A 72089-nucleotide genomic window follows, 5' to 3' on the forward strand; every position below is an offset into this window, starting at 1 on the left:
TGTACCCCTTGCTGTAGATGATATGAAAAGTGTAATAGTGGATATATTGGGAGAGTAGGCTGGGGACGTGTGGATTAAAGCAGGATACCCTGGAGTAAGGTTGGATGATGATGCGCATGATGGCGCACCATTCAAAAACATCAGAGCACAAGTGTGGGGCACGATTTGATGTACATACCCTGACACCCCAGACTTACAGTCGATCATGCAAAACACTGTGGGTGATGATGAAGACCTCACACAGTACATTATTAAGGTTCAGAAAATGTGGAGGGCAGAGACTGGGGACCAGTGGGATTGATCAATTTCTCTTTTCTATTTTGTTATCAAAAGGGGCTTACCAAAAGAGGTGCAGAAGGCACTGGACAACATTGTGGGCATTGAAGCAAAGGGGTGGGCAATATTTCAGAGAATAATACACCACTGCAAACGAATAAAGGAACGCGAGAGAGAAACAGCACAGCAGTTGCAGGTAAATGAGGGATAAATGGTACTGAGGAAGCTGGCTAAGGTAGCTGTAGAGGGGGGTGTCCACAAATGGACAGATGAAGTTGACAGGGAGCACGTTGGGGTCCGCAGATGTCAGAATAGTGGCATTTTGGCCCGAAAAAGGTGAAGGACAGTGGGGAGGCGGACAGCAGTACCCCGCCCAAGAGTGGCAGAAAGGAGGCCAGCAGCGCGGGAGGGGCAGATTTAACATGTACAATAATTATCACTCACCACCGCAGAATACACAACAGATGCCAACAGCAAGAATAACCTCCATACCCTATGAAATACACCAAGCATGCACACAGCTCCCACCCCAAACCCCAGGGGCGCAAGTACAACAATAGCTGCACCCACAACAGCAGTACCCACAACAAACTATGCCCCAGCACGAAAATGGCAACATGCACACACCCAACAAAGTGCCGAATGGCACCATAGTGCCCTACCATGGAGTGAGCATGATGCAAAACAACCCTTTCATGTTCCCCATAACAAACACATAACCAGATTAGCACAGCCCACAGAGAGCGCTTGCATGCCCAGTCCTATCTATGGCAATCCGCCCTGATGAGGAACCCTTGGTGGGCGCCCAGATTGGAAACAAACACTTTCACAACATCATGCATCAGTGAGTGAGATTCCTGACACGCAGGGCATCTCTAGGGCTGTCTCCACGGTTGCATACACTAAGGAGGTTGACATCAAAATAGGGGGCAAGGTGGTATTGGCTCCCCTACTGTACTCTGAAAATTCCCCAGTGAACTTGTTGGGCAGGGATCTGGTCAGCAAGCTCAATATGACAATATTGTTCACAGACAGTGGCATAGTTGGGCCACACCAGTGATTTCCGCCATTAGAGCAATGTTGATAATTCATACAATCGGAGGAGGGGTGGTGGTTTGTGGAATTCCCATAGATCTAGACATTTTTGTTTATGGAATTATGGTGCTTGTTGAGGCAGTGTCTCAGATTGGGAAAGGGCGTTGGTGAGTGCCCACAGATTTCATTTTTGCCCTTTAGCGTCCCCTGAATTGGTGGCAGGTATAATACTGTTCCTAGATCCACAAGGATTGGTGACCCCAGCAAAAAGAATTGTTGTGATAGGTACTAACCAGGACGGGTGTGAATAGCACACAGTACTTTGCATTGACCCCACAATACCTCTAAGGTAGGTGACTGACGCAGAACTGTTTGAGGACAGGACAGATGATGGAGAAATAGTGCTAGCAATATGCATCCCCTGTGAAATAATGGTGCAGTACTGGAAGGTCCAGTGTCTCATGATGGCCCTTGCGGCCCCACCCCAGTTCGTTGACGGAGATTTGGAGCAGGTGCCTGAGAGACTGTGGACAGCTAACCTCCATGACCTAGGGCTCCTACAGGGAGTGACCCCAGTGCACATAACACTAACACCAGGAGTAGTACTACTCTGAATGAAACAATGCCGAACACCGCAGGGAGGCAGAGGAGGGAATTAAGGATACCACCAGTGCCCTACTTAACCAAGGATAATTGTACCATCTACCTCCCCATATCCTATAAATTCTATAAAAAAGCCAACGGGGACAATTGGAGAATGATTCAGGATCTGCCCCCCCTAAATGATGTTGTGAACCTGTGGTTCCTAATCCTCCCACAATCTTGTTTTGCATCCCTAAGGAGGCAACCTACTTCACAGTGGTTGACCTCAAACATGCATTTTTCTCGATACCATTGCACCCATACTCACAGTACCTCACCACCTTTACACATGGGGGTTGAGGTTCGAACACACAAGATTACCTCAAAAGTACTGTGAAAGCCCCAGCATTTTCAACAGAGTACTCCACACAGATTTAGGCAACAACTAAGTGTCTAGCACAATCACCTTGAGGACTTGCTGGTATGCAGCGACACTGAGCTGCACTGCAGACAAGACTCAATTGCACTCTTACAGTTCCTGGCTCACAAAGGGTACAAGGTTGACAAGGCAAAACTGCAATTCTGTCTACAAGAGGTTTTATATTTAGGACAGTTAATATCAGCACATGGGAAGAGAATAATACCTGACCACGCTGCACCTGGCCGCGCCACCCCACAGCCCACAACAGTAAAAGATATGCAAAAATTCATATGGTTGCGCAATTACTGCATGGCATCGATACTTGATTACGCAGCATACAGGGCCTCAAGAAAGCACAAAAGACTGACAACAAAATAGTATTGACTGAAGAAATGTTACATAATTTTAATGAACTCAAAAAGGTGATCTCAACTGCCCCTGTGTTAGCATCCCCTGATTATACAAAGGAATTCTACTTATTCTCACACTCTAACGACCAGCTCATGACTGCCGTTCTGACACAGAAACTCACAATGGGCCACAAGCCATTGGCCTATTACAGTGGCACGTTAGATTCAGTGATGCAAGGGCAATTCGCTTGTGAGCAGGCACTTGCATCTGCAGCATTTGCTATTGAGAAAAGTTCCACAATTGTGATGGGCTGTTCAATTATACTCTATGTGGAACATGCCATCTTTGCTATTTTAGAAAATTCGAAATCTACCCTGACTACCCAAAAAGCATCTGCATATGAGATAATTATCTCCAGCTCAAACATTCACATTGTACGATGGAGGACAGTGAACCCTGCGACATTCATAATGGAAATGTGCACTGATGAGGATTTGGCCAGACACGACTGTGTAACGTACGTAGGTGAGGAGGATGACATTTCTAAAGCAAAGTACAGGCCACTCGAGGGGGGAGGTCCTCTTCGTTGATGGGTCAGCGACAATTGACCAGGACACGAGTCTCAGACATAGGCGCTGCAACGGTGCGCCTAGTGGACAGTGAATTAGAGACATGGTGCCTCATTCCGAGATTGGAGGTAGTCATGGTGCTGTTTGCGCCATGACTGCCTCCAATAACGGGTCCGGCACCGGTATAGTTCAATGGGGACTTACCGGTGTAGTCCGACCTTTGCGGGACCGGTAAGTCCCCATTGAAAAAGCCATTCCCCATTCACATTTGAGCCCCCATAGGGCTCAATGGGAATGGGGAAGGCGCTAATAACGGTACCGCAAATTGCGGTACCATTATTAGCTCTGAAGTCCCTTAATGGGCCCGTCCATAACACCTGTTCAGACCAGACGTTAAAGGAGGGACCCGCTAAGGGAATTCGTAGTAGGGCGGTAAGGGATTACCGGCACTGGTCTCCTTACCGGTGCCCGGTATCCCTTACTGCCCCACTCGGAATGAGGCCCATTGATTCTAAAAAGACTGCCAATGCACTATTCAGCACAAGCAGCAGAGCTCATTGTGCTCATCGAAGCACTGTAACCACTGCAAGGATGTTATGTGACCATTTATTCTGATTCGGCAATGTCACTACAACAGTGCATGACGGTCTTTCAAGATGGAAAAGGAGGGGCTGTAGGAGGGCGGATGGGTCTCCAGTATAGCATGCAGCATTACTAGACAAGCTCATTTTCACACTCTCACAGCCTTCTGTAGTGGCAGTCGTTAAATGTGCCGCCCATACAAACAACACCGACAAAGTGTCACTAGGTAACACCACCACAGACACTGCAGCCAAAATAGCAGCATAGCTCCCACTACCAATTGTGGTGGAATATGTTGTCACAACCTCCACTACTAACCAGCCACCTGTCTCATACAGTGTCCTGCGCATAGCGCCAATTATCGAATTACAAGGCAGGACCCCAGAAGAGGAAAAATAATTATGGATAAAAAAGGGATGCAAACAGTCCCCTACTGATTTATTGTTGAGGCAGGAATGCACAGGAAAAGCAGTGATGCCACATGAACTGTTGATATTAGCATTCGATCAACTCCATCACCCCTCCCACAGCTCCAAATGATGTATGGAATAAACCAATCCTCTTGAAAGTCAGCAGCAATGTGGTGCATTGCTGCTGACTTTCAAGAGGATTGGTTTATTCCATACATCCAGGAACAGTTGACGAGTTTAGTTATTAGATGCACCACATGTCAAAGTTTTAGCAAAACATGACATAAGAACACTGGGAATCACTCTGCCCTGCCCCACAGGGCCACTCTGTGAGTTGCATATCGACTACGCAGAGATGGGAGAGATATGCAGCGGGTCCCGGTATCTGATCGTTTTCGTCTGCCCCTTCTCACGTTGGGTGGAGGCTGGGCTGCAACATTTCTGGTCCATGAAGTGTTCCCCTGATGGGGCGTGTGAAATGTGTTAAGGTCAGATAATGGCACACACTTTTTCAACTAGTTGTTTAAGGTGATTACTGCACTACTTGGCATTAAATACTGGATGTGCATGATTTATCACCCTGAGGCCAACAGAGTTGTAGAGAGGATCAACTGACTCCTCAAAAGTAAGCTGTCTAAGCTTTGCACCACGTTGAAGAAAAACTAGGTGCATTGCTTACGGTTGGCACTGTTAAGTTTGGGCATGCAGCCCAGCAAGGACCACCATTTATTACCCCATAAGGTGGCAACTGTTTGCCGCATTAACACCCCAATTTCTCCCATCGGGAGGGTGTCAGACGCACATAGGGCAGCATTTGTTTTTGGCAACAAGTTCAAAGACTATTTGACAACCCTAACACGAGCACTCAAATGTATTTCCCAACAGATTGCACCACCACAATCAGAAGACATGCCAGGTGCAACACCTGACTCCATAACTGATTCCCCACCAACTCAGCCGCTGCTGCCAGGAGAACTCGTGAATGTGCTGTCCTTTGTTCGCAGGTGAAACAGCCCCAGATTCAATGGACCATTTGAAGTAGTATTTTCTACTCATCTTGCGGTGAAGGTGAAGGGTCTCTGTTATTGGATCCACCTATCCGATGTTCGGAAGGCGCCTCCAGATGTTGCACAGGCACTTTAAGAGACTGGTAGTGTGCATCTACCTCATTTCCCTTTCGACTACCAGCTTCCAAATTTGGACTGCCTTACCCACCACAAACATGTACACATGCACAGCTACTAAAAGTTTAGATTTGCACAGACAACACTTTCATGCACTTTCTCTCTCTCTCTCTCTCTCTCTTTCTCTCTCTCTCTCTCTCTCTCGCATAAGTTTTGCCTTTCAGATGGTAAAGAAAATTAAATCAGTGCTCTCAAATCACTCATTATATGTTAGAAAAGATTACATTTATAGTATTATGTCTATGTTTTCATATTCTCACATGTGTGCTATGCATTTTATAGCAGGTATATTCGCTATTTCAAAGTTTATTTTAGGGATTTATTTAGGATCTTCTTTTATATTACAGGGACATATAAAAGAGGGGGCTGGAGGAGAGGAAGAAATCACAATCTCACTCGGCCTCATTATGAGGACGCCAGCTACCCACTGGTAAAACCGTCGGGTTGCCACCATCCTCGTTACACTGAACCCGCTGCTTGATATCCCAGGCCCCGCAGGCAGTCCATTGCACGGCTACATTTGTGTAACGTGTATTCCTGGGACCAAACGCACAACCTCTCGGCAGGGAAAAGGCAGCGCAAAGCTATCACACTATCCACCACCCGAAGGCAGGCTTACCTGCACTTGCCCATGGGATTTGCCATGTGAAGGTATGGTTGCACGTCTGATTTTGGGGTGTGGCATGCATGCAGGGTTCCGAATGGACATAGGGGTGCATGTATGCAGCATATCGGGATACAGGAGCGTTTTGCACGGGTTCACACGCATATTTACCAGCAAATGTCACTTTTTACGTTAAGTGCTCCGCATGTTCATGGGGCACTGAGGGTGGTTCAGGGGACCCACGCTAGGGTGCAGGCTTGGTTGTGGGGTTCCACAGGCAGTCTTGTTGGGGTGCATTTATTTTGCATCTCAGGTGTGCGCAAAAGTCCCTCTCCATGGCTGGTATGGCTTTGCGTGTGGGCGTTTCATTGATGTTCGTCCTGCAGCCTGCGCATTGGGTAGTTATGCGTGGATATTTCCATTAATACGTGGAGCATGCAGATTTTCTTATGCGCGACGGGCAGCACATTGTCATTTTTGGTGTACAGCATTTGTAGGATCAATGCGCCCTTTTCCATGAATCAGGCCCATAATGTCTGCTATTTGCCTGCGCAAAGACTAAATGGTTCACACTAGTCTATACTACAGTCAGGGGTTTAAGTGGGCCAGGACTAGTTGGGACAGAGCCACATCAGTCACCAAAACGTGCTTCTGAAGCAGGGTGCAGCCCGGGCTCCCTAAAGTCCTATGGTAGCACCCATTGATCAGGCCACTAGAAGCCGATACCTTTTTCCTAAAGCCTGAATCTCTCACTTCAGGTTTTAGAAAAAAGGCTATGGCTTCCAGCAGCCTTAATTGTTGCTCTGACCCTCACCAGGCATCCCTGAGATGCAAGAATCCTCACACTCGCAGCCCGGGTGAGAGGGTGATGATCGCTGCAAAGGGATGACTGGTGAGGGTACATGCCATAATCAAGGGGCAAACGCAGAGGTGGCATGTACCTACACCGTGTGCCACACCGCCTTTAGTCCACGCTCCCTATAAGAACTCCCCCATATCCCCCTGATTTAGAATGCCACTTAGAGAACTGACTATAGTAAAAGATTGCGTATTCAGCACCGTTGGGAACTCAATAGTGCTGGATAATAATGAATGCTGGTTATCTAAATGTCAGTTGATAATAAACCAAATAGTCCAGATAACCAAGCTTCCTGGCCTGTTTTCTCTGTTGTCCGGCATTTTCTTAACCAGACCTGTTACTATTATTCATAATGGAGGTGCCAGTTAATAGAGAGTTCTGGTTAATAAGGTTCCAGATAACAAAGCGTTCACTGTATTTATCTGGATGTCTGGATCACCTCTGAGATAGTCATGGGGTAGAACTAGTCAGCAGTACCTAGTGCTCTTGCAAATTGTGTAGTTATGCTACAAATTATCTGGATAAATGGGACATAGTGCCTAGATGCCACGATGCTACTCAGAAGGAGAGTCTCAAGACACAGATTGTACACAGTACCTGGTGTCTGGGAAAATAGTGCAGATTAGTCACTAACAAGAGGACAGGGTACTAGTACAGGTTTTCTACCGTTTACATGGACCCCATTGAAGCCGCCTAGGGACGGACCAGAGGGTGGAGTCACTACTATACACCTAGACACATTGTTAATAGTGTAGATTCTGCATGCAAGGGTGCCAAGGAAGCACCCGGTGCATCTCAGATTGGAACTATTCAACAATCCCCTGAATCTGCAGAAACAGTTCAGTTTCGCCACACTTTACAGAACGGCGGTTGAATATCGCTGATTCTCTGCACGACAAAAGTAGCCCAGAGAGTCTGGATTGAAGGTTCAGGATACTAGGCTACCTGGGTGATACATATTTCAGAAACCCATCATGTTACAACCATAGTAGTACTGGCACTTACCATCTGGTGTGTTTTACTTTTCATAGACCAGGGCCAGCACTTTGCAGGGGACAGGACAAGCACCTACTTTGTTAACATTGCTCAATTAAATGCAAAATGTGCAAAGCAAACTACATCTGTATTATTTATTTTCAACATTCTGGAATGCTTATAAAGGATTTTTCTTTGCCTCTGACTACCTCAGACTCCTCCATCAATGGCCCTCCTTGAGACGACAAATGCCAGGGACATGGTCACTGCTAGGCTTCCACCATCAGTACCACCTGTGATGCTGGAAATACATTGGAGAGACAAGGCCTCCATGTCCTTGTCCTGTACTCCCTTATCATGTGTGTTCTGTGTTATTTTCTGCACAGTCCAGTTGGTACCCCTGGAAGTGCACTCTTCCTCTTTTTGGTCATGGCGAACAGAGACACCTGGGATACCCTTAGGGCACCCATGGGAGGGGGTACAACCCGGTACCCCTTGTGTATGTTTTTGGGCACCCGTGTGTTGCCCACAGAGTAGGGTATGGGCTGGTGGCAGCCTCACGCTGATATGACAGGAGCTCTGAGTATCATACATTTTGGGATACCCAGGCCCTGCCATAGGAATCAGTGGTCTTCCTGATAGAAGGCAAGATGGCCCCTGGGGCCTCTTGGTTTCTATTGCATGTTACCTTGTTTTCCCAGGGTCCTGGGAAGCCCTGACTCTGTCCCTTCCCCTGACTGGCTGTTGGTGGAAGAACAGTATATGGTAGTGTGGCGAAGTCCAGGCCAGGCTGGCTGCAGCCTTCCCAGTGTCTGTATGTTGTGGGTACACCCTTGGGGTGGGACCTGTGTGAATATAATGTGTGACCAATATACATTCTATGTTATGGGTGTCTGGGTTCTGTGTGTGTGACACAATGAATGAGACAGCCATGTCTGAAACTGACATGAATGTAGTGTGGTGTTCTGAAAGGCTGGGTGCTTGCCCCAATTCACATTCCTTGTTATGCGTGTCTGAATGGAAGTGAATGGCCTGAATGCCTCTGAGCCTGGATGGCTGCCTGCCTGCATGAATGCCCTTCTGTGTGATTGGCTGACTGACGGGGGGATATATTTACCCACTCAGCCGTACTTCCCATCACCACAGCTGCATTTCAGCAGAAACAGCAAAATGGCTGCGCTGGATCCTATGTGCACCATTGCACCCATGCTGCGTTTTGCAGCGACAACAGGGCGGCTGCACTGTTTTGCCAAGCGCCATTGGGAAAGATGGAACAGGGAGCACCCCGAGAAAGGCTACTAGGGTGTGTTCTTTTTTGTCTTAAAGAAATGGAGTGGAAAAGTAGCACTGTTTGGATGCAAGCCCAAAATTCCCATTGAAAAAGGGAATATTTCACCTTTAAAATGATGCCGCTCTGATGCTATTTGTCCCTGTTCTTCATCACACTACCTTTATCAAAAAGACCCTGTCACGCCCAGCCATATTCACATTGTGCTCTATCAGAAAAGAGCCTTATTCCTGAAAGACACGCTGTGCCAGCCAAACCTGAGAAAATCAACGAAAGCTTTCCTTCAGCTACAAGTGAAACGCTTACATTTTGCTACAAAATGTCAAAAATCACTGCTTGAAAAGCAAATCATAGCTTTCTGTGCACATGTCAATTTCATGAAGACTTTTGCCTGGTACAGACTGTTGTGTAAAATAAGCTGACTACAGCTACAGAACAAATTTTACAAGTAGATGGATGATAAATCCCAGCAGCATTGACCACGTGTCAAAATGGGCTTTTACAAACCAGGGAAAACAAATGTCTGTTTAAAAAAGTACAATGTTGAATGAAAGCTTTTCCGTGCCTAGCAATATAAAGGGTTTTGTTTCTGGGGAAACATATATGGGCTGTTTATTCAACAGGCTTGTTTTGATGCAGGACAAAATAAAAGAAAAATAAAACTGTTAAACGGCATGGCTGGATTTTGCAAGCTCCCAAAACAGGTTATTCCTGTTGGCAGAGCTAAGGCTTCCCCCAAAGGGAACCACCATAAACATCCAGGACATGAAAGTGATAATTGCTAGGTTGGAAAACTTTGACTGACCAAGACAAAGAAACTTCACATACTAATCTGACTTGGGTCTGGGCTGGGCCATCTTACAATGTAACTTCTTGGACACGGATGTGCGAGGTGAAAAATCACACCTATTAATACTTACATGCCTAATAATAATCCACACCCATTTATAAAGTTATAAAATTTTAAGTAATATAATTCTCAATGAAAAGCGTGAAAAACTGGTAGAAGGGCGAAACAAGGTCCCACAACCATGAGAATTGGATTGCTATGCTCTACCTACAATATGTAATCTGCCCATGTGATTGGTTAAAGTGCCACAAATGTATAAATATGTAAATTAGGTTATGACTGATTTTTGGCAAAAAGGACTGTGGGATGGCTTTTTACCTCATAAAATGCAACCTCATAAACTGGGATTTCTCCTCGGGGAGGCAACCAACCTTGATTGTCCTATGCACTTCTTGGTGGTAGGCCTAGTTCAGTTTGCCCACCAATAATTCTGTGATGTCACCATGCTCTATAAATAACAGTGGTTGACAGAGCTCCACACACACTCTCTCCTGAATTTCCAGTGCCTGTGTTCCTGATCTTCCACATTCATCCTGCCAGACTCCAGATTCCACTACAAGGTCAAAGCAAAGCTGACCAGATTTCACTGCCAGGTCAAAGCATAGCGGACTCTACTCCAGCAAAGCCCTAGATTAAGAAAATCCCACTAAAATCCCATTAAAAAAGGGGAAAGGCTGTGGTACTTTAGCATCCTGAGACTAGACCGGCTTGTCCACTACTTGTGCCATCCAGTGACCCAAATTGCCCAGCTGCACTTGCCATCTGGTGACCAGACCTTTGCCCAGCTGCCTTTTGCCAAGAGAGTCCGCTACCTGATGACCCGAGCGGTCTAGTGACCAGAACCCTGTTGACTGTTCCAAAATTCCCAAACCCAAGTGTGGACTGCGAGTATCCCACATCCCATAACACAAAGTCTACCCCATCTTGACCTGTTTGTCTTTGTTCTACTCTCTAAGCAATCCTATCCCTTCCCTGGTAACTTGTTAAAACTGTTAGGATTCTCCGTGCACTCTGTCATTGAATTTCCCAGCGTTAGTGCCACTTTCTTATTTTCCTTTTGTTCCGCATAGATCATAAGTCATTAGCGATATTTTGATTAAAGAAATACATTTTCCCTCAAGAAAAGGTGTACTCTGCGTGAAGGGTTACAACTGCAGCATAGCTTTGATATTCACGGGTGGTGTTCCTCTTTTTTTAGCCATTAAATCTAGTTTAAGTAAAATTTGCCTTTCACTTTTAAAACTGATTTTCTCTTTTTCACTGCTATATTTTCCTAAAAACGAACTCCACTCTACCTCCAAATCTCTCTCAATTCTCCTGCTAAAGACCTGTTTTCACCTCTATATTGTCCCTGTGATATATATGTTTCCCCCAGCCCAGAAACTGCATTGGGAATTCAAGTATTTCACCAGCTTTTCCTCAAATTCGTTTGTGTCATTTTAAACGGGAATTGAGAAAATTGCAACTTTCTAACGTGTCATTCGGCTGCAACATGCTCTAATTTTCCACATTGTATGCTTCTTGTTGATCTCTTGCCTTGTGATTGCTAGGGTCTATGCATTACTGTTGTTGTGAGAAGTCATATTTGTCTCAAAGATTTAACCGCACATTCATTATTTATTTGTCAATTTCCGAGTGTCATTTCATGCTATTACAAAGGGTTTTTCCCTCTTATTTTGTGAGGGAAGGTTGGATTTTGATTCTATTCACTGCGTCTTATCCCTGACTACCTGCTGCTTCTTTCTATCTACTCAGAATTTGGTTACTTGTGGGTTGAGGGAACATTGCAGGGGAAACCTTAACTTGGGAGCTATCTATCCGAATTCAAAACGTGCTCCTATTAAATTGTGCTTTGGATATGTTCTACTAGAAGGTTAACCAAGTGCATTGCTTCCATTTCCATTGTAATTATCACCCTAATGGTGATTGCTGCCCATTATTAAAATGTGGGTGATTTTTGTGAATTCTAAGAATAAATAAATATTGTATTTCACCAACCAGCCTGGTTCATGGTCCATTGTGACCCGGGATATTTGTAAAAGGGTGTGTGAGATGGGTTGGGTATCGGCTCTATTTGAATTAATAGAAATTAAAGAAAAAGAATTCCTTTTGAGCACCACATCCCAGGTCAAGACCAAGTGTCCTGGTCCAGTGTGTGACGCCGATTGAAATCCTTAACAAATTGGGGGCTCGAGTCTGAGATTGAGTTTGTTTATTCACCCGTGACAGCCTAACACTGCAGACTAACCTGCAAGGTAGTGATACTTTGTGTAGTTGGAATACTGGGTTACACTTTAGATGCACCTCCCCAAAACAAAAATCCTAAGTACCAGGCCTGTGTATAAAATTAAAGCAAAATCATCCCCAAAAATAGCCAAAAAGCAATAGAATACAGATTACAGATTACCCTTACATAAATAAATTAATAAAGAAAGAACACTTTTGAAAATGGCCATAGTAGAAATCAACATAGCTATGAAGCACCTTCTGCACAAACTATTTGTCAGGGAGGAACTGCCAGAACAAGATGAAAAAGTCTGGCTAGAAGAAATAACGTGACAGGTCACTGCCATAGGCATGGATACATGGCAGGGCGGTGGCCTATTACTCCAAGCCCTGAGTGGGTTATACATGACTCAGAAAATTAAAGAGTAACAGACTAAAATTGTCAGAATTGCAGCCTATAGGTATCTTCATATGCTAGTGATGCGGGAAAAGCGTGAGGAAAATACAACTCTTGCACAAAATCAATCTGAACTTTTAGCTCAAATCCAGACTGAACTGAAATTAGCGGAACAAAAATTGCAGAAGAGCCAAGATTCTGAGGCAGAATCTGGAGATTACATTAAAAAGCTAAAAGAGAATTGGCTCTCCAACAGCAGAATAATGTAGACCAAGTGGCCCAATGAAATGTCTTAAGAATGGAGTGTCAAGAAAAGGTTGACTCTTTGGAAGAGGGTCAACTGAAATTAAAACAACAAATAACATATAACAGAGCCTGTTCAGACCAGATAACCACTTTATCAAAACAGGTTGACAAATTGGAAGAGGAGAGCAAAGAATTAATAAATAGAGAGCTTCACCTCCAGACCAACTTTGATCAAGAGCACCAAAAATGTAATGCCATCAAGTAGCAAAGGGATGAACTGGCTCAACAGAGGGGCATCCTAAATCAGGCGAAAGATGCCCTGTGTCAGGAAGTAAGTAATTTAAAAGCAGAGTTACAGGAAAGCGAGTTAGGCCTCCAGTTACAAAATGAACGCAAAAAACGGACTATGGAAAGCTACTTGAGCACGCCAAAAGGGCAGAAGGTGCTCTGGAAGAGAACACCCAAACCAAAAATGCACAACCTCAGGAGGTGAGTCTCCTGCAACAAAAATTGGCTCAGGGTGCCCAAACCATACAGGCAGCACAAAGAGATAATGAGGCCCGCTGTGAAGAGAATGATGGTCTCCACAAACAAGTGGCCGCTCAGGAGTGGGTCATAGAGGCCAGTAAAACCCTGATAGCCGAGCAAAAGGCTCAGATCTTTGCCTATTATCAAGAGATAGGGGCTGAGAAGGAAAGACTAGCAAGGTTGGAGAGTTTGCGGGAGTCCATACATACCACAAGATTGGTCGGTTGCCCTTGTATCTGGGACTTATATAATCAGGGGAGTTAGGGGTCCCATTGGTGGGATTGCCTCCCTGACCGCCACCTGGTTGTGATTGGCCTGAAGGCCTTCTGGATCTCTGATTTTGCTTATTTTGTGTAGGTACTTTTTTAGGCTCCCCCATCTCTAGGTCCTGATGCATATGTTCACCTCAATTCCCAATTCCAACAGCAAGGGTTGGGGTTATCCCAACACCACTAGTCAATATCAGAATGTCAAATCCCACGCAGAATTATGCCCCAACTACCCCTGTGTCGGAGTCCAAAATAAAGAAATTGACCACCCAGCTTGCCTACTTGAGGAGAAGGATGGTAGATTTTATGCCCCGGTCCAAGTGCAAGGGCAATGTATATTTTTGGAGCTGGTGGACACTGGATCCCAAGCCACTCTTCTCTCAAAAAGGGCCTTTCAGCAGCTTAATTCAGAAAGGGGGAGAGATACCAGATCCCTCTCACCCCTCTTCCTGGACAACTCCAGAACTTCGACGGGAATGAAATTCCTGTCGAGGGACTGCAGATTTGGAACTAAAAATAGGGCGACACAAAGTGAAACACCCGGTCATAGTCGTGACTCCAGAGGGAACACCTTGTCTACTAGGGAATGACATCCTGCGTAGGTTGTCCCCCTTAATAGACTGTGTTAATAAGGTCCTCTGGACTCAGACTAACAGGCCAATAAAATTAAAAAAGAGTGTCAACCATGTTAGTTTAAATGGCACATGCCACATGGTTGAACAAAAACCTGATCATATTGAGTTTCATTTCCAGAACAATCAAATACCTGACGTGACAGTAATTGCTGTAGGACAGCAAACTGGTGATGGGAACTCATCTCCATTCCTGAAAATCAACCTTCCTTCCAGTTTCAGGTGGCATTCCACACTGGAAGGAAATACTTTGAAATTCTATACCAATTCACAATCTGAAAATCCCAATTCTATAGTAAAAAGTGATGAGAAACAAAGGTCAAAGTTTAGCTGATATTCAGAAAATTAGAGAACAGTTGTTCATCCCTATTCAGTTAAAAGAGGGGAAGGAGTCTGCTCTCGCCTGAGTGTGCGTGAACAACGGTAAGAGCTTCATCAGCAAAGCCATGTTCCGAAAGCTCCCAAAGGATCCAGCCACTCCCACATTTAAATTAATCGATAAGTGGGAAATGGGCCTGAAAACTCCCAATTCCAAACATCTGCTGCCTAGCTGGTGTATGCTCAGAATTTCTACAAGAAATAAAAGCATGGAACATAATTGTTGGGTCGTGCGAGATGTCCCTGCTGCATTCTATTTAGGCAGTTACATTCTCAATCGTTTTGCCATTAATTTGGACCTGATAAATTACAAAGCCTGGTCCCGACTAGAGGGCAATCCCATGGACTACGATGATTCAGAAAAAGCATTTCGTCAGCCCAATTGCTGCCGTATGCAGTTGAAGTTCGGATTGGAGAGGAGGTCACCATCCCAGGACGGACCTGACTATTCCCACTTTAATTAAAAATTAAAAGAGGACAGAAACTGGAAAATCCTGATGCATATGTACACCTCAATGCCATCTCCAACAGCAGGGGCTGGGGTTAAACCCAATCACATTAGTCAATACAGAACACAACACCATTTCAATATTGGTGGATTACAGAGACCTCAGGAGTGTCACTCTGGGCGCAGGCACCATTATTGGAATGGTGGATGATGACTAACATTTTTCCATGGATCTAGGAAATGAACTGATAGGACCAATCCCCAATGACTGTTTTAACAATGACAGTGACAATGACTTACCACCAGACAGGATCTTCACCCGGAAAGAGGGGAATTTCTTGGGGTATTGTTCCTGCCCTTATGGTGAGGAAGAGATGACCTGTGACATCAGGCCGGATGAGGTGATATTCCAGGTCCGCAAGGACTGCCTCTCCTACCTGAAACCCTCTGTCCAGGTCAATACTCTAACCAGAGACATCTCCACCCAGCTGGAGGAGGCCGCTGAGATAGCAAAACCGGAAGTCTTTCCAGGCTTCAGGCAAATGGTTGAAGAGCGGGTCAACCTAGCTGATGCCTGTGAGACTCCGGAGCAAAAGCAAAAGTTGAAACAGGTGTTCTTAGATTTTCAAGATCTCTTTGCGGTGGACTCGTATGACTATGGTCGTGTTGAAATACACACTACAACAATTCCCACAAACCCTGGAATGACTCCAGTGTTTGTGAAGCAATACCGCTTGCCTCTCACATCCATAGAGTCCCTGACGGAAATCATCAAAAACCTTGAGTCCCATGAGATAATTCGTCCAGTCCACAGCCCCTTTAATAATCCAGTGCTGGGGATTTTAATGCCGAACGGCCAGTGGAGACTCTGTGCTGACCTTAGGGAGCTAAATGCGGGTCCACATGTCCCGATGGCCTCTCCCATGCATTGACCAAGGACTGGCCCAGATCCAGGGGTCAAAGGTATACACTGCCATTGACCTGGCCAATGGGTACTGGACTGTGCCTGTCAGTAGGGAGGACCAATACAAGCTGGCCTTTACCTTCGGGGGACAGCAGTACACGTGGACCCGGACTCCCTTCGGCTACATCAACTGTGGCAACAAATTCAACATCTTCCTACATAAGGCCATGCCCGACTTGGGTGAAAGGGGTAACCTGGCCTATGTGGATGATGTCCTGATAAAAAGCTCAACTGTGGAGGAACACAAAGTGTAAATCTGGTATGTTCTGACCCAGTTGAAGGTTGCCGGAGCAAAACTATCCTTCCAAAAGGCACAGTGGTGCAGGACCCATGTCAACTTCCTGGGGCACGAAATAACTCCTGAGGGTCTCAGCCCAAGGATAAGAAAGTGTAAGCACTCCTAAAACTAAAAGACACCACAACTCTGCAGGACCTAAGAAGCCTCCTTGGGCTGACTAATTACAGTAGGAAGTTCATTGAGGATTACGCAGAGTTCACAAGACCCCTGATCCATCTGTTGAAGGGGGGAGTCAAGTGGGAGTGGGGTCCAGAACAAGCCAAGGCAGTAAAGCAATGCAAAAGAAGCCTCTCACAAACGCCTTGTCTAGGTTACCCTGTCAAAAACAAGGAGTTCTTCTTGTAGACAGGGTTCTCGAATACATGCCTGACAGCAGTATTATATAAAAGCATGAAAAGGTCAATAAAGTCATCTCCTATGCAAGTAAGACTTTATCCTCTGTGGAGGAAAAATTCAAGGATTGTGACAAGGCACTCCTGGCAACGGTGTGGGCATTGAAAAATGACTGCCTGTTCATCCAGGGGGAACACATCATAGTGGAGACTCCACACCAGCCTTTGCAATACCTCCAAAGTGACAGAATCCGGGATGGAAATGTGAGTAATTCCAGAATTACTTCCTGGGTTCTGTCAATGCAAGGCTTTCCTATGGAGGTCAGATATGGCCAAAACAAGAAGAGTCCCCAGGTGCAAGGTCTGCCTGACTTGCATGATTGTGCCAGAGAAAACTGTCTCGAGGACGAAAGTCTTAAAACCCAGGACAACATGGAGGCGTATCTGAATTCCCCGCACAATGTCTACGAAGAAGACAAGTGTGAGGGAATGCCCACAGTTTATGTGGACGGGTGCTCCTACCATGCTGACAACAACAGGGAAAAGGAACTGGTGGCCGGCATTGGGAATGCTTGGCTGAATGATGCCCCGCAACCCTCTACTGGGTACAAAATCGGTCCCTGCAGTAGTCAGGTGGCAGAGTTGATGGCAGTTCATCAGGCCATCCACACTGTCATCCAACACCAACTCCACAAACTGGTCATAATCACTGACTCAGATTATGTCCGGAACGGGTTCGTGGAGCACATAGTTAATTGTAAAACCAGAGGCATACTATGTGCTAATAATAAACCGCTGAAACATGGCAAGCTAATCCAAAATATTGATGACCTGGTCACCTCTACTGGGATGACCATCTATTGGAAGAAGATCAAGGGCCATTCCAGAATAGAGGGGCCAGACAAAACTGGGAATGACCTAGCTGATCAGCTAGCCAAAACCGGAGCCATGAAGGGGGATTGCCTTGAGATCGAGTCCCTGCTGGGGGAAATCCAGGTCACGGCTATCACCAGGTCCCAGACAAATGCTCACAATGAACTCTCAACAGCCCAGTGGAGTAAGGAAACCCCAGATGCTGATTTAATCACGGCACAAAAAGGGGATCCGATTATTGGTAAATTTTATCAACACATTGAGGATCCTGTGAACTTTCCCCTGACGGATACCGATTACATTGGGAAAGAGAACCTCAGAGTGTTGATGAAGTGTCCAAACTTTTTCTGAATACAGGATGGTTTGTTAGTAAGGAGATCCATATCTGGCTGTGGCCAGTGGGTGGTCACTACCTCATTCCGAAGCCTGATGCTAAGTCATGCCCCTGATGCGGCCGCAGCCTGTCATCAGGGGTTTCACACTACTTTAATTTTAATCTTGCGGGAGGTTGCATACTGGCCACACATGGGTTAGGACCTCAACCAATATTTGAAGGGGTATCTTGTGTGTGCACAATTTCAGCCAACTTCACTCCCCTCCAGAAGAGGGGGATGACTCTGCCTTGGTCAGATTTACAAGTAGATTTTATCGGGCCCGTGATTTGCTCCTCTAGGGGGAACAAGTACATGTTAACTGTAACATGCTTGTTTACCAAATGGATGGAATGTCTCCCGGCCCCAAATTGCAAGAAACAGCAGCTGGCCTGATGATCAACCACATCTTCTCGCATTTTGGCCTACCCCAAAGGATTGAGTTATACTGAGGTAGTCACTTCAACAGTGAAGTGATGACAAAGATGTGGGAGATACTTGGGGTAAAAAGGAAACTTCACATTGCATACTGCCGGTCCTCTAGTGGTGGAATTGAGAGGTACAATAAAACAATTGTGAGCATTCTAAAAAGGTTTGTGGCAGATTCTGGGCCAAATTGGGACATCCGATTCCATTTTGTTCTGATGGCCATCACATCTACACCTTCTTCTGCAACTAAGATATCTCCATTTGAGCTGATGACTGGACGAAGGATGGTGCTACCTCAGCATCTGCTCTATAGAACACAAGAACACAAGAGCAGACACTGATAAACGCCTCCACAACTCATGAGTATGTTGAGAATCTAAGAAAACACCTTCAACATGGTTTTGCGTACGCTCAGCGGAATCTGGTAAGATCTGCAGAGGGTATGAAGACTCAATATGATTTAAAAATAACAAAAGAGGAATACCAAGTAGCAGACAGGGTCTACTTGTACAATTTCCAAAGGAACCAGACCAAAGAGCGTACATTTTTACCAAGCTGGCAGGGTCCTTTGGAAATTGTAGATAAAATGTCACCTGTCGCCTACAGAATCCGCATCCCCAAAGGTGAACTGACAGAAGAGAAATAGGCCCATATTAATCAGCTAAATAGTTATCACCCTATGCACACTTTGCACCAAATTGAGGAGCCCAGAGAAAACCAAATATGGGAGACATCTGAAGCATGAGAATAAGAAAAAGAAGAACCAGGAGGGAACAGAACGATTTATAGGTATAATTATGTAACATGGAGTATTCTTCTTCATTGTCAATGGTCATTATTGAATGCATTTGTGTCCCACTGCTGTCATCCTTCCGGGGGGTGGTAGTTGGTGGGAAAATGTAGTAACCAGTTTGTGTTTATTTTATAGGCACGTACTGGTTCCGCCCATTCATCAACTAGGAGGATTGGGAAAGGGAACGGAAAGAACAATGGAAAAGGTGGGGTGTCGCACAAAGGAAAAGGTGGGGTGTCGCTCCACACCAAAAGAAAAACCTAAGGGGAATCTGTGGGTGTCGCTCTGCACTAGAACATGATACAACGGGAGGATCGTGGAAGTACCACTCCCCGATGATGGAAGGACTCCACCTAATGAGCCCCATTTTGCCCATCCGATGAATCCCACTTTCCCCTACTCTCCCTCGACAAGGAATCTCAGAAAAGTTGGTGGGGGGATTTCGGGGATATATTTATCCACTCTCAGCAGTACCTCCCCACATCACCAAGCTGTATTTCAGCAGAAACAGCAACATGGCTATGCTGGATCCTGTGAGCATAATTGCACCCAAACTGTGTTTTGCAGCTCTTGTTTGGCTTAAAGAAATGGAGTGGAAAAAGCAGCGCTGTTTTGCTGCAAACCCAAAATTCCCATTGAAAAGGGCAATATTTCACCTTTAATATGATCCTGCTCTGATGCAATTTTTCCCTGTTCTTCATCACACTACCTTTACCAAAAAGATCCTGTCATGCCCAGCCATATTCACATTGTGCTCCATCAGAAAAGAGCCTTATTCCTGAAAAACAGGCTGTGCAAGCCAAACCTGAGAAAATCAACAAAAGCTTTCCTTCAGCTGCACAGGAAACGCTTAAATTTCGCTACACAATGTCAAAGATAACTGCTTGAAAATAAACTTTCTGTGCACATGTCAATTTTATGAAGACTTTTGCCTGGTACAGACCTTTGTGTAAAACAAGCTGACTACAGCTACAGAACAATATTGGGAAGTAGATGGATGATAAATCCCAACAGCATTGACCACGTGTCAAAATGGGCTTTTACAAACAAGAGAAAAAAATACCTGTTTTAAAAATGTACAATGTTGAATGAAAGATTGTCCGTGCCTAGCAATGTAAAGGGGTTTGTTTCTGGGGAAACATATAGGGGCTGTTTATTCAACAGGCTTGTTTTGATCCAGGACAAAATAAAAGAAAAATAAAACTGTTAAACTGCATGGGCTGGATTTTGCAAGCTCCCAAAACAGGTTTTTCTGTTGGCAGAGCTAAGGCTTCCCCCAAAGGGGAACCATCATAAACTTCCAGGACATGAAAGTGATAATTGCTAGATGGAAAACTCTGACCGACCAAGACAAAGACACTTCACATACTAATCAGGTCTGGGCCATCTTACAATGGAACTTCATGGACACGGATGGGCGAAGTGAAAAATCACACCAACTCGTGACTTTTACAGGAAGCTTCTAAGGAAATCTCTGTGACAACCCTGGATTGAGGGGGTATCTTGGAAGCTATGACCGTATATGGGAAACAATACTGAACATTTGTTTCCAAAGGCTATTTTATAAATAAAACTTGTAAGACTTTTATCTTTGCCACAGGACTTTGCAAAATCTGAAAAGTTAATCATTTAAATGTGATTTTATGGGCTTTCATTTAAGACATCAAAGACTTCGCTGACATATGGGGAATAGAAATGGCAGAGAATTGGGTATTATAAGGAAAATATCCATGATGCCATTGCAAATTTTAATACTTACATGCCTAATGATAATCCACACCCATGTATAAAGTTATAGAATTTTAAGTAATATAATTCTCACTGAAAAGCGCAAAAAACTGGTAAAAGGGCGAAACAAGGTCCCACCATCGTGAGGATTGGACTGTTATGCTCTACCTACAATATGTAATCTGCCCATGTGATTGGTTAAAGTGCCACAAATGTATAAATGTGCGAATTAGGTTATGAGGAGGCAACCAACACTGATTGTCCTATCCGCTTCTTGGATGTAGGCCTAGCTCAGTTCTGCCCACCAATAATTCTGTGATGTCACTATGCTCTATAAATAACAGTGGTTGACAGAGCTCCACACACACTCTCTCCTGAATTTCCAACGCCTGCGTTCCTGATCTTCCACATTCATCCTGCCAGACTCCAGATTCCACTAGAAGGCCAAAGCAAAGCTGACCAGATTTCACTGCCAGGCCAAAGCATAGCTGACTCTACTCTAGCAAAGGCCTAGATTAAGAAAACCCCACTATAATCCCATTAAAAAGGGGAAAGGCTGTGGTACTTTAGCATCCTGAGACCAGACTGGCTTGTCCACTACCTGTGCCATCCAGTGACCCAAATTGCCCCGCTGCACTTGCCATCCGGTGACCAGACCTTTGCCCAGCTGTCTTTTCGCCAGGAGAGTCCGCTACCTGGTGACCCGAGTGGTGCAGTGAACAGAACCCTGTTGACTGTTCCAAAATTCCCACACCCAAGCGTGGACTGTGAGTATCCCACATCCCATACCGCATAGTCTACCCCATCTTGACCCGTTTGTCTTTGTTCCACTCTCTTAGCAATCCTAGCCCTACCCTGGTAACTTGTTAAAACTGTTAGAATGCTCCGTGCACCCTGTCATTGAATTTCCCAGCATTAGCGCCACTTTCCTACTTTCCTTAGTCATTAGCGATATTTTGATTAAATAAATTAATTTTCCCTAAAGAAAAGGGGTACACTGCATGAAGGGTTACAACTGCAGCGTAGCTTTGATATTCACGGGTGGCGTTCCTCTTTTCTTAGCCAATCTAGTTTAAGTAAAATTTGCCTTTCACTTTTAAAACCGATTTTCTCTTTTTCACTGCTATATTTTCCTAAAAATTAACCTCACTCTACCTTCCAAATCTCTCTCAATTCACCTGCTAGAGACCTATTTTCACCTCTGTATTGTCCCTGTGATATATATGTATCCCCATTCCAAAAACCGCATTGAGAAATCAAGTATTTCACCCAGTTTTTCCTCAAATTCGTTTGTGTAATTTTAAACGGGAAGTGAGAAAATTGCAATTTTCTAACGTGTCATTTGGCTACAACATGCTCTAATTTTCCACATTGTATGCTTCTTGTTGATCCCTTGCCTTGTGATTGCTAGGGTTTCTGCATTATTGTCGTTGTGAGAAGTCTTATTTGTCTCAAAGATTTAACCAAATATTAATTATTTCTTTGTCAATTTCCGAGTGTCATTTCATGCTCTTACAAAGGGTTATTTTGTGAGGGAAGGTTGGATTTTGATTCTGTTAACTGCCTCTTATACCTGACTACCTGCTGCTTCTTTCTATACCCTCAAAATTTGGTTATTTGTTGGTTGAGGGAACATTGCAGGGGAATCCTTAACTTGGGTTCTATCTATCCAAATTGAAAAAGTGTTCCTATTAAATTGTGCTTTGGATATGTTCTAATAGAAGGTTAACCAAGTGGACTGCTTCCATTTCCATTGTAATTATCACCCCAATGGTGATTGCTGCCCAATATTAAAATGTGTTTGATTTCTGTGAATTCTAAGAATAAATAAATATTGTATTTCACCAACCGGCCTGGTTCATGGTCCATTGTGACCTGGGATATTTGTAAAAGGGGGTGTGACACGAGTCGGGTATCGACTCAATTTGAATTCATTGAAATTAAAGAAAAAACATTCCTATTGAGCACCACATCCGAGGCCAAGACCAAGTGTCCTAGTCCAGTGTGTGACGCCGATTGAAATCCTTAACATGAGCCTGGCTCAGTCAGAGTGAATGAGGGACAGATGTGTATATCTGGGGACCTCTCACTTACCAATGTGTTCAGAAGCTGAAGTTGAACTTGAAGCTCATCCTTGAAGAGCAGAAGAGGAATTGCTGCTGCATTTCCTTCAACGAAATCTGAAAGCTGTCGAGTCTGTCGAGGACTGATCTGAGAGAGGACCTGGCTAGGAGACCTCTGCCCGAGCTACGAGGGACCATCATGCAAAACCTGTTGCTCTTCATCGAGGCACCCTGGAAGCCAGTCCCGAAAGGCTGTCGACCGGAGAAGGGGTCTGCCAAGAACCCTGAAGAGAAGCACCAGGACATCGAGGCCATCAAAGTCCATTGCCGTCGACCGGGATTCGGATGATTTCTGTGATCGCTGGAAGCCAGTCAAAGCATGTTACTCAGAAGTGGGGACACCTTAACGCTGTGCTGGTCAATGACCGGAGCAGTGAAAGCTCCACCTTTACCTAAGAACATTTGACAGTGGGCTCCCTTGCCATCACCATCGACTACTTTGTCCCGCCGGAGAAAGTTTAGGTCGCCGGCTACCAAGGAAAGTCTGCCAGTGGGTTTCCTGCCAGCCGAAGCTGACAAAGATACCCAGAGGACACTCATGGAGTAAATATTCATGGTCGAGTCCCGATCGCCGAAGCTATTCCGGGGTACGTGCTGCAGCTGCAGCACAGGCAGGTCAGAGGACTGTCGAAGCAACTCCTGACACCCGATGCCCGCTGCTGGGCCCACATCCATCACTGAGTCTTCTTTGCAGCACTGAACACTTTGCATCGAGGTGGACCGCATGCCTCATCTTCCCAGGACTTCCTTGAACGATCATTGAAGAGCACTGCAAAGGCAAAGCTGGTGTCTCGATGCCAGTGTTCCACTTTTCTTCGAGATTCTCGATGCCCAGTGGCTCCTGCTTTAAAGGGAGTCCACCCTCGAAGGATTTGTCAGTGAGCCATCGACGAAACTCTTCCATCTCAGGCACTTTGGGGACTTGTGAACATTTTTGCTAGGAAGCCCGACATATTAAACATTAATGGACTGGGCTTGTTACTACCTTTATTACAGGTTGCTCAGGTTGGGAGATCCTCACTCAGAATTGTGTCTCTATAGCTAAAGAAAACATTCTGCCATTGTTTAACTTAACATGCCTTCCTTCCTTATGATCTATGTTGATACACCTTGCTGCATGATTTGTATGCTACATAATAACTATCAGCAGTTGATGTATTTTAAAGGAATCTAAAGATAAGTATGGTACCACATAGAAACTGTATATATTTGTCATGGTTTATAGTCATAATGTAGAAAAAAAGTATCGGCTTACAAAAATGTAGAAAAAAAATGTAGAAAACAATAATGTCGAAAACCTATACATATAATTAAAAGAGTCAATTTTTCGAAAAAAAATGTCAATTAGCAATATCAATAAATAAATAAACAAGAAGAGTATCATTTACTAGGGGGGTTTCTCCCCCCAACCCCCCTCACCCAACAACCCCCCGGCCACCTCCCCACCCCCCCACCACCCTCTCACCCCTCATACTCAACACATTTTAATTATTAATATATATATATTTTTTTTCTCAAAAAATTCGAAAAAATGCAGAAGTAATTCGACATTATTGGTTTTCGACATTATTTTTTTCTAAAATAATTTTTCAACATTTTGACTTTCTAAATTACTGCATTCTAAAATATGACTGACCACCATTTGTCATATCAGAATTACCAGAGTACAAAGTGTGTTATTAATTGTGTCTATACCTCTGAGCTTTATTTTGTACATATAGAACTGTGTTAGTCCACGGATCAGTAAGACTTACACATGCACACTTACCTTCCCACTACACCTGCATATTTATCTCCCGCTTCCCATCTACTTGAACAAGATTTTGTATATAGAATGTAGATAATATCCCTGCTGTATGTTACTGTATGATTTTGATGTATCCATGCTTATTAATTGTATCACCCTGTAACTTCTGTAACTAAGCTTCGCATATCCTGTAACTTCTGCGCCCTGATACCCTTGGGTCTGAAGCGCATTATAAATGATTAAATTAAACAAACAAACAAACAAACAAACAAACAATACATAGTGTGTGGACATTCCTTTGTGGAGGCTTGAAGACTCACTGTACTTAAGAACCAGCCTGCAGCACCTCCTGCGAGCTTAAGTCTTGGTTGCTCGTCCATAGCTACCATATAGAGAACCTTGGCTGGGGTGCTCTGTGCCTCTACTCTTCCATATAGAGGGCAGAAGTACAGCTACCCCACTCCAGTCTTTACACCACCCAACTCCCAGACCATATCAAGCGAACACCTGGGTAGACTTTGTTTCATTGTTGCGGTACCCTGGTAAGATTCCTTAATGATTTCTATGTTTTTGGCAGGACCTCCACTGATTACCCCGGTGAAGGTCCAAGTAACCCCACACAGGACCCCTACTTGTTTGACATGGATGGTTAGTAAGACGGAACACACCTGGGTTGATAAAGGCAGCAATTTCAGTTTGACCTTCTCTTGTGCTTGCGTAAAAAAGTAACAGGGCAATACCCCACTTGTTTTCAGTCCCTCACCCCAAGAACAGTCAAATCCAGTGCAGACGACCCCACAGGCTGTTGCACACAGAAAGGTCATCTACACCATGGCTTTGCACAGAGGAGTATGCAGTTTGTATCTCAGTGATCAAAGTGAGTGGCAACAGCTGGGAGCGTGTTCTGCCTTTTATTCAGTTTACCATTCCTCTATTTTTTACGACCATTTTCACCATTCCATACAGAGGATTTGTCCATTCATGTCCTTGTGCAAGTGTAAAGTTGTAATAGGAGCCTTAGTTACTAATCACTTAGACTATTGCAATGCCCCGGCTGCAACACCTTGTCACGTGTTGCACTATGCTTCTTCGTACCCTTTCCTCTGCTGAGACCACAGTTCCGCTACTTTTTTCGGTATATTTCTACCGCTGGTGTATCTGGACTGTGCGCAGAATGTCCAGGGAGAATCTCTTCCAGTTGCTGCAAAGTAGTTGATGTATCGCAGAGTTCTGAGTGTTGCTATCCACGGCCTCCACGTTGCTGAAGGCACGCGCTTACAGTGCCCGAGCTACTTCCAGTGGGGTGCAATGGCCTCTGTATAAGGGTAGAGGAGCTCTTGCGGTGTGAGTGTGTCCACAACTTAACGCGTGCCCTTGTCTTTCATCTACTGCAGCCCTGGGGCGCCTGTGTTTATGCCCCAGGCCTGGGTAGCGAGTAGGAGAGCGTTACACCTTCCAGTAGCATTGCAGATTAGGACTGCAGCAATGGGAGACAAATATGGTTGATGATTGATAGCAACACCAGACAACACCAGACATCCCCAGACAGCAGCATGTGCAGGTGAGTATATAGCAACACCAGACATCCCCAGACAGCAGCATGTGCAGGTGAGTATATAGCAACACCAGACATCCCCAGACAGCAGCATGTGCAGGTGAGTATATAGCAACACCAGACATCCCCAGACAGCAGCATGTGCAGGTGAGCATATAGCAAACCAGACATCCCCAGACAGCAGCATGTGCAGGTGAGCATATAGCAACACCAGACATCCCCAGACAGCAGCATGTGCAGGTGAGCATATAGCAACACCAGACATCCCCAGACAGCAGCATGTGCAGGTGTGCATATAGCAACACCAGACATCCCCAGACAGCAGCATGTGCAGGTGAGCATATAGCAACACCAGACATCCCCAGACAGCAGCATGTGCAGGTGAGTATAGAGCAACACCAGACATCCCCAGACAGCAGCATGTGCAGGTGAGTATATAGCAACACCAGACATTCCCAGACAGCAGCATGTGCAGGTGAGTATATAGCAACACCAGACATCCCCAGACAGCAGCATGTGCAGGTGAGTATATAGCAACACCAGACATCCCCAGACAGCAGCTGTGCAGGTGAGTATATAGCAACACCAGACATTCCCAGACAGCAGCATGTGCAGAATAGTATATAGCAACACCAGACATCCCCAGACAGCAGCATTTGCAGGTGAGTATATAGCAACACCAGACATCCCCAGACAGCCGCATGTGCAGGTGAGTATATAGCAACACCAGACATCCCCAGACAGCAGCATGTGCAGGTGAGTATATAGCAACACCAGACATCCCCAGACAGTAGCATGTGCGAGTATGTCTTAAATGCATAAATCACACACAGGCAGCGTGGAGTAGAGGTCTTTCCTCTGCACATGCCAACTACTCATTTTCAATGAAGGGGGTGGAGTGGCAAAGAAAACTTGGTATACCCAAATGCACACTGTGATATAAAGCATCTGTTTCTGGGTGGCAAAATATCTCCAGTTTAAAAAATATATTATTGTTATGTTTTTAGCCTTTTTTTTTAAAACAAATCCTTCATTATTGTAGCCAGCGAAAATTGTGATACCATCAGCCATTCATTTTAATCAAAGGTAAAAAGTGTGAGCGCAATTTTGTTGTTGGAAATGTAGCATTATATTACTGGTTGGAAAATGAAAATTCGCAAAGTTTTATTTTAAGGCACATAGTGAGTAAACTTTGACATTCAGTCCCCGCTTTCACAACCATTTTTCAGGTTCCTTCATCACCGGCCTCTGTCCAGTCCCCCCTCCCTTCACTGGATCCATCCAGATGATCCCCAGCTCGCACCCCTTTTCACTGGGCCCCATTCAGATCGACCTCTTTATAGGGCAATCCAGACCCCCACTTCCAGACCACCTCTTCATGGCACCATTCCGGACCCACTATCTCCGCCTCTTCATAGATCCCGCAAGACCCCCTCCTCATAGAGCCAGTTGGGTGCCCCTCTTCGCAGCACCCACCAGATCCTCTCCCCTGCACCCTTCTTGAACCCTCTCCATAGCCCCCTGCTTTATTGCCCCAAAGGGCCCTGTTCCAAGGCTCCCTCATAGTGTGTTATCCGGGGTTTCATGCTGGATCCTAAACTGGGAGGCACTCCCCAGGTCAATAAAGTGGCGCACTCATGTTTGCATACCTAGAAAATCTGTAATTGCTTTTATAGCAACCCACATAGACTACTGTAATTCAGGTTATATTAGCCTCCAGGGGCCAGATTACAAAAACTTTGCACTGGTGCAAGTGCAAAAGTGCATGGTATTAGCACTATTTATGTTATGTTATTTGTTATGTTATTTGGCATTTATATATGGCTCTGTATATCATTGGTATGACCTCAAAGCGCTTGTGGGTTGAACGCCCTCGGGGACCGCAGTCCAGGTCAATAGAGAGAGTAGGGTATCATAGGGTGCTTGGGTGGACTCAATATGTGTGCAGCTGATGCGATTGGCTGATGGTAGCTGCATCCTAACACTAGGTGTGGTGGTATTGAGATCAGTCAAATGTGTGCAGTCTGGAGGTTGGGCTCTGAGGCTGGATTGTGGCTGCGTTAGGCCTGTGATAGACGCATATATGAGCAGCTCGGCCAAGACTTCATGGGGTATAGCTGCGTTCTAGCAGGATATTGAGGTGTTCATGGAGTATTGTTCGTATGTGAGCAGCTAGGCCGAATTGATCGAGGAGTGTAGCTGCGCTCTACTGTGTGCTGGTGTAGATAGAAAGTGAGCATAGTGATAGGATAGGTGAGTGTCTGGAGTGGAGGTTTTATACTTACGAGCACACTGTTCTGGATTTCATTTATGCGTTTTGAGGTTGCTGTATTCACTATTTTATCTATATGTGTCAATGGCTGACATTCACAATCCTGTCTAGATGGGACTGGGACACAGGGTAATATTCACAATTCTATTTAAATGTGGCAATGGCTAACATCTACAATTATATCTAAATGTGGCAATGGTTAATATTCACAGTCATGTCAAGATGTGCCGCAGGTTAGTATTCACAATTATATCTAAATGTGGCACTTGCTTACGTTTAGAATCCTGTCTAGATGTGAAGCAGGCCAACATTTATAATCCTGTCTGGGTGTGATGCAAGCTAAGGTTCACAATTCAAATTAAATGTGGCAATGGCTGATATTGGCAAGTCTATCTAGATGTGGCACTGGCTAACAGTCACAATCCCGTCTAGATGTGATGCAAGCCTATATTCACAATTATATCTAAATGTGGCAATGGATAACATTCACTATTCTCTCTAGAAACGACGCAAGCTAATAATCGCAATTATATCTAAATGTGGCACTGGCTAACATTTATGTAGTTGTCTAGATGTGACGCAAGCTAATAATCACAACTCTATCTAAATGTGGCAATGGCTAGTATTTACAATTATATCTAAGTGTGGCACTGGGTAACATTCACAATCCTGTCTAGAAATGATGCGAGGTAATAATCACAATTATAACTAAGTGTGTCACTGGCTAACATTTACATAGTTGTCTCGATGTGACGCAAGCTAATAATCACAATTCTATCTAAATGTGGCAATGTCTAGTATTTACAATTCTATCTAAATGTGGCACTGGGTAACATTAACAATCCTGTCTAGATGTGATGCAAGGTAATATTCACAATTATATCTAAATGTGGCAATGGCTAACATTCACAATCTTGTCTAGAAACGACAGAAGCTAATAATCACAATGCTATCTAAATGTGGCACTGACTAACATTTGCGTAGTTGTCTAGATGTGACACGAGGTAATAATCACAATTCTATCTAAATGTGGCAATGACTAATATTTACAATTCTATCTAAATGTGGCACTGGGTAACATTCACAATCCTGTCTAGATTTGATGCGAGCTAATAATCACAATTGGATCAAAATGTGTCACTGGCTAACATTCACAATCCTGTCTAGCAATGACGTGAGCTAATAATCACAATTATAACTAAGTGTGTCACTGGCTAACATTTACGAAGTTGTCTAGATGTGACGCGAGTTAATAATCACAATTCTATCTAAATGTGGCAATGACTAGTATTTACAATTCTATCTAAATGTGGCACTGGCTAACATTCACAGTCTAGTCTAAATGTGATACAAGCATATATGCACAGTTGAACTAAAAGTGGCACTGGCTAACGTTCACAATCCTGTCTAGATGTGACCCAAGCTAATATTCACGAAATATATCTAAGTGAGGCACTGGCTAACAATCAGAATGCTGTCTAGTGTTAAGCTGTTTAGTATTAACATTTTGGGTGCTATGTTCTGAGGGTAGGTGGAGTGGCAGGGCTTCTGGAGTAGAGTGCTTGCTCTACACCACATCCAGTGCACACCTATCTTAAAGGTCGCTGTTGGTTGACGGCTGGCCCTTTCCTCCCCTGCTGACACCTGCAGACACTGTCTGGAGCCGCTTCTGTAGGAGCCGCTTATGAGGATGGCCAGCAATGGGGTCCCAGACCCTTGCAGATGTTGTTGCAGGGCCTACAGGCCAATGGGAAGGTGCTGGGCGGGATCGGAGGCGGGTGGAGGGGGGGTCAGGAAGAGGGGATTGGAGGGACTAAATGTTTGAATTGACGAAGGGGAAAAAAAAGGAAAAAAGGTGCAAAAAGGCATACAAATTTTATCTTTTTTGCATTAGGGCAATTTTTGCCCTGGTGCTTTTACCATGGCAAACTGCACTTGTCATGGTGCAATGGTTTTCTGATATTTCACAGTTTTTTTTTAAAATAGTGCAAACTTAACGCTAGTGCTAATACCTTGCAACTTTGCATTGCACCGGTGCAAAATGTCTGTAATCTGTACCCAGGAATTCAGAATTTGGATGCAAAACTGCTGCTCAGGCTGCAGGAGAGCACATTCTATATATTACTCCGTCAGTGGTGCATGCATGCATACCACCCTGCCAAGAGACAGATGCACTGGCCGCACAGCACCGATCGGTGTCCTGCAAATGGCATCAAGCTAACCACTATGTTTGAAGCTTAAATCCTGCTTATTTTTGCAGAACGACTATTGGCAAGTGTACATCTCTGCATGCAGAGATCAGCACGCTCCTCAGTTTGCCTGTAACCGCCATGTTGCTAAGATCAAGAGGTGTAGTAAAGTTCAGCCCTGGCGTAGAACAACCAGTAGCTAGCACAGCTAGCAGCATTCAAAGGCTGACTGCACACAGGCAGACAGAAGAGCGCCCACTGGGCCAAAGAGGGATGTGGAGACCTTGAGTCGGCCTGCGTGAATCGTGACCAATGACGTGTGGCAGAGATCGCCTGTCAGAGGGTGATTGCAGGATCAAAAGGGACATCTCAAGCCTATCCAAATCAGAAGAAGTCGGAGGAGTCAATCTACGTAGAACTAGACGTCTAGCAAGGACCCACCTTGAAGGGTCTTTTTCAGCTTTGCCGTGTCCGGAACCTGGAGGGACCCCATCCGCTTAAAGCCTTCAGTACTAGTCTGCTTTCCAAGCCATCAACAAAGTCGGACTGGGCCATAAAAGTGTCTCAGGCACCAATGAAAAAGTGGCTCACAGTTGCAAATGGCTAGTCATTCTTTTTGTGACACTGTTTGAATAGTAGCCAAGGGGGAGTGTATTGATAAAGTGTGATGCAAATTGTGCATTTTAAAGAATATTTATTCAGCAGCACTGGTCAACTACTAGCCGCAGAGTGAATTAAATTAAACTGGCCCAAATTAGCCAAAAAAGTGGCCCACTTTGACCAAAAAGACTGGCCCACAGCAGCATTTTGTGTTTTTGGTTCGGCCATGGACCTATTTCCCTGTGCGTCAGTCCAAGCCTGGCCATCAACAGTGATATTTTACAGGCTCAAGGGAGGGCTGGGGTGGGAGGAGGTGGCCTCTTCTACCCTCCCCCCCCCCCAGCCCCCTAGTTATATGATTCTCCTGACACCCCAAGAGCAAAACTGAAAAGAGGTGCTCACGATCTTCGTGTCATGGCTCATTACAGACCCTTTGGAAGCAACCCACACCCAGGGGCATAGACAGGGCAGGGCCTGAGCGGGCAAGGAACATTCAAATCTGCAAATGCACACTTAGCAACGCTATGTGGGTATTTACATATGTTAATGTCACTGTGATGGGCCCAACTGCATTAGCTTCAGGCCCCCCTTGTTAGACCATCCTGGCTACGCCTCCGCCCACAGCAGCTGGTTATTTATTTGAAGGCGCACAGGGAGAGGCTGCTGCCTCTTCCATGTATGCATGGAGCTCCTCCCAAGCCTGAGTCACCTCTTCCCAGACACCTCCTCTCAGCCATGAAGCAGCCTCTCCCAGCACTTTGTGCACTCTTTCAGCCCTGACTGCAGCGCTGAGTGCTGCCCTGCAGCCTGCAGCCCAGCGCTCATGTCTATTTACTGGGCAGTGGCTTGGAAGCATTTGGCCTGAGGGGAATCGCCCTTAATAAACTGCTGTCAGCCACATGCCCCAGCACACGATTAATCAGCAGAGCGTGTGCAAAACAATTTCAGCATTTTGTTAAATCCACTGCACGCTAGTTTCTTTTTTTTTAATGTTCAGCTGGGTGCAAAACGTGCAGCTGGAAAAAGAACTGAACATCTGAAAAATGGCACATCTGCAGTTGTCAACCCGGGAAACATTTCTCGTGTATATATTTTCAACAACTCAAAAGATACGCTTTTGCAGCGATGTGTAACACAATGCCATCTGGTGAGGGCGTACTAGTCTGAGCTTCTTGACTTTGCTTTTCTAAAATAATGTGGGTAATCCTGAGAACGGGGGTTCTGCTAATCAGACCCTCCATGGCAAAATTATAGCACGGTCATGTGCCTTGTTGTCTCCTGACAACCCAAGCACAAGCTGTGGGGTAGAAGAAAGGCAGGTTTAAAGGTCACATGTGCATCCCTGACAGCTGCTGAAACACAAAGTTACAACAGATAGAGGTCGAATTTTACTTGTCTGTGGCACTGATTCAAAACATAATAATGATATGTTCTAGTCAGCCTGGTGGCACTTTAATGTGTGAATATAAGCTATAACCCAAGTCTGTTTATGGCATTGTGGATACTAGGGTCACACAATTGCACAGCCATCGAAATGTGGTATTATACTGTTATCATCTTGGTGAGCAGTGCTCAGCTATGGCAGGAATGTGTATTGGTGGCCTGGCCTCAGTGTCTCCACAACAGCCATGTGGTACAATGGCCAGGAAGCTGTAGTTTGAACTTCCTGGAAAAAGGGTGACACCCTCCTTCCAGGGCACAGGAATCCGCACAGGAGGTACCCTGTGAATCCGTGCTTCAAAGACAACACTGGCATAATAACAAAGACACTCACACCAGCATGCTGATCACTGGAGTCCCTTTGAAGTCAGCAGACATGTGAAGGGGGCAGAGTTAGAGTAGTCAGATGAGAGTGATAGGCTGAGAGAGGGATTCCACTGTTCCAGTTTCTGCAAGGGGTCTTTACAACTTTGTGGCCATCCCATTTCCTTCAAACAAAGCATTATGGGTCTGATGTCGGAAGGCAAAGGTGACTTCTTACAGCAGCCCTGATTGGCCCATTCATAGCAAGCTTGCCTTGGCAAATCCCCTGTGACATTTTGCCTGTAATATGAGAGTATCCCACTTATTAGTTGTTTAGCTTTGGACTCTCATAAGGAGAGGAAGATTCACTGGACCTCTATTGGGAATACAGCCTATTCGAAAGTCCTCTGTCATAGAGATGAAAACAGAACCATCCCTTATCTCCCCCAGGCAACAGTGGCATGACACTTCTCTGGGCCAAGGCCTTTCTGTTGCATGGGCACTGAAACTGGGATCCTGCTCATTGGAGATGAAGATTTACTGTAGACAACGTCCTGGCCTGTAAGTACAATACTAAAAACTCACCTTGTGCCTGGATACCTTGGATTGGAGCTCCAAGCAACTCAAAAGCCCAGACATAGCTGGAACCATGTTTCATCACGCCGAGACACATTCAAGCTTGTAAAAATGCTTCATGCACTTCGAGCTGCTACAGAATCCAAAGGGATGCTTTTGTCACTCTACCCATCTTCTAACCGCTTTCCTGCCTTTTGAGCCACCCATACACTGACTCGACTGCTGTGTGGAAGCAACTGAATCGAACGCCGACTTGATCTGCTGGAAACCATCAGCTTGTTCGTCTCAGACTTCAACTTGATACAGCAGAATCATTATTTTGCTGCTGATTCAACTCCCACCTCAAATCAATGGAAGCCATCAACTCAACCGTCTCGAATGCTGACTCAACTCTGACCCTTCAGTGGGACCGTACAATACAAACATCTCGACAACAGCTCGATCATAGTAAAAGTACCGATTCTATTCTATTCTATTGAACTTTTATAGAGCGCTAGCTCACCCGCAGGCCTCAGAGCACTAACAAACAACATGGAAGAGACAAAACAATCATCATAGTATATTAAGATAGGTCAAAATGCCAATAGATCCATAGTTCCATTGTGATGGTCAGAGAGGGATAAATCTAAACACCTTTGCCATCAAACAAACTGGTTTTGGTGGACTTTCTAAATCGAGCATTTGACGGCAGTTGCAGAAAAGCAATTGGGAGGTCATTCCAAACCTTCGGCCCCCATGCATTAAAACAGAGGTCCTTGTACGATTTTAATCTGAAGCGTGGTTGTTGCAACAGATCTTTATCATTAGACCGAAAAGTACATCTAAAAGGCATTTTCTTGATATGATCTTGTAAGTACCTGGGAGCAGTACAAGCAAGGCACTTATAGACTAGGCAATAGGCCTCAAACCGGATCATTTGAGCCACGGGGAGCCAATGCAGCTTCCTCCGTGCATTAGTCAAATGGTCTCTACCTAGAAGCCCAGCTTGATTCTCTCGAGCACACAAGACATGAACTAAAGTTATTTTGAAAAAAGCCCTGTCCCCTGAACCACTTTAAGTGACCATTGTTACTTTTAAGCCCCCCTTCTTTGCCCTTTTCAGAAAATAATATCCTTGAATATTGGCATTGCTTCTGAAGAATTTTTCCTGAGCACCCCTGCTTATCAACCCACAGTGCCCTTTCTCCTCTGCATTCTCTGTGTTTCTCTAACAGGGGTGGACCTTTAGTGCTTTTCAATAGTTATGTTCATTGATTGTTTTAGTTGAAGTCCCAATTTTTATCGTACCTTGGTTGCACATTTGTTTAAATTTTTAGCCACGGTACTATAGTTGTCTAGATTTCTTCTATACCAGCTCACACTCCTCCTGAAGAGCATAGCCTGCCCTCGGCCCCCGTTACCCTAAGAGGCAAAAGAGGTATACCTGTCAGGCTGCGCTTTTTTCACCTTTAGGATTGGGGTCACTGCTGATTTCATAGTAGTGTGGGACTGAGTGAGCACTTTAGCCACTACTCATCCCTGTACTTCTGCGTAGCAGTCACCCTTTTGTCACAGGAGGGCATCTATAATGCAATAAACATGCACGATTTGTTACTAAGCTCAAGTGTATTGTCTTGAATCACGTTGTGCATTGAATAAGAGCACAGTTGAAGATGTGTTATCAGTAAAATGCACATTGTGTTTTGCATATGTAGATTCCTATAAATTGGGGTTCATCACGAGTTTTGTGGTAACCCTTTAATGCAGCGTTAACCCTATTACTGCCGCATTTAAGGGTCTGCCAAATCACGGGTTTGGCAGGATTTGCTCCAGCTTTTAGCTGGGGGTAAATCTGTTGGGAATTTGCCAATTTCCAGCGCAAATACAGCACGGTAACACCACCGGTGTTAGTCGTGCCGAAAATACCCCATTGGGCCCGATGGGGAATGAGGAATTCCCGAATGGGCCCAATGGTGAATGGGAAATTCCCGTTCCGCCACACCCGTGATCTGGCACTAATAGCGCTGTGGGGTTTGGCAGTAATGCTATTCGCCCCAGCCGTATCCCGACGGTAATACGGCCGGGATACAACCCAACTCCTGATGAGGCCCAATGCATTTTATTTAAACCATTTAATGACAATGATATAAAACAGGAATGCGCTCAACCTCTGCACTAAAAGCAATAGGCCCAAACCACATTAAACGTCTTTGTTTTGTCCTGAATCGCCTCTTCACCTGTGTCTCTAGCATAGTAACGCTTGGCCACAGCTTTACACAGGGCATCGTGTTCTTGCACCACAGACCTGTCCGCTCACTATGGTGACAGTGCAAAACGATGGTGCTCTGGTCCTATTCAGCTAACAGAGGTATCGCTTTGTGATGTAATTCTTCCACAAATAGTAGGGCCCTTCGTTATCCCTTGCACTTATGCCACTCTTGATGATGGACTGTGGAGCTTTTCTGAAGCATGTTGCAGTCCAACACCATGGATATGATGACGATTTGGACATGGCATCTAAGGGCATTACATGCCAGCACACTTTAACCGGTGGTCGAAGTGTACAAAAAGAAGTAGTGGAACTATGTTCCCTGCTGGCCTCTCCCAGCTCCCCACACACCCCCATCGCCCCCCCCACTCCCACACGCAATCCAAACCCCCATACAAATGCACCTGCTGTTTAAGGGAATGTTCAGCGCAGTGCACTGAAGTGCAAGTTTCAACTTGTTCGTACACTTTTATTTTAAAACTAAACCATTCCGGAAAGGTTTCTTTTGAAAATAAAAGTATGGGAATAGTAAAACATAATAAAAAAAGTAAAGGAGCACTGCTCTCAACCGCTCGCGCCCACTTCGACCACTAACTGAAACCATCACCCGTTGCAGACATGATGCTGTGTTCTTCACGGATCGTCAACTCACGCTCCCATGACGTATTTCTCTTCTCCACATGTGGAATATACTTTGGCAAACAACATTTGGTCTATGCATGTGTTACCAATCAATCCATTGCAATGCATCGTCAGGGTTAGTGTGTCCTCACAACTTCTTATGCACATCTGTTCTCCATTACTCCATATGACCATTAGGATTTACATATTATCATCTTTCAGTGTTTTGGAATGCCTGACAATGCTGTCTCAGGATGAACATGAAGTGCTGAACCTCAGACATTGCCAGGCAAATGTTCTGTTTTTTCTTGTGTGGAAAACCTGAGGGTCTTTCCCTCGCTACTCCGGGTGGATCTTCTACACAGGTGGCCAGACGAGGGCCATCGCTATTGGATCCCGACCCTGGGGTTGGACGAGCGAGGGAGGATCACCTGGGTGGAGGGTACTTTGGGATTTGGGAGGGATTGCCCAAAGGCGAGACATGGTACTCCCCGTTTCCCAATGACCCCCTAACCAACATTCCCTCCTATCACATAACCGCAGACTGTCCCCTTTTCCCTTTGACAAAACCTCCCAGCTCTGTTAAAACACAATGAAATTTAACGGAGGCATGTTTTCATTTCTATCAATGTCCCATTAACAAGGACAGGTCGAAGTCAGGCACTGAATACAGAGCGAACACACCTGAGAACTGTTAGCACACCACAGGTGTGTAAAAGGAGTGAGCCAGAGAAACAGAATGAGCGAGCTGGAGCCTGAGGAAGTGCATGGGGGTCATTATGACCCGGGCACAAAGGGATACCGGGCACCGGTAATGACACTGGTGCCGGTAATCCCTTTGTGCCCTATTCCGAGGTCCCTTTGCGGGTCCCTCCCTTAATGCCTGGTTTTAGCAGGCGTTAAGAACGGGACCCGCAAAGGGATACCGGGGTCAATAACGATACCATAATTTACAGTACCGTTATTTCCGCCTTCCCCCTTCCCATTGAGCCCTATGGGGGCTCACATGGGAATGGGGAATGGCATTTCAAATGGGGACTTACCGGTCCCGCAAAGAGCGGAATGGACCAGTAAGTCCCCATACCGCCACCTCGGTGCCGGTACCGGTATTGGTGCTAGTCATGGCGCTGATAGCGCCATGACTAGCACCAACCTCGCAATGAGGGCCCATGAGTCAGAGTACGAGAGCACAGGCAAACTGGGATGCCCAGAGAACCCGAGACCTGCTGGGGGAGAACAGAGAGGCGAGACGCTGAGAGGCTATGGTGTAAAAGGGCTAACAAAAGCGTGATGAGGGAGCCATGTCTCCAAGGAGCCAGAAGGGGGTTGTCACGCTCACCTGAGTCTGCCAACCTCTGCCCTGCTTTCTCCTCACCCGGAATAGTGGGAATTCTACCTGTAGGAAAACGACGGGTTAGTGAGTGGCGTTACCTAAACCCAGGGAACCCTCTTCCCCAATTCCCTATGTGGTGGAATACAGTGTCTTGGGGGCTCACCTCTTAGTTTAGGATGGTGGGCTCTCCGTCCTGCATCTGCAGGGGCACTACAGTACAGGACCAGTTGGCTGATGCGCTGGCTTGGTACTGGTTTTGCTGGCTGATGCGCTGGCCTGGTACTGGTTTTGCTGGTTGATGCACTGGCACTGCAATGTTAAGCACTGCCGTTTATTTAGTTAGCGGAGTTCTGTGATTCTCCTGAAGATTGTCCCCAGGGCCAGTTACCTCACTGGACCCTTCGCACTGCCAGAATGGCAGATGTGCACCATTGGATCGCTAGAATCGGATCAGATAAGCGCTGTATGTCTGTGGTTTCCCAGTTGCTCCACTGGGTTAGAGCGTGTGATAAGTTCAGGTTCGTAATGTCTATTGATATTATTGCTAACAGTGCTCTTCAAGTTCTAACCTATTTTTTGCCTTTGCTTTTCTCTTTTGCAGGTCGTCAAAAGTTGCTCAGAGTTTGAAATCCAGAAGCGGCTGCAGAGAAGACGAAGCAGGAATGACTTGCCGGTCCGCAAGTAGAAAAAGGAGTCACGGAAACTTCCGGGCGGCCGCTGGAGTGGCGAGTGGAAAACCGCAGGTCTGTTCAATTAAAGTCGCGTTCCTTCTCTTTTCAAGTGCGAGTTTCCGCAATGAAGAGAGTTGACCTGCCGGTCGTGAGAGCTCCGAAATGCTGTAGAAGACTCTGGAGTCAGGAACCAGTTAAGCGTGTGCTCGAAGCTACAGAATGCACACGAAGCATGGCTTGCTTATTGGGCGTGGCTTTTATAGATAGCCACGCCCAAAGGCTAGAGCGTTCAACCTAGTTCCGGGTTGGCACTAAAGGATCCATATTAGTGGAAACAGGAAGTTTCATGCTACCCTATGGGCACTGGGGGTACCAATGGGTTAAATGGGTACTAACCCTATCCTTGCTCGCCATGCTCTCACCCACATTACTCCTGCCAGTTTTCTCCCCTTGCCATCCAAATATGAAGGTGACTTGGTAGTACTACTTAGGCTCGTACCCATGACAGTCCTCCCCCTCAAGGCCCCTCACAATGGTGTGCTTCCTGGTCCGGGCTTAGTGGGATTGATCCGTTGGAATTTGAGTAGTAACTGAGGGGCATGATGTTCTCGCTTGGCTCCCAAGACCTATCCCCATATCCCTTCCAATCTACTAAGTAATACAAGGTGTTTTGTACTATTTTGGAATCTAGTATTTTTTTGACCTCATACTGTGGTTCCTCCCCTTTGGTTACTATGGGGGCTGGGGGAGTTAGTGTTCTAGTCCCAGGGTGTACGGGTTTCAGCAAGGAAACATGAAAAACCGGGTGTATGTGCATTTGTGGAGGTAGGGTCAACCTCATGGCAACAGGAGTGATTACACTTTCAATTGTGAACGGGCCTAAGAACCTGGGTTGGAATTTCCTGGCCCCTTTTAATGCTATATATTTAGATGCAAGCCATTCCGAATCTCCTGCCTGGTAGTTTGGGGCCTTTTGTCGGTGAGGGTCGGCATACCTCTGTTGTGTAGCTTTAGCTGTCTCAAGATGTGCCACTGCATCTTTGGTTGCTTGAGAGATTCTTTCGTGTAAGTTCTTGATGGCTGGTATTTCGATGGCCTTTGGTGGGTCATATGTTGATGTTCTTGGGCTGCGTCCATACAGAGTGTAAAAAGGAGTCATGCGTGTGGAGGTGTGTATTGAATTATTGTATGCGTATTCGGCCATCCACAGGATCTCCTCCCAAGAGCGTTCTGTCTGATGTAAAAGGCAACAGAGGTATTGCTCCAGAGTTTGATTTGTGCGCTCTGTTTGCCCGTCTGTTTGTGGATGGATGACTGGTGGACAACCGGATTTCTATCCCGGCCAAAGCACAACAATGTTTCCAGAATCTCGACACGAATTGGCTTCCCTGTCGGAGACCAATATGGATGGAAACCCATGTAACTTCACAATGTTATTGAGAAAAACTCCAGCCAATGCCGGGGCAGATGGAATGCCTTTTAAGGCTATGAAATGGGCCATCTTGGTGAATAGATCCACCACCACAAGAATGGTGTTAAATCCGGAACTGGGAGGTAGGTCTGTGACAAAGTCCATTGAGATGGTGTGCCAGGGTGTGGGCGGTATCGCAGTGGTCGCAATAAGCCGGCTGGTTTTTGTCTTGAGGCCTTGTTTTCAGCGCATGTTCCACATGAGCTGACAAATTCGTGGGTGTCTTGTTGCAAATTTGGCCACCAGTAGGATCTTTCAACCTTTTCAGCAGTCTTTGCCACTCCTGGGTGTCCTTCACCCAGGAGTGGCAAAGGCGTCGGGAGGTAAAGACGGTCTCGGTAATATGGTAGGCCGTCTTTGATGGAAAAGTTGACTCCCTTGTCTCCCCATGTTCGTAGTTCCCTTACGGGCAGGCTGTCCTTTATCTTTTGCTTGAATGCCTCCCATGAAGAATCATCCCCACCCAGACCCAGGATTTTGTAACCAGGAATGATGTCTACCGGATCAGAGATGCTGTAAGCTTGTTCTCCTTTGCCGATGCGTGATAAAGGGTCTGCTTTCCCGTTTTTTACTCCGGGTCGGTAAGTAATTACAAAATCATATTCCGATAGGAACAGAGCCCAGCGAAGCTGTTGGATGATTGCGCTTTAGCCGAGCGCAAGTACTGGAGGTTTCGATGGTCTGTTATTATAGTGATTGTATGCTTGGCTCCGAGTAAATAATGCCTCAATTCGGTGAGGGCCTCTTTAATCGCAAGCAGTTCCTTATCAGTAACTGCATAATTCAGTTCTGCTGGAGAAAACTTCTTCAACCAGAAACTCACAGGGTGCAGGTGACCAGTGTCGGGATTCTGTTGGGATAAAACCGCCCCCATGGCTACACTTGAAGCATCAGTCTCAGTGATATAAGGGAGATCTGGTTGTGGATTTTGTAATACAGGAGCTGATGTAAATTTGCTCTTTCGAGCAAGAAAAGCCTCTTCAGCTGCGGGGGTCCATTTGAATTTTCGGTGCTTACGCAGGAGGGTAGTAATAGGATGCACCATGTGCGGAAAAACCAGGTATGAAGCGTTGGTAAAAGTTTGCAAAACCAAGAAAGCTCTGCACTCCCTTTAGGGACGAGGGTGATGGCCAGGTGCGGATTGCCTCTACTTTCCTGTTGTCCATTCGGATCCCTTGTGGTGACAACACGAATCCTAGAAACTCAACTTCAGTGACATGGAAGGAGCATTTTTCAAGTTTGGCATGTAAGTGGTTTTCGCGTAACTTGTGGAGAACTGCCCACACATGTGACACATGTTCTTGTACAGTAGCCGAGTAAATGAGGATGTCATCTATGTACACTACGGCACATATGTCTAGCAGTTCTCGCAGGACATCATTCATAAAGTGTTGGAATGCCACCGGTGCATTGCATAGCCCGAACAGCATTACCTGATACTCGTAGAGGCCATACCTGGTGCGGAATGCGGTATTCTATTTGTCACCGTCCTTTACGCGCACCAGGTGGTAGGCCCCTCGAAGGGCAAGTTTTGTAAACACTTGCACTTGTTGTACTTGATCGAGTAACACAGGAATTAGAGGCAAGGGGTACCGGTTCTTTACTGTGACCTGGTTTAACGCACGATAATCGATGCACGTTCTTAGGTCCCCCCCCTTCTTTGGGAAGAAGAAGAGGGGAGAGGCTGCAGGAGATTTGGAAGGGCGGATGAAATCATTTGCGATATATTGGTCCAAGTAGGTTTTTAGATGGGCGTTTTCCCCTTCCATCAGGGTGTATATGCGGCTGCACAGAACTTTTGCCCCTGGTACCAGGTCTATTTGGCAGTCGTATGAACGATGCAGAGGTAGTGTGTTGGCGTGTTCTTTGGTGAATATGTCTTGAAAATCCTGGTATTCTGTGGGTAAAATCCCTAGTATCCCCAAAGCTGGGAGTGTCTTCTGGGAAGTAGATATTGGATGTTCCAGTGCCTGACCTGTCTCATAACAGTGTTTGCAGTCCCTGGGAAAGGTTAACGACCTGCTATGCCAATCTAGGAGCGGGTTGTGTTTCTCGAGCCAAGGTATGCCAAGAATCATCTGGAATTGTGGAGCCGAAATTAGATCAAATGAGATTTCTTCCTTATGTCAATCTTGAAAGAGCATAATGACCTTGGCGGTACAACGGGTTACTGGGCCTGAAAGTAGCTGAGTACCGTCGACTGTGGTTACATTGTCTATGATTTCCTTTGCACAGACTGGTAACCCAATCCTATCTGCTGTTTCCAAGTCCAAATAATTTCCAATGGCTCCACTATCCACGAATGCTTCAAGTGCGTGTAACCTGGAGGGCTGGCGCTGGTCCATGATGGTCACCTGGATGGTAAAATGGGAGGTCAAGGGATTCTTAGCTGCGCTCGACAGACCGACCTCTATGTCTGTCGGGCATTGGAGTTTTCTGCCTCGGTTGCTTCCTTTGCTCCATCCACAGCTCCAACACTCTTTCGAGGGGGTTTAGCCGGGCAATTATGGAGAAAATGGCCGTATTGTCCACAGTACAAGCATAACTGCTCTTGCCGCCTTCTGTCACGTTCTGCCTTGGTGAGTGGACCTCGAACTCCACCCAACTGCATGGGTTCAGGATGTGCTTCCACGGGCTGGCGGACAGGCATCTCCTTGGGTCGCATGTAGAACGCTCTACCCTCAGAGCGTGTGCGGTTGGCCCTTCGGGTTTGTAATCGGTGGTCAAGCTGGATTGCTAGGTCAATGTATTCAGTGCACCCATCAGGTGGATTAACTTCTTGTGCCAGGACGTCCTTGAGCTCTCCTCGTAAACCCAGGTAAAATAGAGTTGTTCATTTTTCTTCAGGCCAGTTAGTTTCAGCTACCAAATGATTAAAGGTTGCTACATACGCCAAAAGATCCTGATTTCCTTGCCGAAGGATAATAACTCATCATCCAAGGCTTGTCCTTGTGTGCTGCGGGCAAAGAGCTTTTCCAACTCACACTGAAAACCGGCATAATTCCGGAGTAAAAGGTTGTCCCTATTGACTAACGGAACGGACCAGTCTGCAGCATGTCCCCCCAAGTATGACAATCCAAAGGCCACTTTGGATTGGTCCGTGGGAAATAACCCTAGTTTGCACAGAAAATGTAAACAACACTGGTTCATGAAAGTCCCAAACCATTTGGGCTCTCCTAAGAACCTCTCCGGGGGCACCAGTGGTATGTAGCCTGGGAGGACCACTTGTACTGGTACTGCTATGGGTTGGGGTGACGATGTTGGCACGGCCGTGGCTCCCCCTGGCAACGGAGCCAACCCTGCTTGAGTCTGTAGTAATTGGTTTGCAATATTGTCTGTTTTGTCCCTGTTCACTACCAGTTCACACCTCAAGGCGTTTGTCTCAGCACGAGCTGCATGCACCTCAGCCTGCAGCTCCCCCAATAACTGTGACAGCTGATCTACCTCCGAGGTCTCCATCGCTCAGGCGGAGGTGTTTTAAGGTAGGCTTCGTGTTCTGTCACGCTCATCTGAATCTCTGCAGGAGCGATGGAGTCCGCCGACCTCTGCCCTGCTTTCTCCTCACCCCGAATATGGGAATTCTACCTGTAGGAAAACAACGGGTTAGTGAGTGGCGTTTCCTAAACCTAGGGAACCCTCTTCCCCAATTCCCTATGTGCTGGAATACAGTGTCTTGGGGGCTCACCTCTTAGCTTAAGATGGTGGGCTCTCCGTCCTGCATCTGCAGGGGCGCTATGGTGTGGGACCAGTTGGCTGATGCGCTGGCTTGGTACTGGTTTTTCTGGCTGATGCGCTGGCCTGGTACTGGTTTTGCTGGTTGATGCGCTGGCACTGCAATGTTAAGCACTGCCGTTTATTTAGTTAGCGGAGTTCTGTGATTCTCCTGAAGATTGTCCCCAGGGCCAGTTACCTCACTGGACCCTTCGCTCTGCCAGAATGGCAGATGTGCACAATTGGATCGCTAGAATCGGATCAGGTAAGTGCTGTATGTCTGTGGTTTCCCAGTTGCTCCACTGGGTTAGAGCGCGTGATAAGTTCAGGTTCGTAATGTCTATGGATATTATTGCTAACAGTACTCTTCAAGTTCTAACCTGTTTTTTTCCTTCGCTTTTCTCTTTTGCAGGTTGTCAAAAGTTGCTTCCAGGCAGCGGCTGGAAAGTCGAGTAGAAAACCACAGGTCTGTTAAGTTAAAGTCTCTGTCCTCTTTTCAGGCGCGAGTGTACGCAGTGAAGAGGGTTGACCTGCCGGTCGCGAGAGCTGTAAAATGCTGTAGAAGCCTCTGGAGTCAGGAACCAGGTAAGCGTGTGCTCGAAGCTACAGAATGCACACGAAGCATGGCTTGTTCCTTGGGTGCGGCTTTTATAGATAGCCTCGCCTGAAGACTAGAGCGTTCAACCTAGTTCTGGGTTGGCACTAAAGGATCCATATTAGTGGAAACAGGAAGTTTTATGTTACCCTATGGGCCTTGGTGGATCCAATGGGTGAAATGGATATTTACCCTATCCTTGCTCGCCATGCTCTCACCCACATTACTCCTGCCAGTTTTCTCCCCTTGCCATCCAAATATGAAGGTGACTTGGTAGTACTACTTAGGCTTGTACCCATGACAGGGGTAAAGTGCAAAGCTGCTCTCCAGAGTGAAGTCCATGGGAGGGTGTTTGTTATCCTGGGCCAGAGAAGCTGCCCTGGAGAGTTGGAGGGGCTGGCGAGGAGCCCTTAGACTTCAGGCGATGCTACTTCAACAGTGACATTAAAGAGATCACAACAGGTGAGTTCAAAGTCAGAGTCAAAGGGAAACACGGTTGATGAAAGCAGCAAAGCTCGAGGGATAAAATGTTGCAAGCAGTAAGATAATAACAAGGACGAGCATAGGATAAGAAGCGCGCTGAAGAGGATGGCTTTGATTGGCCGTTGTAAAACTTGAAAGATGAGAGAAACAAAGAAGGTTTTCGAAAGGAACTATAGTGAACAGAGACATTGTGTACAGGAGTGAAGTTCACGGAGAGAGCGAAGATGGAAGCAAGTGAAGGGGGCTATGCTTGAGGAAAAGGCACGCCGAGATCCCATGAAATGTTGGTGATGAATTGTAAAAAGGTGCAGCGGGCATGATATTGAGAAAAGCTGAAGATTAACTGTAAAAAGGTGCCAGGGGCACGCTGATGAAAGTATGCCAATATTTAACTGCAAAAAAGTGCTAGGGGCACGATGAGAAGAGAAAGCTGAAAGAGAGAAATAGGTATCAGAGTGTCCCACACAGATCCAAAGGTACTGTGTGTTCTTTGGAAGTCTCTGATACGTTGAACTGCTGAATAACTGTGTGAGGGGAGCCACAGTGTCAGAGTGGTCCCGCCTGGGCTGAGGAGTACTAGGCATTGTCAAAAGCCTCTGATACATCAATACACCAACCTTTTGTGAACTGTGAAAGCCTTGTGAACTAATGATAAGTAGCAGACTTCCTGAGGAGAAGAGACACAGCGGTATTGTTACCTAAAGGAACTTTGAACTTGTGCTAGCAGAACTATTTGAACTTTGTAAAATCACTTTATGCAGTGCCTTTGAAAGCAGTGGAATGCATGCTGAATCCCAAGTGGCTTAAGACTTGGGGAAGGGAGCTGTGGACCAGCTCCAATACTATCCTGACCTTTACTTTGAAGCACCCTTTTTATTTAGTACAATCCCATAACCATGATTGTATCAGTGAGTGTGAGGGCAGGCATAGGTTTAACATAGACACTTTTCTTTTGACTAACTTGACTGACTTTGGACTTATACTTTTGGTTGATGGTCGAGACTACTCCGATTATAGACGTAGGGCAGGTTAGAGAGTCTCCAAACCCCTTTCTTTACCAAATAAAGGTTTTCATAAACTTGAAGCATTGTGCCTGTGTTTCCCTCATGATACCATGATTGTCTCACACTTGGTACTTGGTTTCCTACTGTACAAATGGTCTACAGAACCTTTCGGATAAAATGTGACCTTTTCTGTGGCTATGGTATGTATTCTCAGATCTCTGTCTGACATTGTGGTCACAGGTTCGAATCCCAGCAGGTGCACTCAACCCTTTATACTCCGGAGACAGTCCAAATGTTCTGCTCTATTACTGAAGTAAATGTCACCTTCCCCTCACCGGAAGACCGAGATCATGTTACCTTGCCTCTGGCTGTCACCTCTTTGCCGAGGGTTTTGCTCATCTTGATACTTATGTAGCACACTACTCAAGGGAACAGGACCCATTCTGATGATCAGTGGTGGAGAGCGGACATGTCAAAGCTCGGGTCTGGTATGCTAGAGCGGTGGACGAGCCCTTGCCCGTATGATAATGCTACTCCTCTAGCTGACCTGCATCTTTGTATGCTGCGTCAGAGGTAGGTGCTCAGTCATCCTCACGTGGATTGATCTTCAACGTGGAGCTTGATGCACCCATTGTTGCTTTCCCTGGGGTGGAGGGTAAGAGTCCAGGCATTTTCTCTTTAATGATGAAGCCACTTTAAGCCTTAGGTTAGACATCCTGTTGGGTTGCGTCTTGACCGGGAGCCACAAGAGGCAGGTCTCTTTCGGCATCCGGCCTTCCCCCTTGCAGGACACAAGGGAGGCCAATCAGTGGCAACCGTACAATCATGGTTGCTGAGAAGGGCATCTTTTGTATGGGCTCCTAAAATTCTCTGCGTAAACACATCTCCAATGAGCCTAGACTCGGTTGTAATTGTTTTTGAGGTGACCAGATTTTCAAAATGAAAAACTAGGACCGGCCGCAAACATAAAAGTAGGACTAAACTCCCCATCCTCCCACACCACCATCCCTCAAAAAACTGTCCGCCGGGATTCGACAGTATTTCCAGCACTGCTCCTGCACATAAATTGTGCGATTTTGACTATGAATATAAGCATGTTAGTAAAAAAGTAGCTTTTGCTTTGATCAATGTTACAATTTCTCAACCAGTGTTTGTGTCACAATCTGTTATTGCATGTGGCTGGTACATGAAAGGTTGGGGGTCCAAAAGCTATGGCAAATATCTGGCCTAAGAGCTACTTAAATATTCAGAAACTATTCTGATGTTTATTTGGTTAATAATTGTTGTGGATTGTGAAGAATTAATCATTCCCTGCACTGGAACTGGGATAGTGCCATTAATGAACCTCTTCCTTTCCCTAAAGTTGAAACTGGGTTAAATAACTCTCTAGACTGGGGACAGAAGGCCCAATCCCGGGACAGTCCCAGCAAACCCAGGACACATGGCCACCCTGATTGGTTTAATTCCATCTGTGAGTATAGAGAACACCATCAAATCCACAGAGGTGAGCTAAAGCGCTATCATTATAGAACAGGTCTTGCTGTTCATAAGCTTGTTCCTCCAGTTGGTAGCCCTGGGGATTAACTTCCTTCTAATCAAACTTCCCTGGTTCGTCCTCTTCCTAATGCTCCTGACCAGTCAGCTGAGCAGGACTTGATGGTGCTATTCACGTGCCCTCTCAACTGAACTATCAGGCGGCTACATGCCCTGAGCAAATGCACAACAGGAGGATCATAGACATAGGCATGTCCAGGGAGTGGCCTGGGGTGACACGTGCTACCCCTGGATTCTGATTGCCCACCCCAGGTGCCACCCCATTATCCTAAACTATGATCATTAAACTTTAAGCACAGGGATGTAAGATACGAATGTTAGTAATTAAAGTAGATATGGGTAGAAGGGACAAATAGTACATTAATGCTATTCAGATGTGTGTGTGCGCACACGCGCACTCGTTCTTCATGCCACCCCTGCATGAGTCAGTGCCCCACTTCGGCCACCACAGTCAAAAGAGTCTGGACACGCAACTGCTCATAGAATGCACATACTAGCCATTACAGTATTGGACATAGGAAGCATGAGCTGTGGCCTTCTTGGTGTTCAAAGCCCCGTAAAAAGGAAGCCCCACTCTGTATTGATCCCTGCCAAATGTGATCCCAAGATCAGACCTCTGTGTCTGTCTGTTTCCGGCAGTGCGCAGACAAATAGTGCATGAAGTCCCAAGCGATTGTGGGTGAATAAAGAGAGAGTATAGTGGGAAGAAGCTGTAGCTCTCAGCTCCTGTAACAGCACCGCTGCACGCCAGCAGCAGTATGCACAGCGGTCACTGCACCCCGGGCAGCGAGTGGGTCCTGAGGATAGAGGCCCCCCTAGTATAAATTGGGGATGGGAATCTTGGGAGCAAGCAACGGTTGGGTTTGGTGTCTTGTTGGTTGCCTTGCATCCAAGCCCCCCTGAGCCCACCCAACGGTTGATGTGTGGGCCTGAGTTGGTGGGCGCTTGGCGGTCATGTGAGAAGGGAGGCAGTTGACCGATCGAGTGCAGGTGCAACACTCCAGTCACCGCTCAGGCAATGCACACTTTTTGGAAGAAGATTAAACTAAGAATGTGGGTATGTGAGGGTGGGAAAGACAACACTGAACACAGAGAAATACAGTTCTCAGTCAACAGTCTACAGTCTTGACACTTAATATCCCTGTTTAATATAGGAGCAATAGTGTTTTTTTTAAAATGTACAATAGATAATTAACAATAAGAGACCTTGCTTAAGACACAGAAACAAGTGTCAAGTAATTATCCTGCTGGCCTAGAGAGAGGAGACTGGACAAGGAGACAGAAGGCTATAATGTTACCTAGTTACATGTTTAGGAAAACTATAAAAGAACAGGTTTGCTGGGATGTGTACTTTCTTTAGTGAAACTTGTATTCTGATGCAAGTTTTAGTAAAGAATGTGAAGCATAAGACTCTCCTCTGTGTCTCTCCATAGAAATAGGATTAATTTGATACGCCTGAAGCGGATGAACCATGTTAGGGAATTGTTTCTTTCTCTGCCTAACTAGACCATTCTTGAGCCTGAGTGGCAGAGTCTCTCTATTTCTCTCTATGTTGTCTTGTGTGTGTGTGTGTTTGGGTGGGCTATGGTGACCTGTGGATCGTGTGGTTGAACCTTGTGGAAGGAGAGCTTTCCTAATGCTTGGCTGGAGACTAGTACAAGTGGAGTGTGGAGTCACATGACATGGGGCTACAGGCAGCAGTAATAGTAGGGATCATTTGTATTGTGCCTTTATCCCACTGTAGATCTGGGCCAAATATCATCCTCATGGCCCCCAAACGACTCTCAACACGAAGGAGAGAACGACAGATGTGCCTCACTCTTAGGCCCATCACCACAGTCATTGATATATCGAAGGTGTGAGAAACGCTATTCTCGCAGACAACCATTCAGACCTTACCCAATCAATGATTTGGACTATATAGAAATGACATAGATTGAGCAAGTCAACTGACTGCAAAGCCAGAAATCAATGACGTCATCACTGACATCACGACATAGCCACGTTTATACATGAAGTACATATTCATCCAGTCATGACGTTACACAGACATGCACTAGTTTATTGCATATAGGCACGAAGTACATACTCACTAAGGTAGAGAAGGGACACATATACATATCTCTATGTTTATATCTTTGCCAAAGCTGAAACTGCAACATTGAAAGTATCCATATATTTAACTTGCACATGCTTGAATGCCACTAACATGGAGAAGCCATTAGGAACGACATAGAAGCTATATCTCTCTGAAATGGATGGCAAAGGTGAGACGGGCTTCGAGTACATGGAGAAGTTGAGATGATCGCCACAGCTAGAGGCGTGCAGAAACACGGCACCCGACCATGGACAAGGGAGACAGAAATTTCCATTTACTAAGACAATCACAACCTGCAGAAATTCAGTCTAAACTCCTTATAATTACAAGCAAGAGGGCTTCATTTCGTGGTCTCAACACACGTGACCCAGCCGAACGAGACAATGCCCAATCAACCAAGGTAGACAGGGAGGGCTGTTCTCACTGAACCGGAGGAGAAGAAGTTACAAGTGTTACCTCTGAACTGATAACTGAATGCACTCTCCCAGGCGTAGGTGATCAGGGATAGCAAAATTAGAGAACGCTCTGCACCCCCATTTTCCTTCTCATGGCCTTGAAAAGGTACACTCAGTTCGAGAACTGTTTAGGGTCCCAGGGATGGGGGCACACATCTGACCGAATCCAGATTCACCTTTCGAGTGGAGATATAATTTGTTGCAAGGGCCAATGGTCTCTCTACGATCCTGCAACATTGTAGATTAATACTAATAGGGGTAGTGCTAGGAGGGGCCCCTAGATATGGCTATCCAATTTTAGAACTAACCCATATAGCTTTTATATGTAGCTCACCCACACCGACCAATATAAATGGCTGATAGGTTTCTGGGATGGAATTTTAATTTGTGACATCACACTGGGATAAAACCGGGTGACACCCGCTTGACAACGAGAGCTACGGAGGATACTTGTATATCTGGTGTGATCCCTGTCATATTTGTTTTGCTAATAAAAGACAGTAACTTTTCCCATGGCTGAGTCTTCCGTTCTTGTGGCGGGGAGTCTTTGATGGGCCCAGCTGTTCTAGGCTGATAATTGGTGTGATTGCTAGAAAGCCCCGGCCACAGCTATACACCATTAATATGGCCTCAATGCACTTGTCTTGTGGTGGGGAAGCTCTAGGGGGACCGAAGTCCAAGGTGCTGGAAATTGTGTGAAGGCTAGAATGTGTGTGGGGGATATGTTGACTGGGGATTACAATTACCTTTATGGAGCTAATACAACCCCCGCTCCCTGTGGAGAAAGCTGACAGAGGACCTTAATAGGTGGGACTTACAAGAGTAAGAGTAATCCTGGTTCTCCTAGATAGCAGCAGTGAAAATGAGGTCACTGCCCAGACATTTATACTCAGTGAGCTCCCTCCCAGTGAAGATCCAGAAACACATGGTGAAAAGGGAGATCCTCAACTTCATGTGGAATGAGAAAAGGCTGAGGGTGCCCAGGATGGTCCTTCTTAGATCACCACTGATGGGGGGCGTTGGGGGTCGCAGAAATAACAAGATATGTGATGGCGGCCAAGATAGCCCCTTTGTTATACTGGTCTGGGTCTGAACACAAGAAGGGTTGGTGTAAAATTGAACAAGGAGCCATGACTATCCTACTGGGTGTGTTGCTGTTCCTAGGGCACACAGCCCTGGAGGCGGAAGGACCCTTGTTGGAAGTGACCATATGCTGCCTAATATATTAGGACAAAGAGCTATGGTGGAAGGGGACAACCCCAGGTTTAAGGCATTATAGCCCAATGGGATATAACGCAGACTTCCCCCTTGGATGGACTAACGACGTCTGGAACGTTGGGGGGATGCGCAACTTAAACATTAGCAGACTTCTACCAGGATGGAGATCTCCTGTTGTTCAAGGACTGCAAAAAAATATCTCAGGAGGGAGAGCGTGAAATGTTCTGTTACATTCAGATAAGACATTGGATTTCACATAGGCCAGTCAAGGAGGCAGGAACGAGAACTCCACTGGGATTGAAAACAATGATGCAAGAGGACTGGTATTGAAGGGCGTTTCACTGCTTTACCGCCTGCTGAACAGGGCATTATCAGAAGATTGCCATATATGTATAAATGGGAAAGGGATCTGGGTATTGCAATTATGGAAGAAGAATGGGGACAGATCTGGTGGAGAGTCCATAAGGCATCAAAATGTACGGCCTATAAAATATGTTTCAGATGGTACCTGACCCCGCAACGGATAAAAGATAAATATCCAATTCTCACCCCTATGTTGGAGAAACGGTGGGAAGGTGGGAGATCTGAGACACGTGTGGTGGTCTTGCCCAAAAGCCCAGATCTTCTGGAAGGAGATAATGCGACACATTAAAGACACGGTGGGAGTGCAGTTGCCGGATAACTCAATGCGTGCTCCTACTGGGGGCGGTCATGGAAGATGTATACGCTGCTAGTGGGGTTAGGGTGACAGCACTACGAATGACACTGGCCCAGGGATGAAAACAGAGTAGGGGCCGGTGGCAGCCTGGTGGTGGGTCAAAATCTGGGGGTTTTAGCAATGGAGATGGTATGCGCTCTGGAAAACAGAACATATCAAAAATGCTTTGAAGTTTGGGTCCAATTCCACAAACATGTTAAAGCGAGGGAACATCTGTTTCATAGACTGGGCATGCTTAAAGGCATCTCAGTATTGTAAATAGGTAGGGCCTGGGTCTCCGAACAGATGAAGGTCCAGAGTGAACAATGGCGTCAATCATGATCTAATGTTGTGCCACAGATGTTAACTGTTGATTGATGTTACTGTCTCCAGTACATTGCATTAGCAGGAATAATGGTGGCAACGACTCATTATGCCACTTGTATATGGTGCATAACTGTATCAAAAGGCACTGGTGATAATGTACAATAAATAAAGCTTACAAAAAAAAAGTGACTTTATTCCAGAGGGGGACGGGGGAGTGAGAGGTTGAAGAGGGAAGGTTGGTGCGACGGGAGCACGGGGGGGCAGAGAGGGGTGGTGAGGTCCAGCGGGAGAAGACCGTGGAGTGATCTGTCCAGATTAGGGGAGGCAGGGTGGATATCGGGTTAGTGGAGCTGAATACTGCATCGAGAGTGTGTCCTGCAGTGTGGGTGGGGAGAGATATCAGTTGGATCAAATTGAGGGCTTCTAGGGTATCAGAGAGAGACCAGGTCGTGGGGTTTGAGGGAATGTCAAACCAGATGTTGAAGTCTCCTAATCTGGTGAGAGATGGATGCTGAATCAAGTAGAGAGCCCACCCTTGCGCCAAACCACTCCCATGAGATTCGTGACAGTGTGAGACATGTTGTAGGGGTACGACAAAGTCCCCTTCTTTGGACTGGGTGATAGGACTGGAGTAACCCCAGGGGTCATTTACATCCATCTGCTCATGGATCTAAGGCTCGATCGATCAACCAGGCAAGTCCATTGGTATCCAAAGGGCAAGGGCCTGTCAACACTCTCCCCTGCTGATATGTGCATTCCAGAGAAGGGGAAAGGGGCAATTGAGGACCCAGTGTCCATTTTATGTCCTGGGATGAGAAGTGCCACTACTAACCTTCACCCCTTCAATTCATACCATTGGTAAATTTAGCTGAGGGGAAATATACTCTGCCAGAAAGACCTCCTATGAATGCAAGTCTGATCCTCAAATGGCCAGCTAGAAAACCTTCTCTGCAATAGTGATAAAAGCACCGTGAGGGACAAACTCGGAATGGCCTATAGGGCAATGCATAAAGTGCAGGCCCAACATGCTAGTGTGATGCAGTTTATTTGGTCAAAGTGGGAGAGATGTATGGCCAAAGTAGGCCGGTTTGATGATGATTTTCCGACACTGTGCACATAGTAGTTTCAATTAGTGTTACTGGACAAATAGTCCTTAAAATTCACAAGTTTCAATATATTTCTACCAAAAAACCCTCTCATGGCACTTCTCAATGTGTCACAAAAGGACTGTGCCACTTTCTCATTGGTGCCCGAGAATTTTATGAACAAGTCCGATCCTGTTAAGAAATCAAGGTGCCTTTGAAGATGCGTACACATCCACCCTCCCACGCACACACAGTTTAGGCACATGGTTCAAAACTGATAGACTACAAAGAACTTGGTCTGCTCTGCGGCTGTGCAGGCTTTGCAGCGAAAGACCTTCTCCCACTGGACGGCCTGGCCCCACTTCTACTGGCTTCCAGGAGCCAGCCTACGCTGGAATAGAGGATGGGTTTGTCAGGAGATGTCGCCCACATGACTTATTTGCCAGGACAGAAGTTCACAGGTGCTACACTTCTGGGTCCTTGGAGCAAACAAGGGAAATGTGCAGGCTAAAGCCGTGTGCTGCTGTCACAGAAAGTTCCTCCTCTTCTACTTCTTGGGGTGGCTCCCAAAGATCGGGAGCCGACGATGTCAATCTGGAGAGATGATGTTCGCCTATTACCCACAAATGCAGGCACTAAACAACCGCCTAAGAAAATCTAACTGCCATTAACACTGTACCCACCGTACCCACACCACAGTACAACCACCGCACATCACAAAGTCACCCTACTCAAGACCTAATTCAAGTAATCCCTCAGATAATCCCTCGGATATTCGACAATGTCCAGAAACCTCTCGTCCAGTTTTATTATTATCATAATTTTCTCAGTCTTAATAACCTCAATCATAAACAACAAAAAAGTCTCCTTCGCCATCACGAAAAAAATCCCCCACCACCTTTGTCTGCACCACCCGCTCCTCAGAAACAACCGAAGGAGGCAAGAGCCCAATGACAATCCTGCATCGTCAACTTGCAGCCGCACGAATGCCTCAGCATAAGTCAAATGGTGAGACACTCTCACTGATTGCACCTGGGCCACACGCACATATATAGGACACTTCTTATAAATAACACAGTGATCCCCACCACAGTTCCTACAGACAGGCTTTACCTCACTCAAGCACTCCTTGATATCGTGACCACCTCCACACTACGTACAACATTGTACACCTCTGCAGACACTGGCTACACGACCAAATCTCCAACACCGAAAACACAGCAACAGAGGGGGCACATACTTCGCCACCAGGAACCTCGCATAACCTCTCATAACCAAGCCTCAGAAACTGGGCCACCTCCACAGACTGAATCGTCACCAACAAAGTAGTCATCACCATTCCTTTGACCCAACCATCGCACCCTTGCCACATTATCGTGCTGAAGCAACGCCATTAAAAGGCTCAAATCAGTACTGGTCGGTACTCCATAAATCACCCCCTTACCTCTTTCCACCAGTGTGGGTGGAACAGTATGCACCACAGGAATACTCACCACTTTGCGCAAACGCATCACCTTCTCCCGTTCTTCAAAAGTCTTGCAGCAAACCAAAAGCTTACCCTCACCCATCTTACGAATAAACCGAGGCGAACGAGCCCACCCCTGTACAGATTCTGCAATCTCAATTGGGTACACCAACCTGACAGTCATTCAGAGCCAGAATCAATAGAACCCGTCTGCCATTGGACAATAAAAAAGAAAAAAGAAAAGTACACCCTACCGCCACACAACACCACCAGTCAAACTACCCATGTGTGCCAGAACACTGGCCTCAGCGTCTCCCTTCAAGCCAACCAGCGCCATTGTGCCCATCCTCTCTTACCATCACCAACCATCCACTCTCTTTTCCCTGACATTAGCTCTTCTTCAGAACATGGGGTGCCAGGCCCTCATAAGAAAAAAAAACTCTAGCTCCCTACTGCTACTCTGCTCTCTCATACCTCACACGACACCCACTATTCCCCCTCTTAGGCATGGACGGTGCCAGGCATGGGCCTGGGAAGGCTGAACCCCCCCCACCACCACTTTGATGCAGCAGTCAGCAATATGCTGTGAGGCACGTCCCGGCTCAGATGGCAAAAAAGCTGTCAATTTGTCACCTCGGAGAGCAGTGTATTTACTTACTTTTAAACTTTGAAAGTAAGTAAATACACAGCTCTCCAAAGTGAGAAAATAGTCTTTTACTGTGACTGTGGCCTCAGCAAACATACTGAGGACAAAAGCCTGTGCAGGGATGACATCAATAGACCCCCTGTGTGGAAGCTAAAGGCTTAATTGCTGGGTTAAACCTTTAGTTGGCCAATGGCCTAATGATTGGCTTTCCTTTGTTTAACTAAATAGCCCGTGGGATGTGGAGGTGTAGAGAGGGAAGGGCAACAGAGGGTCCAGAGGGAAACAGTTAAGGGAAAAAAAGCCTTTTTTGTTTGTGTGTATGTGTGGATTGTCTGTATGCATGCATGTGAAGGTATAAGTGCGTGTCTGTATGTTTTTATGTGCAGGGGTGTCTAAGTGCGTGCGTAGGAATAAATACAGTGTGAATGGTGTACGCGGGTGCGAGTGTGCATGTGAAGGAGAATGCAGTGTGAATGTACTGGTGGTCGTGTGAATGACAGAAGCTGGGTGTGTGTGTGTGTGTCTGTCTAGTGCGCGCGCGCGCCATCCCCGGTCTATGGTATAAAATTGTTTCGGGCACCAATGAAAAAGTGACCCACAGTTGAAAATGGGAATTCATTCCTTTTGTGACAAACTGTTTGAATAGTACCTAAGGGGAAGCTTTTTGATAAAATGTAATACAAATTGTGCATTTTAAAGAAAATGTATCCAGCAACACTGGCCACATACTGAAGTAACTCATCAAACTGGCCCACGGGACCACACTAGCATTTTGTGTTTTTGGTTTGGGCATTATCCTATTGCCTAATAGGCCAGTCCGAGCCTGGCGAGCTCATTGGAGCATAAACATTTTTTGCCAGGCGCATGGCATTTTTTACTAGCATTTTTGGGCAAAGCAAAGCCAACTTTAGTGTTATTATATGAAGGGTGGGTTGCAGTAGGGGAAGGGTAACGCAAGGGGGCTGGGTGGGTCCTACTGTGGCATTGAATTTTGTACTCGCATTGAGGAATAAGCCAGCTTTGTGAGTGCTCTTCTTACATTGGGGAGGGCATGTTTCCTTACTGTGGCATGGCATTGTTTTACTGGTGTTAAGGTCAAAGTCAACATGATAAGTGTTTTTAGATAGGCGGGGGGGGGGTTGTGCAGCTCGTAAGGCAATGCTTTCTTACTGTTGCATGATATTTTCTACTGGCATTAGGGGGCAAATACAACACGAGTGTCCTTATATGGGGGATTTGTGTAATGATTTGTTATTTTCATAGCACTTACGTCAAAGCACTGTACACAAAACATATCGAAAAATTATGATCACCCAACCGAAGATGGTACTCATTTATTGACCTCAGGAGGATGAAAGGCTGAGTGGATCTTGCACCTGCGACCTGCAGATCACATACAGATTGCAGCAGCAAGGGATCAACCCGCTTAGCTATTGTACCAGTTAACCAGCTAAGGCATGTTTTCTTACTGTGGCATGGCTTCTTTTTAATTTTTAACTGGCATTAAAGCAAAGCCAACAAGAGCATGTTCGTACGTGGAGATACAGCATATATTGGCAGAGCCAGCATGAACATGTTTTGTTATAGTATCAATACTGGCATCCTGGGCAAAGCAAACGCTGGCATATATAGGAGCACCAGAATGGACGTGTTTGGGCACAATCAGTATGTACATGTTTTTACACTTGAGGTGTACTGGCATACAGTGGGCAAAGGCATTATGACAATGTGCTTGAAATTGCTCCTGTGCATTGTTGATGACTTGGCATCTAATTGACTTTGTCATGTCTTACCCAACAAAACCGATTGTAAACTGTGTGACATTTTACCTAAAGCATGACAGCAAATGTACTGAAAAATGCACCATTTCAACCCCTTATTTAAACATTATTCTCTGTCAGAGAACTCCTCTGAGCCCACCTGGGTTGGTCCGCTCTTTCTCGCGACCCTCAGTGGCGCCTACAGATTCGGTTGGGGGCACAACAAGCCCAGTTCCCTCTTCGGGCTCCCCTTGGGGTGAGCCCTACTACATTAGCTCAAGGCCCCACTTGTTACACAATCCTTGATATGCCTCTGGGGAGGTGTGGGTGAAAGATGCATATAATGGGCCGTGCTCGGGGGGGGCTGTGCGAACACGTCAGATCCAATCAGATACAGGTGCAGAGTCTCGGCTCAACTTCAGCGAATGAAAGGCTGTACTTGCAGCTGGAACCAACCAATAGATCACTTCGGTGACTAATGGGGATGAGAAGCATCATCGCACTACCATGCTGATGCGGAAGAGTCTTATGTTCAATAAAGATGTGCAGGGGACTTAACACCCCAAATACTTTTGACATTACCACCAGAGAAGCAGCCACTGAGAGAGGGACCGTTGTCCACAAAGCCAGGCAGCTGACTTGTGATCTTTTGGATAACTCCTTGCCCATGTTTCTGCTTGCCCTAAACCATCAGTTTTGAGTTTCTTAAATAAAAGCCTTTACCCTTTCAAGTAGTCTGTTGGTCTCTCGGCTTGTGACTGGGCATCTATATGCTGTAAACCAGTGTGTCATGACCTGGGAGATTCATGTCTGTTCTTTTGTTATTGGTGCTGCTGGCCACCGTTTCTGCTGTGGAAATACTAACCCCACCAATGCAGTGGGTTGCCAAAATGCATGCCAGGCCTCAAAAGGCAAAGGCAAGGACTTCTTGTCCCATTGAGCCTGTTGTGATGACACTCTACCATGAGGTCCATCTTGATGGCTGTCATCACCAGAAAAACACAGTAAAAGAATTGCGATTGCCCTGCGCTCCCACCCTCAGCTCTGAGCACAGCCTCATGGAATACCCAGGCAGCTTGTACTGGGCACTCCCATGAAGACTGCAAAGGAGTCAATTCTTGGGCCCTTGACTTGTTTGGCAATTGGTCAAAAATGAAATGCATAAGTAGAGCTCTTTGGGCGAGGGTAAATGGGTCTACCCTCTCCCTTACCAGGCCTTCCCTAATGAAAGTGTGAAAAGACTTGTGCGAAGCCCTGAAAGTCACAACACTCCCCCTACTGACTTGCATCCCAGTCACCTTTTATAGTTTCAGTGTTCCAGGCTATCCATCGAACCTACCCCTTCTGTAATGTCTTCACAGGCTGAAAAACGATGGCCTGGAGGGTCGTCCAGAGCTATTCCCGTGGTTATGATTAATCCAAAACCTTCCATCCATCACCTTTTTGTTTTGCTGAAGGCAGCCCGAGTGGAACGGGTATGCCCAGATGTGGGTCCCAAGCCTGCTGGGCCTAGAGACCCAAGCTACTCCTCACTGATGAGGCCCAACAAGGCCAAAACATGTGTGGGGATATTTGTGGTCTTGTGCATAAGGGGTGTGACCTAGCAGTTCGGGCTGGACTGGCCATTTTTGGGGTGGGATCAAGACTGATTTGCATATGTCTTTTCCCTTCTGTAAGGGCTTGGCAGACTGAAAACAATGGTCTGAAGGGTTGTCCAGAGCTGTGCCCGTGGTTATGATTAATTCAAATCCTTCCAGCCATCACCTACTTGTTTTGCTTAAGTCACCCTGAGTGGGACGGGTATGTCCAGTCGTGGGTCTGGAGCCTGCTGGCCCAGTGATGATGCACAACAAGATCGAAACATGTCTGGTGATGCTTGTTGTCGCATGCAGAAGGATGTGACCTAGCAGTTTGTGTTGGACTGCCCCTTTTGGGTGGTATCAAGCCTGATTTGCATATGGTCTTTTCCCTTCTGTAATTGCTTGTCTGGTTGAAAAACGATGGTCTGGTGGAGGGTTTCCCAGAGCTGTTCCTGTGGTTATGATTAATTCAAAACCTTCTAGCCATCACCTTTTTGTGTGGCTGCAGTCACTGCCAGAATCTAGAGCACTTTTTAGAATCTTTTGAGAACAAGTGGGGAGACATATAGATGCTTGCTGCAGAAGAAAATATAGCGTGGCTAAGGTGGCCATGATGGAAAGATGGACGTCGGAATCATGTTGAAATCAGAAGATGCTGGAAAAACAGCTTTGTGTGAAGACTAAGAGGAGTCTATTGCCTTGGGATCAAGGAGGCTACATCAAGGAATCATTTCAAGGCACAAAGGCAGTCAAGAGGATAAGTCATGTACATAAGACATATTTCTCTTAGATTAAGCAAAGTAGAAAACATCTGCAAGTGCCAAGCATTGGACAATCAAAGAAGCGAAAAGCATATTCAAGATGGAGTGAGTAAGTCTCTAGAAGCCAAGAAGAGTAATGACACCCAGCTTAATGAACTCAAATAGCAGTAAATAAAAGGTCAAAATTGACAGAACCGTGGTCTCCTCACAAGTGATTAAGAAATCGAAAACAAGGGCTATTCATTAAGCTCCAGACATAGATAAGGGTGTACCTACACTCCCTTAAAAGTCCCAGAACAGAGAACAGCTTGCAAGGTAAACTATAAAGAAGAATCCTTGGCTTAGTGCCTGACTGATGAGAGATAATGGACTAATTGGGAAAGTGGGTAGTGGTTTGACATTGCTCTCTGCGCCTGAGTTTCATTTATCCTACATGCTCCTAAAGGGTGGGAGAGAATACCAACCAATCAGAGGGTCTATGTAGCAACACACTATACAATGTTGCACAGGCCATCCTGCTGTTGTTATTCTGCTATAATCTGTATCATACATATTTAGAGGTGGTTCAAGGCATGCCTAGTAGATAAGGGGCATCCAGTAATATCACTAAGACTTTAATGATACATAGGCACATATATTCCTTTAACCAATCCCTCCCTTTAATAGGTTTTACAGCTTGCTACGTAGGATGATGTCATAGTGACGTACATTGAGGTATAAAGCCTTTGTATAATAGAAACATAAGGGTGAGTGCTTGGACTACAATTAGTTGTTTGCCAGATTTCCCTACTTTATTTTGAACTGATAATAAAGGAGTGCTTTGCCATGTTCTTTGAGTCTGTCCAGGTATTTGGGTCTGATATCATTATTGGTAATTCCATCTAGCACACAAGATGCTTCAAGGTGCTAGTGCACATTTTGGTAGCGGTGCGAATGGTTCTGGTCCAGTCGACCTGGGCTCATATCTGGACTATCGGACTATCAAACACTTCCACCATTAGTCAGAAGATCATGGATCTTCCTGTGGAGATCGGCGCGCAATAACACACTTGTGAAAAGAACCGGTTGGCAGATGCCCTTTTGAAGAAATTCCTGTCCGGTCCCGCAGGTGCCCCACATACTGAAGGCGAACTGGTCGATTGGATAAGAGTCAATGCTGAGGGAAGCGAGCTGAACCACGGATGTAAGTATAACATTGAAGGTAGCAGAAATAGGGGGAGGTACTGTATTGTAAATATATGTATATAAGTAACAGGATTTTTTGGGATCAGAAAGAAAAGAAATAGATAACTCGATTACTGGTTCCAAGAGGTGCAGAAGGGTATGCACTAACAACTCCAAGTGGGCGTATTTAAGCAGTCCTCAGGCAAGGCCAAAAAGGAGGGTGTGTATCAAATTCCAAAATGGAGTAAAAAGTGAGATGAGATCCATTTACTAGAGATAGTAAAGGAAGGCATACGCAAAATATGTAAAGTGCACATGTGTATGGGGTTATAAATATGTCCGTATAACACTTGTATTGTATTTAGATCAGGAGATATAAAAAGATAGTAAACAATTAAGGTGATCATCAGATTTTCAAAGGACAATAATAAATAAATAAAGAATCGTCACTAATAAAACAACAAGGCAGCAAAAATGTATACAAAGTGTAAATAAAGGAATAAAAAGAACACCATTGCATAGATTTTAAACATTCGTTAAAAATCTGTTTTTTGGTAATGGGTGGCGATTGATGGTGCTTGCTCGAATCAATCAGTGTGGTATATTTGATAAAGAAAATAAAAGAATAAAAGATCTGGTAAGTATTGGGAGTCAAATTGACTTGTCACCATGGGGAACACATCTCTTTTACATTTATGTAGGACACTGCTAAGGTATACACCCAAAATACGGCAGTACCACGCTGAATGGGTGAATGGCAAGACTAATAAAACACTTATGCCATGGCCCCAAGAAGGTTTGTTGTCAAAACAGTATTGCAACATATGACAACATACATGCATGCTACATAAAAAGGGGAAGAAGTTGCAGAAAAGGTTGGCCGTTTTAGAGTTGTGGAAGATGTACCATAGTGAGAAAGAAGAGCCACCTGAGAAGGAGTGGATGCTTAATCCGCATAAAGAGGAGGATATAACGCCTTCGGTTCCTCTTTCCCCTTCTGAGAACAAGAGTGTAGATACCGAGAAGCAGGGATTTTATCCTTTAAAGGAATTGAAAGCATCGGTGGGTATGTTAATCTGACATACAAGCCCCCGCTTATAACAGTGAGGAGATGTGTGGAAGAAAGGAAGAGTAGAGAACACAAATATATGTCTACATGCAATGAAAGTAAACGGCGTGATGAGAGAAAGGACAGACAGATAGAGATAGAGGAAGAAAGTAAAGAGACAAAGAGAAATGAAGTGCAAGGTACAGAACAAGTGGATGGGAGGACAGATATTATGACAAGGGCATTGATGGGGGTAGAGAAAGGGAAGTAAGAGAAGAGCGGGAAAAGAAAAAAGAGAAGAAGAGAAAGCATATAAGGAACAGAAGGAAAAAGAGAGGAAGCGAAAGGAAGAACAAAGAAGGTATGAGGCAAAGAAAGAAAAGGAGAGATTAGAAGAAAAATAACAAGAGGAGATAGAAACACAGAGATAGAAAATATGTAGGTTGCAAAGAAGACAATAGGAAGAAGAGATGAGGGGGATGAGGAGAAGGGAAGAAGACATGAACAGGAGTAGGGGTCAAACAGATGATGAAAACGATGATCTACTTAATAAAGGCATGATGCCGATTGAAGGACGAGAACGATCAGAAGAGGATAGAGGTTCACACCAGCCCTGCAGAGAGCTGCAAGGGATACCGAGAATATAAACTTAGGCTGGCGAGCAAGAAGTAGAAAACATATGGAAAAGGATTGGGGATTTATATAGGAAAATAAGGGATAAAGATGGGTATAAAACCAAAGAGAATGTCGAAGGATCTCTATCGAGGGAAACGGGAGAAAGGTCAGATGATGTAATAACAGAAAAACATAGAATGCTGTCTTTAAGTAGACTAGATCTGAATGCTGTGGAAATGGACAAAAGCCATACAAGCTGGGGTATAATGATATCAAACGAAGATAGTGTAGAAAAAGGGGTAAAATGGTCAGACTTAGATGACTCTAAAGAAAAAATGCGAGACGCGATACCATTCACTGAGCAACCACAAGTAAGATCATGTAGTGCGGGTATATACTCTCGCCTTGTGTAAGCAGACTGAGGTCACTGAGACTATCCCCACCTGGAAAGCAAGAAGTGTAGGTGGGTATGATTATGGATCAGGATTTACACAATTCCCATTATTAGAGAAAGGGGGAGGACACCCACAATATATACCATAGCCACAAATGGACAAGGATAATTTGAAATGTAAATGACCTAGTTTGACTTCAGGAGCAGGAAAATTGATTTATGAGTTAAGGAGAATGACATCAGGAATGACGTTAGTAATAGGTGACATAAAAGGACTGGCGTCTTGAGATGATAGAACCGTGAAATAAAACGGTAGCATCATTTTACCACCGTCTATGTCAGCGGCTGCCTGAGCCAGTGCAAAGGCAGCTAAAAAAACAGGTAGGCATGGAAGCAAAGCCATGGCCAGGAATACAGTTGACTAAAGCACATGATTTTCGATTGTTACAGGAGAAGGAAAGGAAGAAAGCCGAGAGTAGAAAGCAGGAGGAAGCAAAGTTAGTTCAGAAAAAATTGGCAAAATTAGCTATAACGGTATTTATGACTGGTGAAGGTGTGACGACACAAGAAATGGGACCATTGAAGCAAAGCAATGTAGTGTACCCTATGGATCAGAGTGGGTGCAATCTTTGGGCAAGAGGGAGAGGAAATGGACATAGGGAAGGACGAGGTGGATTTCAAAACCCTCAGGGAGGATTTAATGGTGGACAGCCACAACAACGTTGGAATTGTGGGAGGATAGGACATATAGCCAGAACATATAGAAGCAGAGGAAGCATGCAGCAAAATTGGCAAACTCCAAGAGGGGAGGGGGTGGGCTATGTTCCACAATACAATACAGAACCACAGAAATATTATGCCCAAGATCACACGCAGAATCAGCCATGTGCACTATAAACACAAAAAACACAACAAACACAGCACGCTCCATTACAAATGCAATCACCATCAGGGCAAACCCAGCAAGTGCAGACACAACAAGCTATGGTACTACAATGGAACACAAACACGGGAGCCCTGCAAACACCCACACCTAGAATAGGGAGTGTGACCGTGGTAGGAGGAAATCTTTTCAAGGGTACAGGGATGAACTTGTATCCACAAAAGGACAGCCCACAGAGCGAACTGATGTGTTCAGTACTATCAGTGACAGCAGATCCCCAAGAGGAACCAAGGGTCAAGGTAATGATAGTAGGCAAGACATTTTTGTTTCTTGTAATCACTGGAGCAACTTGTTCCTGTTTCCTTGAGGGAAAATATCCAATGTCAGGCATTGCCATGAAAGCACAGGGATTCTCTTGGCCGATGATTTTAGTTAAAATTATCAATCATTATATAAAAACACAATGTGTCTATGACATTATTATATTCTCGGCAGACACTAGTTAACATATTAGGACGTGACTTGATGACAAAACATAACATGATGATATCTTTCACTGACGAAGGAATAGTGTGCTCCACTCCACGGATACATTATGTCAATGTGAAAGATTTTATATTAGCCTTTACATGCCAGAAGGCATTACGAGGAGTCCCTTTAGATCCATAAGTATTCTTGTACGGAGTGATTGTTTTATTAACGTAGTTACCTAGGGTGATAGGTAAAATATTGAGAATACCTGAAGAGGTTTTGTTTAGACCAGAAATACCTATGGATGAAGATGAAGGACAGGTTATCCCATTTAGAGCTAGAGGCAGCAGTGGTCAGAGATGAAAGGGTAGTCGTCTATGGGAAGGATGATGGAAGAGGATGGAGAGCAGTGATAGCTCTCAGCGAAGGATATAGGTTGACAGATTTGGCACACAAGGAGCTTTTCAGGGACGATTATTCAGATGATGAATTAGCATTTTTTCTAAGTCTTACTTATTGGATCAAAGTAGAGAATAGAGAAATACAGCAGAGAATGGCATTGGTAAAAAATAAACCATAATTTTTCCAGGAAGATTTAGAGAAAGTGAAAAATATTTTATGGACTACAAGTCCATATGACGTGGGTCTATTGAAAGGAGAAGGAGCAGTTAAAATTTAAATTAAACCAGGAGCAATTTTGCCACAAGCAAAGCAATATCCTATGTCCAGAGAAGTGGATCAAGGTATATTTGAGACCATTTCCGCTTTAATGAAGCTGGGAATACTGGTACCATCTGAGTCCCCATATAACATGGCTGTGTACCCAGTGAAGAAATCAACAGGGGTGTCGTGGAGATTTATACAGGGTCTCCACCCCTAAACAATAATGTTAAAGAAGAGTCTTTTTTAGTTCCAAATCCTGCTACAATATTATGCAACATCCCATCTAAGGCCAAATAGTTTACAGTCATAGATTTAAAAACAAGTTTTTCTCAATTCCCCTTTCTCGAGGACTCACAAGATTTGACTTCATTTTCGTATAGAAATACGCACCTGAAACATACTCATTTACCCCAGGGATGCTGTGAGTACCCCTCGATCGTTACCAGGGTACTTCAGATAGATCTGGGTAATGTACAGCTTCAGCGTGAAATAATTAAATAAGTAGATGATATTTCAGTATGCAGCGACACAGAAGAAAGATTCAGAGAAGATTCAGTTTAACTCATGACCGCAGAGAAAGGATACAAAGTAGACAAAGAAAAATTACAATTTAGTCAGGAACAGGTCCTGTATATAGGACAGTTAATCTCTCAATTAGGGAGAACAGTGACATCTGAAAGAGCTAAAGCAATTATGAAGACTTCAGAACTTAAAACAGTGAGCGAAATGCAACAATTTTTAGGCATATATAACTATTGCAGGGCATGGGTTTGCGATTACAGTACAAATATTCAACCACTTTTTAAAGAACTTTAAGAAGCACAGGTAGACAAAAGTAAGATAACATGGACACATAAATGACGGAAGGATATGAAGAGTTAAAAACGGCGATCAAAATAGTCCTTGTGCTTGGAATTCTAGACTATCATTAAGAATGTTACCTATTTTCCCATTCAAATGAAGAACTTATGACAGCAGTCCTCACACAGAAAACGACATTAGGACACAGACATAAACCATTGGCTTACTATAGTGGGATTTTAGATCCAGTACTGAAAGGGCATTACCCTTGCGAACAAGCGTTAGCTGCTGCTGCATTTGCTATTGAAAAAGCTTAAAGTATTACAATAGGGTGTTCAGTGACATTATTTGTTGAGCACGCATTATTTGCCATTCTAGAGTAACCCAAAATACAATGACTACATAAAGAGCATCACGGTACGAGGTAATAATTTTGAATGCCTGCAATTAAAATTGTTATATGCAGAATAGTGAACCCAGCAACATTCATAGCAGAACCTCTAGGAAATGATGATTATGTACATGACTGCACAACCTATACTGAGTTTTATGATGACATTCCCTGTGTTAGAGAAAAGGCTCTCGGAGGAGGGAAATTCTCTTTATTGATGGTTGACCAAACGACCGGAGAAAGACATACGCGATTGGCAATAGTAAAGCTGGACCAAGCAGGTGAATTTGAGGTAGTAACAAGTGCGAGATTGCCTTCATATTAATCAGCACAGGCTGCAGAATTAGTGTCACTTATCGCTGCACTTCAAATATACGAGGATGAGGAAGTGACGGTGTACTCTGACTCCGCTTATGTCACGTCAACAGTACACGCAGGTTTGTCACACTGGAAAAGGAGGAGCTTCTTCAACGCAGACGGCACACAAGTGCAACATGCGTACTTATTGGATAATCATACTGAGGCACTGAAACTCCCATTGGCTATCGCAGTCGTGAAATTCACAGCCCACACTAAAATAACAGTAAGTGACCAATGTCCTTTATTTCTAGGGTCTGTAATCCAGTCCTGATGAAGGCAGTTTTCACTAATAACTGTGCTGAAACATTAAACAAGTGGGAACATCTTTGTTCTGACTTGAGTGTCGTGTAGACCGATGAGACCTCCGTCCCCAAGTGACGCACAGGGGAACAAAACAGAAACCCGCTGTGCGACCCTTGAGGCCACAGGTGAGAGATGTCTTCCCAGATCCACGGAGCCTCTGGAACACCGATGCTGCTGTCAAGAAGGAATGAGGTTAAGCACCAGGCAATCACAATACAGGCAGGTAAACAAAAGAATCTAAAGTGTCTTACCTATCTGGTGTAAGGGAGACCCAGGTAACCTAGTAGGGAGGTTCGAGGCTCAAAAAGATACAGCGGTCCCTGGAGTGGTAGAACCGCAGGTAAGCGTGGATACAGGTAGACCACCTGTAAGATAGGGCTTGGCTTGGGCGTAGAAGAACAGCAAGAAACTCAGGGATGATCCAAAGACAAGTCGATGTGCAGTCCAAAATCCGGCAACAGGTTAACAGTTCCAAGCAAAGGTACAAGGGGTGTCCAAGAGAGTCCAAGATCGAGTTCCGTGGTCGAAGTAACAAGGAGCAAGTAATAACGCCAAACAGGGTCCGAAGCCAGCTGAGAAGCAATGATCGACCTGCCTCTCATTTCTTTATACTGAGTGTCCCAGGGTCATGTGACGTCTCTGGGCCATGTGACGTCCACCAAGATCACGTGAGGAACGCCACACTGTATCACGTGACCGACGTGATGACGTAACGCCGTCCCTTCTGCGATACATCCTCCAAGGCAGTTGCCAATGCAGGAAAGGTTGTAAACGAGCCCGTGCACCAATGAAGGTACGGTGTTTTCGGTTCTGTGGGTTCACCGAATCCCTTGAGCCTCGAAGCTGGGGTGGAGATGTTCGGGGAATGTGAGCAGTGTTCTGATGTGGGGAGGCCTGATGTGCTGAGGATCGCCTAACAATCTTGTATTTCGGGTTTTATAAATTAGCCAGACCCACAAAGACATGTTAGTGATTGGTTTTCATTCACGTCGACACCGAGAAGACCCAATAAGAAACTAAACCTCTGCCAACTACCCTAGCATTTATCTAGATAGTTTGAGGACCTGATTGATTTTGAAAGTAATAAACTAGTGTTAGAGAGAACACCTGGTGGACACTTACCAAATCAGATAACAATGTCATTAGCATAATTAAAACATGCACATGGTTTTCAAAATTGTATTGAATGTAAGATTTAATTTATTTATATGTCATAACTAAGAATTGTGTGAAGATTGACTCTCAATTTATAAGAATAATATCCCTTTTATGTTTCTTTTGATGCTGCATTTTCTATACTACCTCACTGTTTTAGGACACAATTCAATTCCTTATTCTTTTCATTCCCTACACTCTTTGTAGGTTATAACATTTTTTGGGCTTTTTTCTCATGGACTCATCTTTATACCTTGAACTTCATTCTACTAGTAGACTTAGTATTTAATGTGTATGTGTTTTTTTTTCTTATTAAGTAAATGTCAAATGAAAAATAAATGTGCTCTTCTAATTGACACATTTTTGACTTAATTAACCCTTTTTGTTTCTTTACCCATACTATACAGGTGATTATTTAGCGACTTCATTGTAAGTGCCAGTTCAAATTTCTTCTTTACTTGAAAACGAATTTGTTACATTCCGGTGGAAGCATTTCAGTGGTCAAAGTGGGCGGGAGCGGTCAGGAGCGGTGCTCCTCTACTTCTTTTAATTCAGTTTTACCTTTCGTATACTTTTATTTGAAAAAGAAACAATTCCGGAATGGTTTCGTTTTAAAAGAAAAGTGTAGGAAGCAATTGAAACTTGCACTTTCAGTGCACTGCACTGGACGTTCCCTTAAACAGCAGGCACATTTGTTTTGGGGTTTGTATTGTGCATGGGAAGGGGCGTGGTAATGGGGTTTGTGGGGAGCAGTGCAGGCCAGCAGGAACATAGTTCCACTACTTCTTTTGGTACACTTCGACCACTGAAGCATTTATTTTGTTTTCTACTTTCCTTTACTCTAGCTTTCACTGTGAAAGGGGTATGGCCTTGAGTTCTATCACACTAAAAGAACAGAAATAATTTCTTGTGGTAACGAAAGCTGCAGATTTAGAAGCCAGAAAGGCAGCATATTTCCCAAATATTTCTGATTTTGAAGTAAAAAGTGTCAAACAAATGTCAGGACGTTGTATGATGGTAAAGGAGGGTTTTAATATGTTGTCCATTGTTCAGTTAATTGAGCTACAAGGTCGGGCACCACAAGAGGAGCAAGATTTGCAGAGAAAGCAGAGGTGGTCTTTATCCCTCAATGAGGCTTTATGGAGACAGGATAGCACTGGAAAGCCAGTTATGCCTCTAGCATTATTGAGGGTGGCACAGGAGCAGCTTCACTACCCTGTGCATATGTCTCAAGAGAGTCTTGCCGCTACAATTGCAGAAGATTGGTTTTCACCAAATTTATTAGAACATGTGGCACAGTTCATTGTAAACTACATTGTATGCCAGAAATGTACAGCAGGGCCAGGGGTGGACTGGGAACGAAAAGAGGCCCTGGAAATAATTTTCAAAGAGGCCCCATATTGGACATTTTTAGCGAGCCCAGACATTTTCTTATAGGAAAATGTGTAAATACCACACAAAAGGGGCCCAGTGTGCACAGGCCTACCAGGAAATCTCCAGAGTTCACTATAGGCCACTCCACTCCTGGGTGCTTTAAACTCCTGAGATAGTGAGTGCACTGCAGAAAACATTAAGGGCCAGGCAACTTTGGACTCATGTTGAGTAGTTTGAGCAAACAGTTCATGCGTACAATGTACGTGTAAAATTGTACACATCCATTTGATGTGATGCCTGATTTTCTTTCATGCATATGGCAGAAAGGGGTCATGGAATCTAATATCGGATTCCGTCTCCCCATTCTGTCCGCCATCCATATGCCACAGCATTTACGGCGTCATGACATATTCATGCTGGTGTAAAGGATGTAGATTCCCATACAATCTGAATGGTTTTTAAACCAGCAAAAAGCAGGCAGATTCCTTTTGAATCCATTTTAGATGCTGCCTGCCATGCATAAACATCAGGCAGTGCTTATTTGCACTGTGATGTGCAAGAACAAAGGTGCACAGTCGATTACTCACACATTTACAACTTTGTTTTGCACTTTGTATTGCAAATGACTAAAGTGCACAGAGGGGACCTGTTTGTGCATCAAGCATTAATGCCCCATCTGTGCAATTATTGGGACTTTGAAAATGAGGCTCCCTTATTGCTTACAATAGGACATTGGATACTTGACTATGACATTAGTCCACTTAGATTAGACTCTTGCACCAGATTTCTCCATCCTGAAACTGTTACTATAGGGCCTCTGCCCCTTAATGTTTTAGGGAGTTTCCCCATAGCCATGAAGGAGCTTTTCCTACCCTGCTCCATATATAAATAATACATACTTGTGCCACAAATGTTTTGTTGTATTCACGCTGTGACAATGGTCATATCAGGTTCTACACACGGCAGCCCTTGCTCTCCGATACAGACACAGATCATGATCACACATGGTAACATTCGTATCCCACACAAAGTCAGCACATTCAGCTTTTGGACCAGAAAGGAAACACCCTGTGTACATGCACCACCTATAAGCCGAAACTATTGCATAGGAGTACAGATAGAGAGACATGGCATAAGGGGAGGAACTCACAGTCTGTAGGTGTTGTTTGGTTATGTGCCCACCCATTGACTGCCCATGGCCATGCTAATCTGTATGGCCTGTCCAACCCAGTTTCTGCCTCTCTCAGCCCAAAACATCTCCTCACAGGAACTCCTCGAGCTTGCTTTAATCAAGCCTTACCATCAAACTTTGCATTTGAAGTACCTGCCAGTGTTTTTTCAAAGCAGTCTTCTGAGAGTTAATGACTTATTTAGATATGTAAACCCACTACTGGTGTAATAATGTCTTACCAAGGTCTGCCTTTAGCCACTCGATTTATAAGCACTATCCTCCTATGAAAACCTGTTAAAAACAAGCATTGGTAAAGCCAACCGTTTCAGCTTGTGTATATAAATATTAGGCTTTTGACAGGCACTGCTTTTAGATGCCCAGGTAAATGCCTTTCCCATGCCTATACAAAAGCCCAACCTGTTGGCATTGTCAATAATTGTTTATTTTGGCAAGACTCTGCTTAAATGTACGTTCAACCCTTGAGGTAACAACTCTTAAGTCAAAGGCTTCAGAAAGGATAAATGCCAAATAAAAGCCCCAGGTAAAAATATATTGTTCATGCCTTCGCCCCGAGGAAAGTTGCTTTCTTCAGAGCAAGACCTTGAGAAATTGCCTGGCAATCATTCATGTGAAGTGGTGCCCATTGTCCAAAAATATACGATTTCACGTTGCAACTCAGAAGAGAAACCAGTACCTATCTCACTCGATTTTCCAGCACCTGGAATCGAGCTGCAGACACTAGGAATGTCATAGAAGGCACATTTTGGATTGGGGATTGCGTCATGTATGAGTAAGCTGCCATTATGTGAGGATGGGGGGCATAACGTAGCTCCGCTTTAAATACCCATAGAATCCTGTAAAGGGCTGACTTTCATTGTGATTGATTTAAGTAATATCTGATGACTGTGATCCTTGGACTCCAAAGACCACTATTCAGTTAAATGATTGCAAAAAACTAGAAATATCAAAAACACTGCCCATCTAACTCGAGGGAGGCAGTTATTGTCCTCATGTATCTCTAATGGCACAAAGACTAAAGAAAAGGGGCTTCGTTGAATAATTAATTTCGTACTCGGCATGCATACATGTCAACGAAGGGCCACTTCAGGCCTCTGCACCCTCGCATGGGTGGACTGGCCTATAGGTAACTCTGGAGATTTCCTGGTAGGCCTCTGCACACTGGGCAGGGGTGGACTGGCCTATACGGAATACAGAACTCTGGTGATGTCCTGATAGGCCTCTGCACCAGGGGCAGGGTGGACTGGCCTATAGGGATCTCTAGAGATTTCCTAGTAGGCCTCTGCACCCTGGCCAATGGTGGACTGGCCTATAGGCAACTCTGGAGATTTCCTGGTAGGCCTCTGCACACTGGGCAGGGGTGGACTGGCCTATACGGAATTCAGAACTCTGGCGATTTCCTGATAGGCCTCTGCACCAGGGGCAGGGGTGGACTGGCCTATAGGGATCTCTAGAGATGTCCTAGTAGGCCTCTGCACCCTGGTTAGGGGTGGACTGGACTTTAGGGTTCTCTAGAGATTTTCTGGTAGGCCTCTGCACCCTGAGCTGTTTTTGTGTTTTTACCTATTTTATTTCCTTAGGAAAAGGATTGGGCTCGCTAAAAAGGTGTAATATAGGACCACTTTGAAAATGATATCCAGGGCCTCTTTTGGTACACAGTCCGCCCCTTGCTCAAACGTTTGGGCTGCTAATAGCGACGGGGTGCCCCATTTCTCCAAAGGTTATTTGTGCTCCGAGCAGACAAACGGGGCAGAAAGGGTTCTTCAAAAAAGGGAACCAAAGGCACTATTGA

The sequence above is a fragment of the Ambystoma mexicanum genome, chromosome 1p (assembly GCF_040938575.1).
Source record: "Ambystoma mexicanum isolate Mex_15411 chromosome 1p, UKY_AmexF1_1, whole genome shotgun sequence".
NCBI lineage: Eukaryota > Metazoa > Chordata > Amphibia > Caudata > Ambystomatidae > Ambystoma > Ambystoma mexicanum.